The sequence below is a fragment of the Thamnophis sirtalis genome, unplaced genomic scaffold (genome assembly GCF_051295495.1).
Source record: "Thamnophis sirtalis isolate CommonGarterSnake01/CBP01778 unplaced genomic scaffold, rThaSir2_p1.2 scaffold_4, whole genome shotgun sequence".
In the NCBI taxonomy this organism is placed as follows: Eukaryota; Metazoa; Chordata; class Lepidosauria; order Squamata; family Natricidae; genus Thamnophis; species Thamnophis sirtalis.
Genome location: NW_028261384.1, coordinates 114,364,601 through 114,436,689, shown reverse-complemented (window position 1 = coordinate 114,436,689; position 72,089 = coordinate 114,364,601). Strand labels below are relative to the sequence as shown.

Sequence of the window (72,089 nt, the reverse complement as noted above, 5' to 3'; positions counted from 1 at the left end):
AGGAGTGGTTTCAAGTAACCTCCCTCTGGGAACTGACCCAGGTTACCCTGGTCAACGTGGGCGAGCACTCAGGACTACTATCTTGGTTTGGCAAGGCTTCAGAGATGTGTGCAGAGCAGCTGGGCTGGAGTGTTGGACTCAGAAGGAGCAATCCCAAATCTGGATTTTCTCAGTCGAGCTCCCAAGTGAAATTAATTGAAACAGCTACAGTTTTTTTTTTCTAGATCACCTACCTTACAGGATTGTTGTGAGGGCAAGTGAAGGTATGGGATATGAATGAAGATCGTTCTGTTGTCCCCAAAGCTGGGCTCTTGCTTGGTGTCAAAGCCGACAAGGTGTGATATAGAATCATACTTTTATTTTGGTACCAAGATATAAGGACCCGGGTTTGAAAAGCTAACCAAGGGCCAAGAGTAGAATCTTACAGCAGTTTTTATAGTCAAGCGATGGCCTTGCCCTTCCCCTAATAATGCATGCATAACAGATAATATTGATTGGTTATTTGGATTTCGCGTCACTCGTTTTTCACCCCAGGTCATGGTTATCTTGCAAAGGGTGCAACCTCTATGTGGGTTTGGTTTTTTTTTCTTATAAGCAAGCTATTCTTGTTCCTAACATCCTGGCTAGTGGTTTTAAGGTGCTAACTTCTGTCTCGCTGTTAATGTGCAGCCCCCCCTCCTTCCTATTGCAGAGCAGAATAAAATAACAGAGTTTTATTTTGAGGCCCACGACCCGCCTCCCTCTTCAGTGAGAGAGAGAGAGAAAAGGAGCAAAGTTCTTAATTGTCAAGGCAAAGAAATGAAGACAAAAGAAAATGTTTTATCAGAATTCATATTCCTCACTCTCATGTTCATTACATCCACACCAGGGTCTTATCACCACATATGACCCTTCCTCTGATCCCCAGGACCTCATCTGTGCATATATTCCATCATCTGATCCTTCATTTGATTAAAATTTCAAACATAGGCCAGCAAATTTACAGAAGTAAGAGTGAGATATAAATACAGGTAATCCTAAACTTACAACAATGTGTTTAGTGACCAAAGTTACAATGGCACTGAAAAAAGTGATGTATGACCATTGTAGCATTCCCATGGTCATGTGATCAAAATTCAAACGCTTTTCAATTAACTCGTATTTATAGCGGTTGCAGTGTCCTGGGCTCGTGTGATCACCTTTTGCGACCTCCTGATAAGCAAAGACAATGGGAAAGCCAGATTTACTTTACAACTGTGTAATACTAACTTAACAATTGCAGTGATTCACTTAACAACTGTGAAAAGGTCATAAAATGGGGCAAAACTCATTTAACTGTCTTGCTTAGCAACATAAATTTGGGGCTCAATTGTATTTGTAAATTAAGGACTGCTTGTACTGAAATTGCATTCAATTCAACCATGTTTTATATAACCCAGTATTAGAGGGTTTTACTGTAAAATATTGTATTAATTATTTGTTGTTGATTTATATTCTGCATTATTTCTGCCAGCGCCCTTTCAGCAGCCAGCTGCCCAGCAACTACCGGTTGGCCCCCCGGTGCAGCCGCGCCGCCAACAAGACCGCTGGCAGCAGTGGCGGGGAGACGATTGCTTCACGGAGACCTGTTCTCTTCCGGATGGCTCTGCGGAGTCGGTCAGCAAGGTGACGTCCGACTCCAAAAGACTTTCCGTGTCCCTGCTCCTTGAGGGAAAATCCTGCCTATTGGAGGTCGACTCCTGATCGTCCTGCTCTCTCCTGTCTTGGGCCACTTTTACGCAGCATTGCCCCGCCGTCAGCCATGACCAGCTGGCGCCGCCGGACACCACCCTAAAAGATTACCAGGGGACTCTAATTCCCACCCTGGGCTGCTATTCCATTTGGGTGGACTATGGGACATTTCATGGGGCCCTCCCTGTTCTGGTTGTTGCGAAGCCTCTACCTGCTTTATTGGGGTTGGATTGGTTTCCTGCACTGGGCTTGTCAGTCGAGGGGGTGCATCTGACTTCTCTCGCCTCCCCCAGCATTGAAGATGTCATCACAGAATTCACGGACGTCTTCGATGGTAAGCTGGCCAAATACAGGGGGACCCCCATTTCTCTAAATCTAGACCCCCAGGTTGCTCCTATTAGGCTTAAGGGTGCCTTTTGCCTTGAGGTCGAAGGTGGATGCCGAGCTGGACAAATTGTTGGCGCAGGGCGTCCTGGAACCCATCGACCACTCTAGATGGGAGACCCCCATAGTGGTCCCTGTCAAGGCTGATGGGTCCATCAGGATCTGCGCCGACTATAAGTCCACCATCAACCTTGGCCTCCAGGCAAACCCCTATCCAGTCCCTGTGGTGCAGCACCTGCTCCATTCGTTGGGGCGGGGCTGCATCTTTGCCAAACTGGATATGGTGCAGGCCTACCAGAAGCTCCCAGTGGATGACGATGCGGCGGTGGCCCAGACCATCGTCACCCACCGTGGGGCTTTTTCCTGTCGCCGCCTCCAATTTGGTGTTTCCGTTGCCCCGGGGATCTTCCAGAGCCTCATGGAGTGGCTACTCCATGGGCTCCCTGGCGTCATCCCCTACTTCGGTGATGTCCTGATTGCTGCAAACAGCTACTCAGGACTCATCGAAGTATTACGGAAGGTCCTCGACCGTTTCAGGGGTGCGGGTTTAAAATTAAAGCGCAGCAAATGCTCATTTGCTGTGCCCAGGGTGGAGTTCCTGGGGTTCTTGATTGACACCCAGTGAATCCACCCTACCCCCTCAAAAGTAGCTGCCATCAGGAACGCCCCTGTGCCCGCCTCTAAGGTGGAGCTAGAGGCGTTCCTGGGCCTTTTGAACTTTTACGTGCCATTTTTGCCGCACAAGGCATCACTAGTTCAGCCGCTGCATTGGTTGCTTGACTGATCCGCGGCCTGGCACTGGGGCAGCCGCGAAGCACATGCATTCATGGCTGTCAAAGCCATGCTTATGTCAGCGGCTGTCTTAGTCCAATACAGTGACAAGCTGCCACTGATGCTGGCATGTGACGCCTCCCCTGTCAGTCTGGGGGCGGTTCTGAGCCATGTCCTCCCAAATGGCTCAGAAGGCCCCGTGGCCTTTTATTCCTGGACACTCTCCCTCGGTTGAGAGGAACTACAGCCAGATTGACAAGGAGGCTCTGGCTGCTGTGTCCGGGATTAAAAAATTCCACGACTACCTCTAGGGTCTGCATTTCATTCTTTTCACGGACCACAAGCCTCTCCTTGGGCTTCTGGCCAGTGACAAGCCGATCCCTCCCATTCTTTCTCCTAGGATGACACGCTGGATGGCATTCCTGGCAGCGCATTCATATATGCTGCTGTACCATCCTGGCAAGCAGCTGGGGCATGCTGATGCCCTCAGCTTCTGTCCCCTCCCTGGCACTGACCCGCCTCCAGTGCCATCCCTGTCCGTGCTGTCCATCGCCTCCCTTGACCTTCCTCTCACAGAAACGGACGTGGCGGCTCACACCATGGCCGACCCTCTCCTGTCACAGGTTTTCTCCTGGATCCTCAGGGGCTGGCCATTGGGCAAGGTCCCCGAGGAGTTCCGGCCATATAAGACCCGCCAGATGGAGCTAGCTATACATGGAGGGTGCTTGATCTGGGGGGACAGAGTCATCATTCCCCCCTTTCTCCGCCACCAGGTGCTTACCCGACTCCATGGGGACCACCTGGGCATAGTGCGCATGAAGGCTCTGGCCCGCAGCTATGTCTGGTGGCCCCATATGGACGAGGAGATAGCAGCCTGCATGGCTCAGTGCCCCCCGTGCCAAATGTGCTGTCCAGGGAGTGTGAGGCTCCAAGGGGGCCTTGGTCTAGTATCCATGTTGACTTCGCAGGTCCCTTCCATGGCCAGGTGTTCCTGGTGGTAGTGGATGCGTACTCTCGCTGGGTGGAACTCGTCCTCATGACGTCCACCACGGCAGAGAGCACTATTAGGGCCTTCTGGTGCCTTTTTGCAACGCACGGGTTGCCAGACATCATGGTGTCCGACAACGGTCTGCAGTTCACGTCCACGACATTTCAGGAATTCCTGGCCAGGCAGGGAATTCGTCACGTGCCTACTGCCCCCTACCATCCTGCCTGCAATGGCCGGGCAGAATGGGCTGTCCACTCGGCCAAAGAGGCACTGGACAGGATGGAGCGTGGCGACTGGGCGGCAAGGATGGCCACTTATCTTCTTGGTCAGCAGTTTTCCCGCATCTACGGCAGATTGTGGCCTTGAACAGGCAAGCAGAATGAGCGTGTTTGCCCTCACAGCCCAGGCAGACAGAGGTGGCAGAGCTGGCCGGCTGAGGTGGCAGGCACCTGGGCTGGGCCCTCAACTGATCAACATGGTCCTCCTCCGGCTCATCCATGGGGATGAGTTCCTCGATGAGGCAGGCGCGGGTGGGTGGAGGAGGCAGTTGGAACCTCTGCATGTCAGCCGTGGACTGCTCTGACAGCTCCGCGGCTCTGGTGTCATCCATGGCCTGCTGCAAGGTGATCTCAGCCCGTGCCAACAACCGGTGCTTCAGGTGGGGGTCTTTGACACCACAGACAAATTGTTCCACGGGTGAGTTGTCGAGATCGATAAACTACACTGGATCGCCGCCATCCGGAGAGACTGGAGAAATTGGCTCACAGTCTCGGAGTCTTTTTGGACACATTGTCTGAATGCGTAGTGGTGGGCGATCCGAGAGGGTGTTGGAGCGTAGTGGTTTCCGAGCTTGGTCATCAGAGTCTCCCAACTAAGCTCGTACACTGGCAATGGAGAAGCCAGGGCTCTGGCTGAGGCGAACATCACCAGACCGCAACAGCTCAAAAAGAAGCTGCATTTTTGGTCCGACAGCAAATTATGATTTTTAATCAATAAGGAAACATTCGAACCATTCCATGAACCCGGCCCACGATTTGCCAGTGTTTCCGAATGGAGCGAAGGGAGGCAGAGAAGCCAGAGTGCTGTTTGTGAGGCGCGAGGAAGCGAGAAGAGAGAAATTTTTTTGTGTGTGATCCACTCAGGCTAGGCAAATCTCTCGCTTCTTGATCTAGATGGCTGTTCAACAGGACCGTTGAGATCCCACCTTCGTCGCCAGTTTAGGAGTCTGGACGAAGGACGAGGTGGAAGGCAGTCTGAGGTAACCGACAGCTCTTTTATTTAACAAACAGCACGACAACTATGTTCAGAAACAGTTCAGCACCTTCCCTGCTTGACAGCTATTTATCCCCGGAGCTGTCAAGCAGGGAGGCCAATAGGACGCCCCTAGTGGCCCGCGCGAAGCCAAGCCATGTCTTATCCAATCAGGACGCAGCTTGGCTGTTGCTAGCCGCTCGGACATAAGTCGAGGACTTAACAATTTCTATGCCTTCAAGGTAATGCACATAGTGTATCCTCCTCTGCTTGTTCCCTATAAAAACAACTCTGTGAGGTTACTTGGACTGAGAAATAGTGGCCCAAATACTAACTCAAATCAGTGCATTTATAAACTACTTTATCTCCCTACAGCACAGCTGTTATACAGTGTTAAATATTCATTAAATACATTACATTCAGAACTTTGCAAAAGGGCCAGCAACAGCTCTGCTGCGCCCTGATTGGCTAGGACGCAGCAGAGGCTGTTGCTAGCCACAATTCCTCCCTGATTGGCCGAGGAACTGTGTCAGCGGTTGCTGCTCAGTTCTTGGCCACCGATTGGTTAAGAAATAGTTACTTCTTATATAAATACCTTGGCGTGTGTTTGACTAGTTTGAATCGCTGTCAGTTCGTTCTTCTGTTGAATAAACCTGTTGCTGTTTGTTAACCTGCCTCTCGCGTCGTCCCTGCTTCGAACCACAAAACTGGCGACGAGGATGGGATCCAGCGATTCCCGCAGAGCCTAGGTTGAAGCAAGAGAAGAATCTTAGCCAGCCGCACAAGCCGCGATCTCCCGCCGGCACGCGAACGCTGGTGGAAAGGATTTTTTTTCTCTCTGCTACTCCGTGCTATTTTTCTGCACTCTACGTGCCATCATGGCATCAGCACTCCCTCCATTTGCTCCCTTCGGATCAGCCGGAGAAACTTGGGAAGGGTTCATGGAGCGCTTTGAGTGCTACCTCATTGCGTCCAAGAACCATGGCCAGCCAGAAGAGGAGAAGTGCAGTTTTTTTCTTTCCTGCTGTGGGCCCGCGATGTTCGCGTCGGCCAGAGCCCTGGCTGCCCCCAGGCCCGCGTACAAACTGGGGTGGGACAATCTAATGGCTAAACTTAAAAGCCACTACGCCCCTACACCGTCTAAAATTGCACACCGATTCGCCTTCCGCCGCCGCGTACAGAAATCCTACGAGTCCATCAGCCAGTTCCTGGAATCGCTTTGCACAACAGCAGCGCAGTGCGATTTCCAAAACCTGGAAGAGAACCTTGTAGAACAGTTCGTATGCGGCGTGCGGGATGTCAACTTGCGGAGCCGGATGTTTAGGCACCAGGACATCACTTTGCTGCAGGCCGTGGAGACTGCCAGAGCAGCCGAGCTCTCTGAACAGTCCACGGCCGATATTGAACGCCTACAGCTGGCTTCGCCAACGCCAACCCAGATGTCTGCCGGCCCACCTTCTCAGACGTGCCAGGTGGAGGAGCTGTCACCCCCGGAAGACCCTTCAAACGAGGTCGTGGGGCAGCTACGTGCGCAGCAGGGGTGGGTTTTTCACCCCGTTCCAACCGGTTCGGTTGGAACGGGGCCGGCGGCGTCCTCGTGCACGTGCACAGTGCACGCATGCGTACTAGCGTCTGTGCGACGCTCCAGCTGCTCCTGGACGATCGCGCAGGCGCTGTATGCGTCCTGTGCATGCGTGGAAGCGCAGAACTCGTCAAAACCGGGTAAGGACCGCGGGCGGGCGGGCGCGCCCTTCGCCGTTCCCGGAAGTTACTTACTTCCGGGTTTGGCGACCAACCGGTTCGCAGGGACCGCCGCGAACTGGTTGAAACCCACCCCTGGTGCGCAGCCTAGACGCAAACCTCCACCACCATCAGCGGCACCTCCTGCCACTGTGCCTGCGTGCCTGAGTTGCAGCGGCCGCCATGCCCGCACTTCCTGCCCTTTCCGTAATACGACTTGCCGCAGGTGCCATAAGGTGGGGCACATCGCTCAAGTGTGCCGGGCATCTCTGCCTGCCCCGTCATTCCTACAAGTCTCTGCTCAGCCCCAAACGCAGCCGCGCTGCCAACTGCTGCGGCCCGCTCGGCGGGCTGAAGACTGCCATACAATCTACCAGCCACCCGCCAATGAGGGCACCGCGAGCCAAGCCTCCGTCGCAACCCGGAAAGTCGCTGCCTCGGTCCAGCTCGAAGGTCAGCCTTGCAGGATGGAGGTGGACTCCGGTTCTTCCCGCTCCCTGCTGTCCTGGACTGTCTTCTCCCGCCTCTGCCCTAAGGTCTCCCAAGCCCAGCTCATGCCGGCTGATACGACCCTACGGGACTATCAGGGGAACCTCATTCCCACCCTGGGGTCCTTTCCCATTTCAGTGGTTTACGGCTTCTTCCAAGGGAAATTGCCTATCCTGGTTGTTAAAGAATCCCTACCAGCCCTCCTAGGTCTAGACTGGTTCCCTGCCCTGGGCCTGTCCATAGGGGGGGGGTGCACCAGGTGGTATCCCCCTCACTTGAGGACGTCTTGTCTGAGTTCGCAGACATATTTGATGGCCAATTAGGTTGCTACAGGGGCACCCCCATATCTCTCAGCCTAGATCCCCAGGTTGCTCCTATCCGGCTCAAGGCCCGCAGGGTGCCCTTTGCCTTAAGGGCTAAGGTTGACGCCGAGCTTGACAAGCTCTTGGCGCAGGGCGTCATCGAACCCGTGGATCACTCTCGCTGGGAGACCCCAATTGTCCTCCCAGTCAAGCCGGACAGACCACAAAATACAGCAATAATGAGAACAGTTGGAATTTTGAGAGCATGTTATGGGCATGTCCCAAAATGGCTGCTATAGACAAAATGGCTGCAGAAGATAACATGGTTGGTCACAAGACATCAACGTATGAAAAAGCAAACTAGTTAATTTAAATCAGAAACACAATTGCTATGTTTGTATAATAAGCTTTGTTCAATGAAATAGAATTATTATGGCTTAACAAGATGCTCACTCCCACACAACATGCAAGCACAATAGCTAGATTGTCACAGCATTTAAGCCACAAAAAATACACAATATTACTCCATAGTAGCTGCAAATGTTATATAAACCCAAATACTTTCAAACTAATTTGATGGACTTTAGGTGACATAGTATGCTGTTAATATGTAAATGGCTCATTTGTGATTAATTATACTATATAAATCCAATCACAGTCTGTGTTGCCATTTCTGTGAAGATGAAGTGCTATAATACATGCACACTTAAAGTCTCTACATGTGGAAAGTACTATATAATGACTGAAAAGACAAAAACGTATTGAGACTGCAGTAGTTTGAAAAATGGAGGAAATAATAGCCTTGTAAATATTTTTAAAGTAAGCAGTGGCTGAGGAGAAAACAAGCAGATTTGTTCAAAGAGACATTATATTTTCCAGCGTCTTCATTAGCTAGCTTAAGTTTGTAATTGTGTCAATTGCAAAGAAGAACATGCATAAAATATAAATAGGCAAAATTTTGTGGGCTTTTTAAAATTATTTTTTGAGGATTTTGTTCATTTTAATTGTGTGAAGCCTGTTTAGTTTACATGGCGTTTTTACACTTTTTACCAAAAAATGGCAGAAGTTGCACTGTTGATTTTCAGCAAGAGGGGGCTCCATGATCCATGAAAAGGGGCTTGTTACTGGAAAATGCCAACCCCAGTTAAACTATATAAAAAGTGATGTTTGCTTCACACTTTAGCTACGGATGAATCCTATATAACCAGCAGATCATAGGGCATGTCCTCTATTTTAATATATATATATATATGTGTGTGTGTGTGTGTGTGTGTGTGTGTGTGTGTGTGTGTGTGTGTGTGTATGTATATATATATATATATATATATATATATATATATATATATATATATATATATATATATATATATATATATATATATATATATACGCACACACATACATACATACATACATACATACATACATACATACATACATACATACATATAGGTTAAACTAGCAAGCCACCTAGTTTGCTAGATCACACCATGTTTAGCTGGATACTTCCTGAAGAATATCAAAACACCAATAATCTCCTGCTATTTCTGCTTGACCATCAATTGCTACTCAGCACTAGAGCACTTTTGGTGTCATCTCCAAAATCTGGATTTTTTTTCTTACATGCTCCAAAACACCTTTTGGAGATAAAATCCAATACACTACACAGCCTTGTACTCCCTATGCATTTGCAGAATGTATTTAACAGTTCTCAATAAGCTTAAGGTAAAGGCCTTATTTTTTTTTTAAACAAGAGAAAATAAGCATGTGAATAGTGTTGAGAAATGATTCATGTTTAAACCTTAGTAGAGAAAACACAGATATTTTTATCCCTTGTCTCCAGTCTAATGGAAAACTGCTACTTTATTGGAAAAAAAGCTATTCTATCTTCAGGAATGACAGTTTTTCTCCTACTATAAGTAGCAGGTGAGAAAGCCTTGATCCAGATTAACAGATTAATAGAGTTGGTCATCTAGTCCAACCCTCCACCCGCCACCCAAGCAGAAGACCCAAACCATTTCTGACAAATGGCAGGCCAGTCTCTTCTTAAAAGTCTCAAGTGATGAAGCCCCCACCACCACCACCCAGCTTCCGAAGGCAACTTCTGTTCCATTGGTTGATTGTTCTCACTGTCAGAAAATTCCTCCTTATTTCTGGGTTGAATCTCTCCTTGGTCAGTTTCCATCCATTATTACTTGTCTGGCTTCAGGTGCCTTGGAAAATAGCTTGACCCCCTCCTCTCTATGGCAGCCCCTCAAATTTTGGAACACTGCTATCATGTCTCCCCCGGTCCTATTGTTTTCTAGACTAGTCATGCCCAGGTCCTGTAACTGTACTTCACGTTTTAGTCTCCACCCCCTTAATCATACTGGTTGCTCTTCTCTGCACTTTTTCTGGAGTCTCAACATCTTTTTATACTGTGGTGACCAAAACTGGATGCAGTACTCTAGGTATGGCTTTTTTAGGGCTTTACAGAGTGGTATTAGTACCTCACTTGATCTTGATTGTATCCATCTGTTAATGCAATTTAGGATCATTATTTTGCTAGTGCTCTAAAACTTTGCAGTGGAAAGGCAGAATAGCTTGCTGCAGTGAATAATGACAGAGCAAGATATTTTCAGTAGTAATTTATGCTTAGAATACTTCTGTAACCTAGTGCTGCCCAGATGTAATGTTGGATAACTCCATGCTGTAATCTCCTGGGCAGTATGTCTGTTGCGGTGATAAAGGAATCTTGGGACTTAGCAAATTGCGAAGGCAATATTGCGATGGTCAGCTTTGGAAGGCAAGTCAAAATTAAAATCCCATCCTCTTTGTTATAAAGTACAGGAGAGACTTCAGATTATCACCTTCTCTAGTCTAAGCTATCTCACAAGGTGATAAGAAGTGATAATTGGAATAATTGAGGCAAGTACATTATCTCAAATTTAGTGTACGAAGAGAATACAGATAATAATAATAATGAGGGTGATGATAATTAAGGATTTTAAGTGTTAAAATGTTACAAAAATATTTATTGCTTTCGTGCTTGAAATATTGAACTCTTCAGTTGAGATTTCCTCCATTACTTTGATGGCTCTTGAATTTTCCAGTGCAAAAATCCAAATGCCGCTTTGAATAGTATTTTTTTTAATTTTTTTATTTATATACCGCCCTTTTCCCTGGGGGGGCTCAGGGCGGCTCACAATCAAAAGGGAACATACATAGTACATACAAGTACTATGGGTTAACTGTAGGGAGCCCTATTTCTTTTTCATTTGTTCCACAAGGAAAACAAAAAGGCCATCCTGGGGTTAGAAGGCAACTCCTTTTACAGCTATGCCTGGCAAACAATAATCTCCTATTTATCAACTGCGGTTGCCACCTTATCAACTCTTTTCAGAGTTATGTGTGCTCAGCATCTTATCAGTCTTGGGCAACATGCCTCATTTTGAACTGGAGATAGGAAACTCCCATTAGACTACCGGATTACTTTATTTGACTGTCTTAGGCTTGCCTTATAAGAGCCATATCCGGGGATGTGACAGTTTACATACCACACAGTCTGGTACATGCTTAACTCAGAAATAAGCCCTTTGTGTTCACGGAGATTTAGGATTAGGGCTGATCTGTGTGACCAGTTGACCCTGCAAGGACAGGAGTGCTTGGCGTCATCCTGTTTCTTCCCCCATCCTCACCCCCAAAACCCACTGGGGAGGAAAGGCTCTGTTATAGTGGGCGTGGCTTGGTGGGTGTGGCAGGGGAAGAATACTGCAAAATCCCCATTCCCACCCCACTCCAGGGGTAGGATTCTATAAAATACCCATTCCCTCCCCATTCCTGAGGGAAGGATACTGCAAAATCTCCATTCCCACCCCACTCTGGGGAAAGGCAGAGGTGGTATTTGCCAATTCTCCAAACTACTCAAAATTTCTGCTACCAGTTCTCCAGAACCTGTCAGAACCTGCTGAATTTCACCCCTGCTCTATCAACTTTTTTTTTTTTGCTACATATGAAAAGTTTTATCTGCTTGTTCCAAGACAGATGGCACTTCCCCGTGTTGCCTGCTGCATTTTGTTTCATTTTTCCCCTTTTTCCCAACTACTGTCTGCTGGCTGTGGCAAGCATAGCCCCTCCCTCTGGTCACTGGCTGTTGTTGTTTTCCCCAGCCATCCTGCCCTGGGTTACTAGAGTCTTCCCTCTTCTGAAGGTATTTTGATCAGTGAAATACAGGAAATTTTTTTTTTTAATGCTCACTATCATTTCTTTCCTTCCCTCTCTCCCTTGGCAGGTTCATTGATGAAATGGTGGATTTTTAACAAGGTGAAATGTACAGCAGTTCTGCCAGACCTCTGCAGGTTCTTCCAGCTAACTGCTAAAAATACTCAAATGCATTATTAATAAGCTACAATCCATATTAGACAATGACACCGCGCTTTTTCAGACACCAGTTGGCATTCAGACAATTGTCCAGTCCAAAGCAGATTCTCACAAAGAATGACAAACAACAGAATAGTGATGCTAACATGGAAATTGGAATTTGCCACAGGAAAATTCAAGAGCCATATTTATACCAGCGATGGGATTCACGTACCTTTCCTACCAGTTCACAAGTGTGAGTGTGCATCCATGCTTCCCTTGCATGTGCCGTGTCTCCACATGTGCACCGCCTTCTGTGCATGCGCAGTGCTCACGCATTACATCGGGTCGGGTGGGCAGAACCTCCCATAGCCGCCACTACTGGTTTGCCTGAACTGGAGAGAACTGGCTGAATACCACCTCTCTCTCTATATATATATATCACCAACACTTGCTCATTCTGATCTCCCAGATTATACATAAATCAAATGGGACACACTTTTTGCAAAAGAATGAATGGACACAAGTTTGACAACAGGAGTCAAAACAAGGACAAAATAATATCACAGCTTTTTAACCTCTATGACAGACCTTACAATGACCATCTGGGGGGGGGGGGGAGAGACCAACACCACCAGTCAGCAAAAGACTGCTGGCTCAAAGGTTTTAGACAATCTCAGAAGATTTCAACAAACACAAAAGGTTTTTAACACATTATAAGTGTTAGTTGATAAGATATGTATGCTCTGTCTCACAAATAACCTGCATCTACACAACTAACCTCTTGTCCCCTCGCTTCCACACACACCCCTCACCATACCTTATCCCAATTTAAACCTTACATCAGTCTAGCGCTCAGTGCATCTGATAAAATGAGTTGCAGCTCTTGAAAGTTAGAGTCTTTCAATAAAATTGGTCAGAAAAGATGCTACTAGGATCTTTATTTGAAACAATATCGCCAGTTTTTTGTAGCCCAAGGGACAGGAAGAATTGGGAAATGGTGGTTCCCATCTCCTTTTTTTAACCAATCGATTCACCAGATAGAAAAGTTTCATGTATGAGATGAAGTCAACAGAAGGAAATGTGGACTAAAGTCCACATGTCCTGAAAGACCTATCCACAAAAAAGGAAAGCAATTAACACTTGCTTTCCCAGCACAGGTAGAAAAGGTAACGCACCAGAGGAATCCCTTAGTAGGGGTACAATACCAGGCCAAAGAGGGGAAAGGGGTTGACATCTGGAAATGGACTTTTAAGCTCGTTTCTGTTCTAGTCAATTTAGGCGGGAGAATTCAATAGCTAATGGCTGTAGTGCTGAAAAACCTAGGAGTAACAGGAAAGTATATATAATTTATATCCATTTATCATATTGGTGTCCCCTTTTCTTCTCTCTGCATATTTCTGGGAGGCAGAAGCAGCAGAGATGGCATGGGTGGAGTAATCTCATTTTGAGACCACTCTAATGTCTTAGCTTTGCATCCTGAGGCAGGAAAAAGAGGTTAAAATTGATATTTCATCCATCTTCCCTCTCTCACAGATAGACATCAGGGGTGGGTTCCTAATGGTTCAGACTGGTTCGGCAGAACCAGTAGTTGTTTGGCAGCCTGGGTCATTGGAACAGGCAGCAACCCAAGCCTGCCACGCCCCTGCACTGGTTCTCCTATGGGCCGCCGTCTTGATTTTCGGTTCTGCGCATGTGCAGAACAATTGTAACTGCACAAATGTGGTTTTTTTGCTCATGAGCAGACCTATTTTTCTGCAAATGCAGATGCGCATGGAACACACACATCTGGTGTGCGTGTGAGCAAAGAGATTTTTGCGCACACTGAAATGGCAGTAATGCCGGGAGCAACCCACCCCTGACACACAAGCACATACACAAACACTTGAACTTCACAATTCTCAGAATTCTGGACTGGGGAATTCTGGGAAGTGAAGTCCATACATGCTAAAATGGGTAAAAATTGAGAATTACTGTGCATACCAAGGTTTAGATCAATTGCAATTCTGGTTTCACACTGAAGCTAAAGAACTCATCTAGAGTCACAACTTTTTAACTGGGTTTGGGTGCTAAAGTAACCCTAATCACAACATGGATAAGCACATCTGTAAGTCCCAAGGACTGGATTAATACATAACATTTATTATTTAACCAACATTGACTCGGTTCTCCCAACATATTGAACTAAAAGCGACTTGGTCAAACTCATACAGTTAACAACAGGACTGAATCCATTAAAATACAAATAATCAGAACAAATTCTGTCTTCTTTAGTTTGAATAGGTTGTGGGTGTTTTTAATCATATTATTATGCACATTAATATATAATACTAATATCAGATTATGCTGCTCCAACAAATATTTTGTGACCGACCACTGTTAACAATAGTAGTTCTGTCTATTCTTTCAGTGCAACTCAAGATAATATTTTATCTTACAAAACGAACTTCACAAAAGCTTCTGTGATGCATTTATTAAAGAGAGTTGCATTTGTGTAACAAAAATTACGGGATGTTTTTGTGTTGGTTGTGTGTACATGCATGCATGTGGACCTTTGTGAAAGCTTTCAGTTAATTTATATAGTAGATGTGACACGTCTATGTAACTCTGGCATTATGCCTGGTCGGCCTAATTAATATCTAAAAGTTTCTATTTTTTAAAAAAAACCTTTTCTAGAAGAATTTGACCACGATTACTCCCTCTATAGCTCCCTGTCTTTCCTCCTCCCTCCCTCCCTTTCCACCCTTGCTTGTTTTTCTCGGCCGCTTCCTCTCCCCCCTCTTTCTCCTCTGGAATGGGCAGCTTCCCAACTAGCCAGCAGAAAATAAAGAAATATTCAAACTCTCTCCATAACATCACCACCCAGGTCTTGGTTACCATGGATCCCCCAATGCCCTTCTCAGATTGGTCTGGTGCCCCTCCCAGCCACCTGTTGGGGGTTCATATAACCCGCCCCTCTCTGTCCCTAAGCTCAAGCTCCCTTGGGATCCTTCTAGACAACAGGTACCTGTGAAGCAGAACAATGCAATAACAAGCAGGTTGTTGGAGCCACAGAGAAAAGATAGCACTGGATTTATCCTTATTTCCCCTTTAGGGGTTCTTTACCTTTCAGACTTTGGTCTACCTTTCTCCAACCCAGCTCCTAAAGTGACACACCACAGGCAGTTATTTCTGGATGACCCTACATCAAAAACAGACTCTCGGAAGCTATAGATTTCCACCTTCGAGGCTGCTTTCCATATGCAGGTAACCCAAGAAGGCCTCTTTTGTAACAGTTCTGCTGGCTAATCTACTAGAGAGACTTAATTTTTGCCGAAAAGCTCCGTAGGTTTCTTTGTCTTGGATAGCCACCTCAGTGCAATATTCTTTTAGGATTTATTTATTAGGCGTTTGCTTTCAGGGCGAGAACATAGACGTCTGACATTGCATACCACCATTTAGAGGGTGTATTTTTGGAATTCTTGTCTTCATTGATTTCTGTTCAGAACAGTGTGGCGTCGCTGTCCATAAACCACCATCTTCGGTCCTCACGGAAGGCAGCAGAAGAAAGAAAGAAAGAAAGAAAAAAGAGGTGTGCATTTTGTAGCCAAGGTGAAGGATACCCATAATGGCATCTGCAGGGCTAGAGATCATGGCAATGGGCCTCTGTATCTTTGGCTGGTTGGGGACCATCCTTTCATGTGCCTTGCCCATGTGGAAGGTTTCAGCATTCATCGGAAGCAACATTGTTGTGGCGCAGACAATCTGGGAGGGACTGTGGATGAATTGTGTTGTACAGAGTACTGGCCAGATGCAGTGTAAGATCTATGATTCGTTGCTAGCCCTGCCTCAAGATATTCAAGCTGCCCGGGCCCTCATGGTTATCTCTGTGGTGCTTGCTATCCTGGCATTGTTGGTGAGTATTGTTGGAGCCAAGTGTACCAACTGCGTGGAAGAAGAAGGTGCCAAGGCACGTATTGTCATTACCTCGGGTGCCTTCTTTATCGTCTCAGGACTTCTCACACTTATTCCTGTCTGCTGGTCTGCCAACTCCATCATCCGTGACTTTTACAATCCAATTGTGGCTGAACCTCTCAAAAGGGAACTGGGGGCTGCTCTCTATGTTGGTTGGGCAGCTTCGGCCTTACTACTCCTTGGAGGATCACTCCTGTGCTGCTCCTGCCCACCACGGGACAACCGCTACCCAGGCCGTATTGCATACTCTGTTCCAGCCAGATCTACTGCTCCACCAGGCAGTACGATTGACAAGCGGGATTATGTATGAGCAGTTGTAGCGGTGGGATGGTGATGAAATTTGCCAGATATTGCATGACCCAAACTAGGACAGGCATTATTGACTTCTGGAACAGGAAGATAGGACAACCTTATCAGTTTGGGTTCAGCTATGATATCTGGCAATTCTGGAATGTTGGTGCATGTGGTATATGTGCGTGTATGTGTGGGTATAGAAGTATAATGAGTAATGTGAGTGGCTGAGGAAATGTGAACAAATAAAGGGATATGTGAAAGAATGAACAAATCTTTTCAAATGAGATGAACACGTCAGCAAACACAAGTGGAATGCAGGAACAAGTGGGGCAGCTGAACAAACAAGGGCAGGTTTAGGACAAATGTATGGATAAGTTAACAGTGCATAACATGTGGAGGTAAAAAATAAAGAGGTAGATGAAGAAGAATAGAAATACCATGGTAATGGCTTTGCCATCTGGAGAATGAGATACTGTAATTAGGCCAAAGTAGTGGTCTTCTCCTTTTTCCTGTTGTCCTTTCAAAGAGTTCAGGCTGTTCCTTCTCTTGGAAGACTGCACTGTGAGACACAAGGTGTGCCTTGGGCTTCTAAACCACTTGGATGTCCTCATAAGCGGGCCTGTCAGAGATGATGAAGCATGAGTTAAGTTTCCAACCAATCGACTTTTGAATAGAATGTTACCATAATGAAAAGAGGCTAGGCATCTGCAGCAGAAGATCTTGCAGGAAAGAGATTATTTGGATCCATTTAAGTCGGGTTTCGTGCTGTATAGCAGAGGTGTCAAACTCGATTTCATTGAGGGCTGCATCAGGGTTGTGTTTGACTTTGGGGGGTTGCAGTGGGCATGGCCAGCTCAACGTCATTTGTGTCAGGGGCACCTGTGGTCAGCAAGTGCTAAGGCAGGACTTCCCTCAGATCCTCCCTCCCCCTCATATAACCCTTCCTTCCTTCCTTCCTTCCTTCCTTCCTTCCTTCCTTCCTTTTCTTGTATTTCCTTCCTTCCTTCCTTTCTTTTTTTCTTCTCCCTTCCCCTCTTTCCTGATTTTTTACTTCCTTGCTCTCTTCACATCTTTCCTTCTTTTTCTTTTTCTTTCCCTTTCCCCTTTCCTGTCCCTTGGATGCTCAAATGCAAAAGGGGAAACATTTATCCTTTTGTTTTATTTTGCTTTTAGTTTGTTTTGTTAGCCTTCTGCCAGTGAAAACAGAGCCGGGGGTATGTGCTGTCCCCTCAGACCCCGTTTTCACTGGCAGAGGCACCGTGGCCCAGTCCTTCACTGTTTCCAAGGAGACCCTGCAGACCAGATCTAAGTACCCCATGAGCTGAATTCGGTCTGCGGGCCTTGAGTTTGACCTGTATAGTATAGTACAATAGAGTATAGTATAGAACAATACAGAGACAGCATTGGTTGTGCTTGCTGATGACAGTTGGGGGAGTGGGGATGGGAATAATGCTCTTGACCTCTCCGTGGCTTCAATACCAATGATTGCATTATCCTTCTGGACCAGCTGCAGAGTTTGGGGAAGGAACGGCATCCTTTTATAGTGGTTCTCCTCTTTCCCAGGGGTCAGCTCTAGTCAGTGTTTGGGAAGGGGATGTTGCAGCTCTTTGTTTCTAAGGTATGTCAGAGCTTGATGCTTCTTCCCTCTTATTTAGCAACTATACGGAGCTGCCAGATGATGTCATCTAGCAGCATCACCAGAGGATACCCATCTTGATCTCAGACCATCCAGATGATGCTGTCAATGTCCTGTCCCAGTGTCTAGAGGTTGTTCAGGTCTCGAGGGGAGGAACAAATTGATTCAATCCTGACAAGACAAAATGGACTATTTACATATATTCCCCCCCTCCTTGATCTGGGGAGTTTCCATCTTTAGTTTTACATGAGATAATACTTCCCCCTTTTAGACTGTAGGTAACTTGAGGCTCATCCTGGATCCATAGCTCTTATTCAAAGAGCAGGTAGCAAGCTGTGGCCAAGGGGTTGAGGGGGGATTTATACAGATTCATCTGTTGCACAAGTTGGAGCTGTACCTGGATTGGGGGGGGGGGGCGTTTAGATGCTCACTTAGGCCTTGGAGAGTTCATGAATGGACTACTGCAATATACGATGCATGCGAGTCTGCCTTGGAAGACCAATTGGAAGTTAAAACTTCCAGAATGCAGCAGTGCAGGCAGTGATGTTCAGCATTTATCATTGCTGCTGCATGAGCTGCACTGGTTCCCAGTCTGTTTCTAAGTATAATTCAAGGTGCTGATTATTACCTATAAAGGCTTTCATTGGCCTGATTATTTGATGAATTGCCTGTTCTGAGATATCCCAAAAGTGCTTTTTCAAGAGGCACCTGGACTTCCTAGTTTTTTTTTTTTTGAAGACATTTCACTTCTCACCCAAAAAGCTTAGTCAGCTATGACAGGATAGTGGGGAAGCTGAAGAAGCTTCTTGGATAGGAAGTGAAATGTCTTCAAGAGCAGGGGTGAAATTCAGCAGGTTCTGACTTCTAGAGAACTGGTAGCGGAAATTTTGAGTAGTTTGGAGAACTGGCAAATAGCATCTCTGGCTGGTTCCAGAGTGGGGCGGGAATGGAGATTTTGCAGTATCCTTCCCTTGCCAAACCCACCAAGCCATGCCCACAGAACCAGTAGTAAAAAAAAAATTGAATTTCACCATTGTTCAAAAGTAAAAACAAGAAAGCCCAATTGCCTCCTGAAAAAGTTCCTTCGGAACAACCATTGCCTGGATGACTGAGAACGTCTACAGGCCTGTTCTGACCATTTCTATTCACCCAATGAGATTAGGCAGAGATGATACATTCCAAATCCCTTTAATTAAGCAGTGTGGAAACCTAGGAAGTATGTCTTCTCTATTGCAATACGTATCCTCTGGAACAGCATCCCATCAAGAAATCTCTAAGGCTCTCATTCTGACGACATTCCAAAATATTTTTAAAGGTAAGGTAGGTGTAGACCCTCTGACAGTTGTTTCTTTGATATATTATTTTTCTGAATGTACATTTTCCCTCCCTTGTTATATGGTTTTCTTATTTTTTTTTAAATGTAAGCTGCTCAGAGTGACCTGGAGTTGAATGTCCCTTCCAAATAAATAAATACGTATCCTTTGTCTCAATCAGCATATTGCTTTGGGTCTGCTTAGGCAGATGTATAAAGAGTACGAGGCTACAAGAACAGATCAAGAAGCAGACAAATTAAATAACAGAAAATGGCACTGAGAACTGGCTGTTGTATGAACTCTTTTGGCTACTCTGATACAAAAGCCATTTTTTCCTTGGGTCAAAATAAAAAGAGACAAGAGTTGAAGAAAAATGGTGAATTTAATATTGAAATGAACACAAGAGGAATGAATGCATATCTGACTGAAAGAATTGGGGACTTGATGAGTGCAAGAAGACTCAGGAAGAAAAAAGGTAACAAACCCAAACCTGCGTAAATAACAAAGATTCATGAAAGATGTAAATATTGGACAAAGGCTGAAATTCCCTGCAAAGATAATGCAGGAGAAAGAAGACTGAAGTTGGGAGCAAAGACGTTAGTTTAAATTTAGTTTAAAAAAACTTGTTCTGAGCAGACGGGGGGAGTGGGGGTTGGGAAAGAACCCTGACCCTACAATTGCATGGGACTGGCGCTATTTACTCTCTTGTTAATAATTAGTGGAGGATTTTGCTATTTTCAAAGGCCTGCGTAAACAAAGGGGTCTGTTTTCTCCCTGACCATTGATCTTTACCTATTATAACCACCTGCTTCATACCTACATAGAAAGAAATTCAGCAGAAAGAAATAGGACTTTGGACAAATGCATTAAGCCCCATTCCTTTTGCAAAGATATTCTGGCTTGCAAATCTGTTTGATTTTTCCCTGGAAAAAGATTATTTCTCTCTTGTTTTGCTCTATGTGTTTGGTTTTTCAAAGATGTTCTGAAATAAGGTAATTGACTTAAGCTGCAAGATATCATGGGGATCCTTTTCATGAACAATGTATAGTATTAACTGACAACCATATTATTACATTATTCAGATAAATAAATTAAAAAAATGTAACCTAATTGTGCCTGACTTGTTTTTGAAGTAGGGAAGGGGAGTAAAGGATTTCTGAAAGAAACGTGGTATGCAGAGGTGGGTTTCTGCCGGTTCAGCTAGATTGGGCGAACCAGTAGTGGTGGTGGCAGGAGGCGCTGCCTACCCACATGCATGCAAGCACGAGCAAACCGGTAGTAAAAAAAAAGAAAGAAAAGGGAAATCTACCACTGGTGGTATCAATGAAAAAGTCTAATTGTCAAAGGGGGGGGGGGCAAGCTTTGCAGAATACACTTAATTTTGCTAACTTGTGTTAGCTAAGAGTGATACAGGACACTGATTCAAATGGACAAGTCTGGACAAGGACAGCCACACCAACACAAAATAAAACATGATTAAGTTTAGACAAGTATGATATGTTGGGCAAATGCATGCTCTTAATACTATATTCAGCCTAAGAATGTCATGAGCATACAGGCAGGGGTAGGCTTCAAAAATTGCAGGGTTCGCTGCCCCGTTGCTGGGTGGGCATGGCCATGGTGGGGGGGTCACCTAGTCAGCCTCCTGCACCAGGGCAGGGGGTGTATTTTTCACCCTCCCCAGGCTCCAATGGCTTTTTTTGAGCCTCCGGGAGGTTGAAAACTGCTTCCCCTGACCTCCAGAGGCCAGAAACAGGTTTGTTTTTGTGCTTCCGGAACCTCCAGTATAGAGGTGGGTTGCTCCCTGTTCAGTCTGTTATGGCCAAACTAGTAGTGGTATGCTGGCCTGGATCGCAGAACCACCAGCAGCCCAGGCTGGCCATGCCCCTGATCGCTTTCCTGGTCGCAGCCCCTGCCACCATCTTTATTTGGAGTTCTGCGCATGCTCAGAACAATTTCCATTGAACTGTGCATGTGTGCATAGCGCGCATCCAGTGCATTCGTGCAAAGCATACACATGAGCAAACCGGCAGTAACACCAGCTAGAACCCACTTCTGCTCTGTTAGGCCCATTTTCCGTGAGTCTCCGGGTGTCCCTACACTTATCTGGCATGATGAACAAGCCATGTGGAGACTCCTGGGAGGGGAGGGGTGGGCGGGGTCGGGTGGGCATGGCCAGCCATTGGTGGCATTTGGGGGTTTGCTGAACTGAGCAGAATCCAAGCTAGAGGATTGCCTGAATCCCCAGTAGCCCATCCCTGTATACAGGGTGCCATCCAATGTTCAGTATTTCCTCCAGTGTTTCATTTTGCTGAATATTAATGAATATGCTGAATATTAAGAATACAATGATGTTTCATGGCAAATCTTGTTTGACTCAATAGTTCCTGATCCTGAGTATCTACAGTGGATCTACAGTTAAGCTCTCCTACAGTTTCAATCTCAAATGTGTCAAATCAAAACAGTACAGTACAGTACAATGTACAGTAATGCTAATGCAATTGCACAATTGTAATCAGAAGTAAAAAAAATCATAATAAACAAAGATACAGGAGTTTGTGGCTGGTTTTGAAACTGGTTCTACACTTAATCCTGAATCTGTTGAAACTGTTTAGTAGAATTGGATGCTGTCTGGGCATAATCAGAAGCATTCTTCTTTTCAGCCAAGTTGAATGTATTAAAAAAAAGGGAGAAACAAGCTCCTTGATCACGAGGGAGAGAGAGAATGCAACAAGCCTCAAATTAAGTACCGTAATGAGAGGATATCAAATTGCCAAGGCCATTGATTGTACTCTGTGGTGTAGAAAAATATGCCAGCAATTTATCAAGCAAATGCAGTGATAGTATACTTTTCGGTTGGTCTACAGGAGGAAAAGTACCGAGCAGGCAGGCACCTGAAGAAACTTGGCACCTGAAAACTAACACATTTCTTCCCAGCATGTGCTTTGGGGGACTAAGGCCCCAGGTGCAAAGGGTGACAGACATATTACACTCCACAAAGAGAAGACGAGGCTGGTAGTTTGGGGAAAATGCAGGTATACATTTCAAGCATACTTAGGCACACTTCATTCCTTTTGATTCTTTGCATATTTCAGGCCAAGGCTCTGCTAGCAAAGGAAATGGGTGATAGAGATAATGAAATGTCAAGTTTTTGAGGTTGAGCTCCCGCTTGAATTGTGTGTAAAAAGTGTAAAATACAGGGAAAAGATACAGTATATACTGTGAAGTGTGTGGTGTTCCTGCTCTTCTTTGTAAGAGCAACTCAATAAGTCAAAGATGGCATCAGAATAGCTCAAATAGACTCAGATCCAGTAAGCCCCCATTAACACTTGCACAACATCTGCCAAATAACTTTAATATCGATTTCCAATGGAAAGCAAATGAGTCGCTGAACATCCAGACATAGGATGCTCGATGGGCGTGGCCATGCTGAGCATGGCCAACTCGGCCTCATGCACCATGGTAGAGGGGTTGTTTTCATCCTCCACAGGCTCCGGAGGCTTTCCTTGAGCCTCTGTGAGGGCCAAAATGGTGTACCCTGGGCTCCGGCAGGTCTCTGGAGCATGGAAACAGGTCCATTTCCGGACCTCCGGAACTTCCCGGAGGCTAGTTTTTCACCCTCACAAAGCCTCTGCGTGGGCCCTACACTTACCTAGCATCCAAAATGGGCTGTGTGGAGACTCCTGGGAGGGGAGGGGCAGGGTAGATGGGGCCAGTCAGTCTTTGCAACTACCAGTTCGGCGAACCGGATGTAAAATTAACATCCCGTTTGACTGAACCCGTCCGAACTGGCTGAATCCCACCCCTGACAGGACTCCTCAAAAAAGGTGTCAGGCTTTGAACTGCCATGCCAGCAATAGACAATCCTGAATAGGATTTGCACCTCACATGGTGTCTGCTGGGACTTACTATATAAAGGGGGCAGTGTGACTGCAGAGTCCTATGTCAAACTGTAGACCATAGTGTGACCAGCAGTAAGTTGAAGGCATATACAGGTCCAGTATCTGATTGCAAGGCCTTACTAAGGCCACATCTGGAATACTGTATCCATCTTTGGTCACCACATTACAAAAAAGACTTTGGAAAAAGTGCGAAGAAGAACAACTAAGATGATTAAAGGTCTAGAGAATAAAACATGAAGAAAGCTTGCAAGATTTGGGTTTGGCTAAACTAGAGAGAAGGAGGACTAAGTGGGACAAGATAGCAGAATTCCAGTATTTGAGAGGCTGCCACAAAGAAAAGGTGCTTTTCCAAAGCACCAGAGAGCAGGCAAGAAACAATGGATGGAAACTAATCAAAGAGAGAAGCAACCTGGAATTAAGGAGAAACTTCCTGACAGTGAGGACAGTTAACCAGTGGAACAGATTTCTTTCAGAAGTTGTGGGTGCTTCATCACTGGAGGTTTTTAAGAGACTGGACAGTCATTTGTCTGAAATTGTATCAGGCCTTCTGCTTGAGCAGGGAGTTGGACAAGAAGATCTCCAAGGTCCCTTCCAGTTCTATTCTGTTTGATTTTTTAAAATATAAATAATGCTTGCTTCAAAGGTTAGATGGTCTAGACCCACAGGTGGCACGCAGAGCCATATCTGCCGGCACATGAGCCCTCAGCTCCAGCGTGCATGCTTGCGCCAGCCAGCTGATTTTCAGCCTTCCGGAAAGGGGAGGCCATTTTCTCCCTCTCAGGCTTCAGGAAAGCCTCCAGAGCCCGGCGAAGGCAAAAAACAGGCCTGTTAGATTGGCAGTATGAAGAAACGGGGGCTTCTGAGGTAACAGTAACCATTTATTGCAACAAGAACTGGACTAAGACTGCCTCTGACGTCAGCAGGGATTTGAAAGCCGCGAACGCATGCGCTTCGCGACTGCCCCATTGCCAGGCCGCGGATCGGTCGAGCAACCGATGTAGCGGCTCGGCTAGTGATGCCTTGTGGGGAATAAATGGCGCGTAGAAATTCAAAAGTCCCAGGAACGCTTGCAGTTGCGCCTTTGAGGTTGGAGTGGGAGCGTTCCTGATGGCGGCTAGTTTTGAGGGGGAGGGGTGAATTCCCTGGGCATCTATTAAGAAGCCCAGGAATTCCACCGGTGGCACAGCAAAGAAACATTTGCTGCGCTTCAATTTTAACCCCGCGCCCCTGAAACGGTTGAGGACCTTCCGCAGAACTTTGATGAGGTCTGAGTGGCTGTTTGCAGCGATCAGGACGTCATCAAAGTATGGAACCACACCAGGGAGCCCATGGAGCAAGCGCTCCATGAGGCTCTGGAAGATCCCCGGGGCAACAGATACGCCGAATTGGAGGCGGCGACAATGGAAAGCCCCCCGGTGGGTGACGATGCTTTGGGCAGCCGCCACATCGTCATCCACAGGAAGCTGCTGGTAGGCCTGCGCCATATCCAGTTTGGCGAAAATGCAGCCCTGCCCCAGGGAGTGGAGCAGGTGCTGCACTACAGGGACTGGATAGGGGTTTGTCTGGAGGCCAAGGTTGATCGTCGACTTGTAGTCGGCGCAGATCTGAATGGAGCCGTTGGCCTTCACTGGAATCACTATGGGGGTTTCCCAACGTGAATGGTCCACGGGGTCCAGTACGCCCTGCGCCACAAGCTTATCAAGCTCGGCGTCCACCTTTGGCCTCAAGGCAAAAGGCACCCTGCGGCCCTTCAGCCTGATTGGTGCAACCTGGGGATCCAAGTTAAGGGAAATGGGGGTGCCCTTATACTGGCCTAGCTGTCCATCGAAGATGTCAGCGTAGTCCGATAGGACTGCTGCTACATCAGAAGGGGGTGTGTCCGCTATGGAATGAATTCCGTTAAGCGATAGCCCTAGGGGAGAGAACCAATCCAACCCTAAAATGGATGGTAAAGGCTTTAGAACTATTAGTGCTGGCAAGACAGCAGAGTGAGTCCCATAGGAAACCCGTAGTGCGTAGGAACCCAGGGTGGGGATTTGAGACCCTTGATAGTCTCTTAAAATGGCGTCCGGTGGTGACAGTTGGGACCGTTTGACGTTAGGGCAGAGCTTAGAAAATTTGTCCCAAGAAAGGAGGGATTTGGAGGAGCCGGAATCAACCTCCATTTGGCATGGTCTTCCCTCAATAGATAAGGTTATGTTGATCTTCGTCGTACCCTCTGAAGCCAGGTTGACAGCTATTTCAGGAAGAGAAGTGATGGCCTCAGATAGATTGTAGCAGTCGTCCTGGCGTTGCACTGGTCTGCGGGCTTGTGGGTTCTTAGGAGGAGGAGGAGGTCCAAAGATGGTAGCAGGTTCGTTAGGAGACGGAGCAGGCAGGGAGGCTCGACAGACATGGGCTAGGTGTCCTTTCTTTCCGCAACGGCGGCATACCGCTGCTTTGAAAGGGCAGGTAGACTGGGGATGCGCGCCACCACAGCCTAGGCAGACGGATGAATTGGTAGGAGAACGGACAAGTGCTTGGGTTTGTTGATGCTGTTGACGACGAGGGGAAACCCTCAGCCTGTCTACCTGAGCGTGTCTGAGGTGGTCAGGCAGCGGATCTAACTCGTCAATTAAGTTAGTGATATAAGAGGATTGTTGAGGCGGCGGTGGCTCAGGAGCTGGTAGAGAAGGCAAGGCATGAGCGTTCTGAGCGACGGGTAAACCGACAGTAACGGACATTTGAGCTAGGTAGCAATCTATTTCTGAGGAAGATAAATCAGCCAGCTCGGCGGCTCGAGCTTCATCAATAGCGTAAACTAGGGTAACTTTTGGTTTGCCCAGTAGCCTGCGCCTTAGAAAAATGTCTTTTAGACCACACACAAATTGTTCTGCTAGGTTATCTTCAAGGTCTGGAAAGTCACACTGAGCTGCGGCGACTTGCAGAGCCTGTAGGAATTGGTTGACAGTTTCTGTAGGCTTCTGCACCCACCTGCGGTATGCGAACCGACGAGCAATTTGTGAAGGTGTTGGAGTGTAATAAGCTTGTAGCCCGTCCATTAATTCTTGCCAGGTTAAATCGTAAACGGCCCTTGGGGCAGCAAATGACCTGGCAGTGGCAAACATTTCAGAGCCACATGCGGTGAGGAAAAACCCGCACTTCCTGGCTTGCAAGTAGCCTTGTCTATTATTTGTGATTAAAAAACACTCAAACCTTTCTAAAAAGGCTTCCCAAGATTCTCCGCCAACTCCGAAAGGAGCAAAAGCTGGCATGCCGGCCATCAGGATTGTCTGAGGCAATTCTGGATGCAGCTGTTGAAATTGAGGCGCGGTGACAATCTGTCTAATGCCTTTAAGATGTTGCTTGTTGTCGGTTACAGGTTGTGGTCAGAGCCAGTTCCCTAGTCCTCGTCGCCAGTGTTAGATCGGCAGTATGAAGAAACGGAGGCTTCTGAGGTAACAGTAAACATTTATTGCAACAAGAACGAACAGCAACAGTAACTGTGAGTAAACCGGGGAGTCTGCAATGCTTAACAGCCTTTTATACCTGGCTGTCAAGCTACCCAACCAATAGCCTCGCGTATGACAGCCCGGCAACCGGCAGGCGCATCTGATTGGCTAAGACGCGCCTGGCTGCTGCCGAGCTGTCATTCGTAAGTGTGAGGACTTACGAGGCTGCAACAAGGCCTACCAGAAGTTCAGAAATGATCTGTTTCTGGCTTTTGGAAGGCCTCCAGGGGGCTGGGGGAAGCCATTTCTGCCATCCCCTGGCTCCAGAGGCTTGCCTGGGGAGAATGAAAACGGGCCTCCCCCAGTCCCCCAGAGGCCCTCCAGAAGCCACAAATGGATCATTTCTGAACTTCCAGTAGGCTTGTTGTGCCCATTTTCCCCCTCCCCCAGGCTCCAGAGGCTTTCCTGGAGCCTGGGGAGGGTGAGTCCCTGGCCCCCTGGAGGCCCTCCACAAGCCAGAAACAAATCATTTCCGAACTTCTGTTCCATTTTTCGCACATGCACTCGCATTTTTGGCACCCAACAACAAAAAGTTTAGCTATCACTGGCCTAGACATTATTATTTGAATATAAATCTTTTACAAATTTATAATTTGTTATGTTTTACTAATCTAGGTGAAATGTTAATTTATACTGCTAGTCCATGTATGATATACCATAAATAATATCTGGAATTGCTGTCAATGATTCCTCAAATAAGATTGGCTATTAATATTTACCTAGGAAGTTTCATTTCCTTTTTTATCTGTTTCAGTTCCCCACAATTCTGAAAAGGGAATCCATTTATATTATAATTATAGAAAATTGTAATGGAGTTTATATGTGTGTGTATATTAAGGTGACCAGATTTTCAGATTGGTATACTTTGAAATGTATTGTGCATAGAATTTTTAAAAATAGTTTTACTTCAATTTATTCTGTGTGGAATAGTTTGAAATGTTTTACTTCAATTTATTCTGTGTGGATTCTTTTTTTAAATTGTCTTAGACTATTTAAAAAAAGATTCTATCCAAAACAGATTGAAATAAACCATTTTTAAAAATTCTATGCACAATACTTTGACACACTTCCCTCCTTGCTAGGTTTTTTTTTAAATGGTTCCCATTACTCTTCATTGTAAGGCAAGAAGAATGTTATTATCTAATATGATTTAGAGACTTGATTTCTGCTTTTATCTAGTTATTTTACTGTTAACATTAAGTAGCTTTTAGGATTCTTTCCATCAACTTTTCTCTCCATCTAAAGCAGTGTTTCTCAACCTTGGTCCACCTGAAGATGCGTGGACTTCAACTCCCAGAATCCGCCAAGCCAGCTGGCTGGGGAATTCTGGGAGTTGAAGTCCACGCATCTTCAGGTGGACCAAGGTTGAGAAGCACTGCCCTAAAGGAATCAGATTCTATCCCTGGCTGCTCATCCAAGGAGACATGATGTTAATCCACAGGTGTAGGAACCAAAAACCTTTTGCTCCCCAAGACCCCCCCCCCCATTTGAAGCAGTGAGAATGACCATGCTGTCTCCAGAGAAAGGATGGTTAATGTACAGGTAGTCCTTGACTTACGACCACAGCTGAGCCCAAAATTTTTGTTCCTAAGTGAGACATTTGCTAGGTGAATTTTGCCCCATTATGACACCTTTCTTGCCACAGTTCTTGAGTGAATAACTGCAGCTGATAAGTTAATAATATAAGTGAATTTGGTTTCCCCATTTGACTTTGTCAAAAGGTCACACAAGGCGATTACATGACCCCAGGACACTGAAACCATCATAAATACGAATCTATTGCCAAACATCAAATTTTTGATCACGTGACCATGAGGATGCTGCAATGGTCGCTAAGTGTGAAAATGGTCACTAAGTGTGAAAAATGGTCATCAGTCACTTTTTTCAATGCCATTGTAATTTTGGTCACTAAATGAACTGTTTGAAAGCTAAGGCTAGCTTGCATTATAATGCCTTATGCTAGCTTACATTTTCAAGAGAGAGAAGCTGAACTCCTTATTAGAATTGAAATAGAAATGAATAGAGTAGAGTAGAGTAGAGTAGAGTAGAGTAGAGTAGAGTAGAGTAGAGTAGAGTAGAGTAGAGTAGAGTAGTTTATTAGCCAAGTGTGATTGGACACACAAGGAATTTGTCTTTGGTGAATATGCTCTCAGTGTACATAAAGAAAAATAAAATAGAATACATTCATCAAGAATCATAAGAAGCACTGCAAGTCAATCCAGAATGCTGTAGATATTAATACAAAGAACTGAGCAAATTAAAATGGTGAAATTAGTCCCAGGGAAATATTTTTCAAAAAAACCTTGAGCTCCTCGCGTGCCACCATTTTTCCCACATGAGCCTCCATGCCCCTCCCATCTGGGAAATCCAGGAAGCAACAGTCGCTACTTCTCTAGCCAAAGTATTTCCTGGAGCTCTATGGTACTGGGTCATCTTTTCTTATAAAAGGAAGTAAAAGGGGCGGGGGGGGTTCTGTTTTCTTGCTTTAACGTTTTAATATCTTCAATGAAAGTACTGAGACATAGAGAGGGGTTAGACAGAGTGTCTTTTGTCTTGCCCTGGTTAGGATTTCTTAAGCAAATCCACTGCCCTTTCAACATGAAGCCAAAATCGGGACTTTTTTAAAACGCCGCGGGACGTGGGACAAATTGTTAGAAATTGTGATTGTCCCGCCAAAAGCGGGACGTCTGGTCACCTTAGTGTATATGCACAGGAAGAGCAACCAAGATGATAAGGGAAGTGGAGACTAAAACATACGATGAATGGTTGCAGGAACTGGGCATGGCTAGTCTAGTGAAGAGAAGGACCAGAGGAGACATGATAGCAGTGTTCCAATATTTTAGGGGCTGCCACAGAGAAGAAGGGATCAAGCTATTTTCTAAAGCACCTGAAGTCCATACAAGCAATAATGGGTGAAAACTGAACAAGGAAAGATTCTGGACATAAGGAGAAATGTTCTGACAGTGAGAGTAATCAACCAATTGAACAGCTTGTCTTCAGATGTTGTTGCAGCTTCCTTACTGGAAGCTTTCAAGAAGAGACTGGACTGCCATATGTCAGAAATGGTGTATAATCTCTTGCTCAGATGGAGGGATTGGACTTGATAACCTACAAGGCCCCTTCCAAGCCTGTTAATCCATTATATGTTAAACTGTAGATCACTGCTGCTTGCCACATTGCTAGCAGAGGTTAACAGAGGAAAGAAAGAGCTCACCAAGAGGCATTTTGCTCAAATTTGAGGATCAAAGCATTTATCTTGCTATTTACTATTCTCATAAAAATAGATCACAGGTTACAGCTGTAGTGGAGCCAGGGATTTCCATTGTAATTTATGGCAGTCATAAGTCAAGCCACCCACATGGCCAGATGCCATTTGATGCCATTTTTTGTGACAATCATTAAGGGAATCAATGTATTCCTATGAACGCTTTTGTGCTGAAAACTGGCTGAAAAGGCCAAAAAAATGTTGTAAATCATGGACATGTGACTGTGAAAAGGTGAACTGCTTGCCAAGCACTCACTGTGTGTTTATGAGACTGTGGGAGAATGTAGTCATTAGAACTCCAGGACTGAGTGATAAGTAGCTTTTGGTGAGGTCTGTTGTAATTTTGAATGGTTGTTAAGCAACCAGTCAATAAGCAAGGTCTAGCTGTAGATGATTACTGACTTCTTCCCCCTTCCACAGATTCTTAAAGAGCAGATCTTGGGAATGGCTTGGTCTCTACATGGCTTTCTCATAAATCCAACAAAAAGGGTATAACATCAATGACACCTATTCTTTAGCATCACACTCCTGGGGGAATTCCAGGGATTTTCCTGATATGTGGCACAGGGAAGAGAATCCACCTATAGCTTTCCCCATTGAAAGAAGATTCAATTCCTGCATTCTTCATAGAAGAATGGTTTAAATCTAGAATCTGAAATGAGCATGAAAGAACACAGTATTTCCTTTATAGTGAGTGGATAGGTTTTCCATCACCTTTCGCCATGGTTTGTTTAATCGTGGATGGATGACTAACATGGAACTAGTTCATATGCCCTAAAACCAAACCAAACAAGTTGGATTATAGACTTCAACTTCCAGAATTCCCCAACCAGCTGGGGAATTCTGGGAGTTGAAGTTCACCAAGCTTCAAGTTGCCAAGGTTGGAGACCCCCACACACTACATGTGAACCTAAATATAATATGAGCTAAATCTTACCAGCGTCAAATGCTGGACGGAGGGTATGGTAAATTATAGAAACATTTGCATTTCCCACAGATCAGGACTGATTTTTTTTCCTTCGGTTTTCATTGTTAGGACTGAGAGATGAGACATATCCCTTAAAACAGTGTTTCTCAGCTTCAGCTGCTTTGAGATGCATGGACTTCAATTCCCAGAATTCCCCAGCCTCCCACTTCACCCTTTCCTTTTTCTTTGTAAGAGACGACATAGCATGAAACAAACAGCAAGTCAGGTTATGGTTCCTGAAGTAAATAAGTACGAGTCGTCCTCGCCTTATAACCATTCATTTAGTGACCGAAGTCACAACTGCCATTGAAAAAAGTGGCTTATTACTGTTTTTTAACATATGATCATTACAGTATTCTCATGGTCACCTGATCAAAATTCAGGCACTTGGCCACTGGAATGTATTTCTGACAGTTGCACTGTCCTGGGGTCATGTCATCATCATTCGTAACATTCCAAAATGGCTTCTAATAAGCAAAGTCAATGAGGGAGGCCAGATTCGCTTGACAACTGCCTGATTCACTTAGCGACCATAGTGATTCATTTAACACTTGTGGCAAAAAAAAAAGTAGTAAAATGAGGCAAAACTCACTTAACCGTTGCCTTGCTTGGCAACAGGCATTTTAGGTTAAATTGTGTCCACAAGGGTTTGATCTGTTTCCTGCTACACTGCATTGTCAAAGTGAAAAAAGCGCATCTACAAAAATTAATAGAAATATACAAGGAGGAACCTGATCCAATCATGCCATGATTCATATGATTGCTTCTTTTCTACTAAACATCCTTCTGCTCAAAACATTCTGTTCCCCAGGATGGGGAGTTGCATTGGAAGTATTTCTCTCAAATGCTAGGAATCTGGGCCATGAGGAGAAAACCTGGCTACCTGGCTTCCTTTTTCTTTAAGCATAATGCAGAAGTGCAAGACCTATAGTTTTGCTCCCCACCCCACCCCCTCGCTCTCCCCCGGGCAGAATACTTCAGGTTTCTTGGATGTGGGCCCAGAAGTCGACCCTTGTAAGACGAGATCCCTGCCTGGCTTCTTGGAGAGGTACCAGTACATTCCAGTGCCAGGCTAAGCCTTGCACAGTCAGGCGCATAGGGACAGGCCAGCCCCCCTGGCATGAAGTACAGCTTCCTCCATCTATGTTGGTTTGCGAGGCACAAGGTACTGCCAAGGGAGGAACTCTAGCAGGAAACAATTGAGTGTGTGTGGGGGGGGGGTGGCGATGGGGAGAGAGGGAATGCAAGTCCCATGTCATCTTAATTGTTTACATCCAAGACACCAGTGGTTGGCTTACTGCCTCTAATTCCATCTTCTGCTTCTGCTATGCTGAGTACTGCACGTAGTAGCAGGTTGAAAACTTTCTACGCTTGCCAAATTCTAAGACTAGTACAGGTAGTCCTTGACATACAGCAGTTCATTTAGTGGCCATTCAAAGTTACAATGTGATTGAAAAAAGTGAGTTGTTACCATTTTTCACACTTACAAGCATCCCCATGGTCATGCGATCAGAATCTGGATGCTTGGCGAGGGACTCATATGTATGATGGTTGCAGTGTCCCAGGGTCATGTGGTCACCTTTTGTGAATTTCTCACAAGGTAAAGTCAATGGGGAAGCCAGATTCGCTTAACAACCATATTACTAATTTAACAAGTGCAGCGATTCACTTAACAACCACAGCAAGAAAGGTCATAAAATGAGGCAAAAATCATTTAAGAAATGTTTTCCTTAGCAATAAAAATTTGGGTTGAATTTTGATCTTAAGTGGAGGACTATCTGTACTTGTCTATCCTTAGCTGCTGGTTATTCTGGGTATTGAAGTCCACTTTCTGGAGTGCTGAGGTTGGGGGTGTTGGGCTAAGACCAAAGGTGGTATTCAGCCGGTTTGGACTGGCTCATCCTGGCTATATTTGGGCACATTTTCAAGCCATGTGCATGTGTGCAAGCGGCGTGTGTGATCAAAGTGCATGCTCGGAAGGCTGAGTGCATGTGTGAACAGATTGTGCGTGAGTGAATTGAGCATGTGCACGCATTTGCGAAACTGGTAGGGAAAGTAAGTGGATATCACCTCTGGCTTAGACATTTGTCACATTTACGGTTCTACCAGAAAACCGCGGACGACAAAATCGCGGTCGACAAAAGCGCGTATGTGACGTCATCACAGTGCGACGAAAAAGATCGAAAAAGATCGAAAAATGTAAAAATAAAGCTAAAACCTTCCCCTAACCCCCCCAAACCTAACCCTAAACCTAACCCTAAACCTCACCCTAAACCTAACCCTAAACCTAACCCTTAACGTAACGAAAAACCTAACGCTAACCCTTAACCTAACGCTAAACGTAACCCTAACGCTCTAAACCTAACCCTAACCCTTAACCTAACCCTAACCCTAACCCTAACCCTAAACCTAACTCTTACCTTTATGTGAATCGGCTTGCTGTAATTTAATTTTTATTTCAATTTTTCGATCTTTTTCGTCGCGTTGTGATGACGTCACATACGCGATTTCGTCGACCGCGCTTTTGTGGAACGCGCTTTTGACGGGTCACGACATTTACATTCTAAATTTACCTTCTAAAACCCAAAGTTTCTCACGATTGGGACAATGTCAACAATGCCCAATGTTAGCATGAGAACTGATTTGGTGCAGTGGTTAAAGTACCAGGCTGAAAACTGTGAGATTGTGAGATCTAGTCCCACTTTAGGTGAGAAACCAATGGGGTGACTTTGAGCCGGTGGGCTCTCTCTCAGCCCAAGGAAGGAGGCAATGGCAAATCTTGCCAAGAAAACTGTCCAGGCAGTCGCCGGGAGTCAGACTGACTCAAAAGCACAACAACAATGAAATATTTGAAAATTCCCAAGCCTGAATCTCCATCCAACTTACTGGGCACCCTGGCAAGATCTCTCTTTCAGCCTCATCTACTTTATAACATTTCCTTGAGTATGAAATGAGAGGCACGTTTTTTTGGCAAAAGAGAAGGGTAACATCAAAACTAAAAGCCATTATCTTCTCCAATTCCAAAGCATGAGGTTAGACCAAGCCACTTCATTGCTTGAAGCAGACTAGAAAATTCAATCTCTGCTAATTCAAGTGTGTAACGCTTGTGGCATTGTGGAATTTGAGGCAAGAAATCTTTAAGTGCTTCACTTCCCTGGCAGTAAAAACACAACCGCTAGTTAAACAATTAACCGTGTGCTGCCCTTTCTTGGCATCTAAAATCACTTGCTTAAAACTGCTGCTTTGGTGGTAGATTTAGCATGACTTAAAATCCCTCCCCACCACCCACCCCAACTCTTCAGCTCTGTACTATATTTTCATTTTCTGGGTATTTAGTCTTTCTCTCATCTTTTCCCAGCAATCACCCAGTTCTTTGATATCTGTTTGCAGAACTCCAGTCTTCAACACTTATGTTAAGTTCCTGCTTCAACCCCAACTTCTTTCATCACCAACTTCTTTCCTTCAAGTTGCTTTTGGTGTATCTCTTTCTGTCTATACTCAACTTTAGCCAATTCCTAGTTCTCCAGCTTGACTTTGCTCCTTGAATTTGCTCATCAGTTTCCCAGAGAATCAAACTATTTTGTGCATACTAGCTCTATTGTTATTTGTCCTTTATGCTGGTATCTCTGCTTGGTCAGTAGTATGACTTTAGTGAAGATATGTTGGGAAAAACCTAAATTCTTCCAAGAACTAGCCTTGCCTCAAGGCTATGGATTCCTGTGGTTTTGCTACATACTGTACTCTTGTATCTCCATCAGGAATGTACATATTTCCTTGGGGCAATATGATTGCTTATCTTCTTTTGCTCCTGCTTCCTCCATACTACAGTTTTGAACCCTTAATTGGTAGAATTATCTGTCTCAGAAAGGCTTGTTGGATGAAATATCTGGCTAAAATTGTGTGTAGAGCTTCATCCGAACTCAAGCCTACACTACCAATCTTTTTGGAACTTCTGAATATGTGTAAGAGGGCTTTACTATCTCCATTGCAATGCTGAAAATTTAAAGAATTTAGAATAATTTCTCCTTGAGATATTGATGCTTTGGGGTTGTTTTTGCTGATAATTTAAAGAATAAGGTCTTCTACAGAAGAAAGGGTATCTCCTTGGGGAATCTAGTATTAATGCTATGGGCAAGATAAAGGAAATACCTGTAACTTGTTGATTGTGGATCTGAAAGAAAATATTTAGAAGTTATGGGATGGAAAATAAAATATTGGGCCAAAGCATGTCAGGTTGACTGCATATGCGAATAAAACTGTTATATATCCTTTCCAAATTTGTCCTTCTCTTATTCTCTTGCGTGAAGACCTTGTTTAATGTTTTAGAAATGGTACTTCGTATTCTTAGCCTGGGGCATAGGCGGGGGTGGGGGAGCAGAATCATTACCCTAAACTTGAATGTTTCAAGCCTGATAAAGATCTTCTTTTCATGTAAACTACTGGTCCATGACTCCTTGGTGCCAAAAGCTTGTACACTATGATTTGGTTAACTTTTTTTTATGTTAATTTGTGCCTTCAAGGCAGTGTTGATTCCTGCTAACTGCCTGGACTAGTCCCTGCTGCTTTCATGTCAAGATTTTTCAGCAATAGCACTTACACTTATATATGGCTTTACAGTGCTTTACAGCCCTCTCTTAGTGGTTTACAGAGTCAGCCTATTGCCCCCAACAATCTGGATCCTCATTTTAACCCACCTCGGAAGTATGGAATATTGAGTTAACCTTGAGCCTGGTGAGATTTGAACTGCCAAATTGCAGGCAGCCGGCAGTCAGCAGAAGTAGCCTGTAATATTGCACTCTTAACCACTGCGCCACCATAGCTCAATTTAGTAATTTGCAAGCTTATTCCATTAAAACTAGGGGGGGGGGGGAATACTTAATTCAACCTCCGGTAACATGATGATCTTCACATATCCTAAGCTATACAGCAGATATGTCCAACCCATGGCCATGGGTCACATACAGCCCTGGGCAGCTTGTAACACAGCTCCACAAGACTTTAACACTTCCATGTGGTGTTTACAGTTATTTTCATACATTATGCTCTTCACTTCATGCAGCAAAAGGTTGGGCACCCTTGCTGTACATCTTTAGTACAGATGTTTGCTCAAACTATTTCTCTTGAGAGACACGAGACTTGAGACATGGAATTGAGAGAGAGCTTTGCCTCGTTTTGAATCTCCATCAGCTGCCTTCAACCTGAATATCTCTAGATGCTTTTGATAGATAATACTTAGCTATTCTGGAAGGAGTTCTGCAGAAAGCTCTGGAAACTCAATATTATTTTGATGGGGACAGTACAAAAAATGGGCGATGTAAGGAAAAAGGGGGATGTGATGGCTCCACAATTAAGATGCTGGACTTGTCGGTTGGAAAGTTAGTTGCCCAAGTTCGAGACCTGTGTGCTGCTTGAGGGGGTGAGCTCCCATTACTGGTCCCAGCTCCTGTATATCTAACAGTTCAAAAGCAAATATGAGTAGATAAATAGGTACCACTTTGGTGGGAAGGAAACAGCATTCCATGCACCTGAGCATATAGTCATGCTGGCCACATAACCATGGAAGTGTCTTCAGACAATGCTGGCTTCCCCAGTTAAGAAACAGAGATGACTACTGCTCACTAGAATCTGAAATGACTGGACAGGGGAAACTTTTACAAAAAACTACATCTTTCAGTGAGAGTTCATGATGTAACCTACAAATGTCTTTCCCCAACATAGCGGTCTTCATGAAATACCTTCCATCACCTCCAGACTTGTGATTGTGCTGGAGGAGTAGAGCTCCTACTCCATAGGCAAACTGGTAGAAGATACAATGACGCCATGACATCACAGTGCCACTCCACAAATTATATAATTTAAATTGTTTGGGTGATTTCATGATGAATGTGATGTCACTTTGTAGACATCCACTGTCACGAATGGTTCCAAGGGAATAAAGAAGGGTACACATGCCATAAGTGATATCTAATGCAAATATGTAAGCAGAAGCATTTTCACAATATCATTACATATCTTTTTTTTGCATCATGGTGGTTTATTATGAATGTTGCTGCATGGTGTATTTGCTTTTGTGACAATGTGTTGCGCAAACTCAGCCACTGAGCACAGCAGATACAAACCTAGGCAATTGTAGTTTATTGAATAAACAAACCATGAATTAACACATGAATATATTCAAAGTAGGCTCATATGTAGTACTAACAACTTGCTTACTAATGATATTCTGCAGCTATCTCCCATCTGATCAACCTCTAAATTATGGGTTTAAAATTCCCATAATTCTCAACAATGGCCATATTGCCTAAGAAATTCTGGGCATTCAAGTCACCATTTCTAGATAACCCCAGATTGAGGAAGACTAGGCATATGCAAATTCTGTAAAGTCTATATTAGTCTGAGCTTGGGGTGCATTCATAGACAACCAGTTCTTTTCTTGACCATAATACAGAAAGTCATTCCAATCTAGTGAAGGTTCTACTGATCAGAATCAATCTCAGTTAGTTCTTTGAGCTAAGTCAAGGTTGGTTGGGTGCTGCATCCAACTCTGCTGAAATGGCTAGTGAATACGATTCAGCTATCTAAGTTCATATAGCACTCTAAGTCAGTGTTTCTCAACCTTGGCATCTTTAAGATATGTAGAATTTCCTAGTCGGTCATGGCAACCTGAGTTTTGAAGGTTGACAACTATTGCTCTAAAATGAAACCCTGTAAATCCCATTATGACTTATCTGTGAACCCAGCAATAACAACCACACAACAAAGTGTATTTGTGGGGGTGTTCCCATTCAACTATTTATCATCATATGGTTTCCTGTCTTCTGTTGGGCAAAGAAATATAGTTGGTATGAGTGTAGTCCTCCTACATAAGTCATTCTTTCTGTTCTGCCCTTCTGCCAGGCAAGCCTTTCTACTTTGGGAATGCCCTATTGTGAGAAACCATCCACCCACACCTTCAGATTCAGGAAAGAGTCACATGATAAATGCTTTGAGCCCATGATTCCGAAAAAAAGAAGGAAGGCTTTTTCCCAAGTAGTATTGTTGGGGGCAATATGCTGACTCTGTAAAACCACTTAGAGAGGGCTGTAAAAGCGGTATATACAGTAAGTCTAAGTGCTATTGCTATTGCTAGTAGATTCTCAGGTTAGCATCAGAATTACAGACACACACACAAAAAAAGACAAAGGCAAACTGCTATATACAAAAGCATTAATTTTATTCAGGTTATATATTTTTTTTTAAAAAAGAGGAAAAAACTGGGTTTTGGTATGAAATGCATGCAAGAGCAATTGCAAAAAATTAAAAACAACAGGTTTAAAAGGCCACATCCCATTTCTTCATAAAATACTGTACAACATGTCACAGCTTCAAAAACAGATATATAGAGTAACAAATTTCCGCCCCCACCCGACCCCACATCAGCCTATTGAACAGGATGTGATATCTGAGCAATTACAGGCTATTTGGGATTGTGTAATTGGGGGAGGGGAGGGCAAGAGCACCCAAAGGCATTTATCACAAACTACTTGAAAATAGGACATTGATTCAATACCTATCTACCTATACTGAATTCTTCTATCACAAATCAAGGATTCTCTTCAAAAGAAGAGCTGAAACACATGGGGATACATCTATTTAGTGGTAACAGTGTGGGAGAGAGAAAAATACTGATGGGCCAGAAATGTTGGGAAATTGTGGAGCAGGATGCTCTGTTTTCCATAGGGATGTTCATTATGCAGTTCTGATGCTCTGAGGGAATCCACCAGTAATGAGCTTTCAGGGTAGCAACAACATAATCACAACAATGTGACTCTCTTAAACATAGTTCTTGCTGGGGTAATCGCTGCGGGGTTGAGAGACAGCAGCTGTGTACCGAGCACTGTAGTTGTTGCTCTCTTTCTTGGGGCAGTTGCAGCACAGCAATCCTCCTCCGAGGATCATCAAAGCAGCAGCTGCCCAACCAAGATAGAGGGACGAGCCCAGCTCCCTCTTCTGAGCCTCCACAATTAATGGACTGTAGAACTCTCGGATTATAGTATTGGCTGTCCAACAGACTGGGATGAGGCACAGCAATCCTGATAGCACAAAGACGGCCCCGGCGACAATGATGATTCGTGCCTTGGCGTCTTCGTCCTCCACACAGTTGGTGCATTTGGCACCCACGATGCCAACCATCAGGCCGAAGAGGGCCAGAAGCACGCTGATGACCATGAGAGCCCGGGCGGCTTGTATATCCTGAGGCAGGGCCAGCATGGAGTCATAGACCTTGCATTGCATCTGGCCAGTGCTCTGCACCACGCAGTTCATCCACAGCCCCTCCCAAGTGACCTGGGCTGTCACAATATTGGTACCAATGAAAGCCGTCACTTTCCACATAGGCAAGGCACACGTGATGATGGCCCCAATCCAGCCCACTACAGACAGGGCCATGCCCATGATTTGAAAAGCAGCTGACACCATGATTCAAAGTAGGCAGTCCTGGAGAGAAATAACAATGTACCATAAGAATTTTGTGAAATGTTACCCTAGTATAACAGTGCACCAGATCATTACATTTAATATTTGCCAAGGATGCAGCCAGAACTATCCATTGATTTCCCACCACTTTGAAACACGAAACACATAAAGCTCTTAACAGGAGTCCAAAATGATCTTATGCAAACAAAGAAGAAGAAAAAACCAACAACAGGAAAATTCATTCAAATTATTTTCAGGATGCAACCTACCTTCTCTGCATCTAGTGCAAGGGTTGGGGTCCTTGGTGCTTTCTGAGCTTACATGTTTTCTTGCAGATGTTTCATTATCCTAACTAGATAACATCGTCAGTGCCAGGGTTGTGAGTTTCAGTTGCCCAGTCAAATCTGTCATTTTGATGTCACTTACTCTCCCACCCCACAAATGTTGCTATTTGCAATCACTGTCTCTTGCAGTTTGTTAACTGTGGTTTAGTTCTGCTGTAGGGACCAAGCCATGCTTCCTTTGGCACCTACAGCCTTCTCTATACAGCATCTGATCTAGTAAAAAATCCTAGATTTGCTGATGGGTGCTAATTTAGCTAGTGATTTAGAGGGGGATTATGCCAAATGATCCTGTAACATTACTGAGCCATAACTCACATTACTATATTTCCCAAGTCAAACATTGGAATAATGCAAGTTGGCATGCACTCCTTTGAGGATCCAGGACAAGACAAGTCCATAACTACTATGAACCAGAAGAGGTAAAACCAAAACTTTGGGTTCAGGAGGACAGTTCCCCTTTCCTGTTGCTAGAGAGAAAAAGGGGATTTGTAAAGCTTTCCTATCTTTGGCTTCTAGACATATTCGGCACAGTTCTGGAGGGCATCAGATTGGGGAAGCAACCAATGAAACAGTTTGCCTTCGGAAGTTGTGGGAGCTTCATCACTGGGAGGCTTTCAAGAAGAGATTGGACTGCCATTTGTCAGAAATAGTGTAGGGTCTCCTGCTTGGGTGGCGGGGGCGGGGGGAGTTGGACTAGATCACCTATAAGGTGCCTTCCAATTCTGTTAATCGGTATCTAATTTGTAAATCCAGGTTTTAAAAAAACCTTGCTCTAATCCAATAACGTTTCTCTGTGGCAAATCTTTCAGAAGCTAGAGCAGTGTTTCTCAACCATAACAGCTTTAAGGTAGGTGAACCATCTCCCAGGATACCCAAGGAAGCAGCATACTGGGAGGGAAGGAGGAGGAGTAATTCTTGGAGTTGAAGAAGACCACCTAACTTAAAATAGCTAAGCTTGAAAAACATTGCTCTAGACAAATATTGTAAAACTGAAGACAGTTAATCTAAATTTCAGACAAAAAAAGGTAACGATGAGGTCATAAGAGCCAACCATCATGGAAGTTACAGAGCCCATTGTGCTTATTACGGATTCCCTCTTGCAGAGCCGGTTTTCCCTGGCCAACCTCCCCCCCTCCCCCCAGTAAGGATTAGCTGTGTGTTTGTTTCCCAAGCACACTAAGAACCTTTTACTCATCCCATTGCTTGCCCATTATAGAGTTTAAATATTAGGGGGAAGGGGAGGGACTCTTTTTAAAAATAGCATTTATTCTCCAAATTCCAGACTGCTTTTTCCTCTCATGGAATAGGATATCTAAAATAAATAAGAAGCTAGAGAGTTCTTTCCTTGCTCTTTGGAGATTAACTCTAGATTCAGTCAGTTCTGGTTAAAAGCTGGCTTAGCTGGTAGGCATTTTGCAAGCCTGGAAAATATAGTTGATAAAACTTTTCTGTGGCAACTGAACCATTAAAGGAATATTTCATCAGCATTGGTATAAATAGTCCCATGCTGACAATATGCCCTTGAGAGAAGAACCATTGCTTGTTCACAGGGAGGACATTTTATGTGCAAAAGTTCTCATGGTGCAGTTTTGGCCATCTTTGACTTAAGAAAAGATGTTAAGTTAGAGGAGACAAAGTTGGAATATCCAGAAGCTGCGTTCAACCCCCAGATTCTTAGGCGTGGATGTGTTTTTTAATTGTTTCTGGGTGTTTATTTCTGTTTATTGTGTTATTGGGACTTGGAGGCAGTTAAGCCATGTACAGCATGCCACCTGGAGCCACTTGGAATGCAAATTAAATAAATAGTCTTAGCCAGGAAAGGCCACAATAGTATTTGCAAACTGTGGACTGGAAATTCCCAGTTTCAAGTCCTCCCAGATCAGTATGGGAATTCACTAGGTCACTCAATCACTCAGCCCAACTTACCAGACTTGGTGGTGGTTATGGGAAAAAATGGAGGAGGCTACACTATGAATAATGTTGCTTGAGCTCCCAAAGGAAAGGAGGGATATGAGCAGTGATGTGCAAAGAAATGTATAACAATTGGCTCAGTGGACTCCCTTGCCACCATTAGGCTGCAAATCAGCAAATAGCCGACTGGCACTCTAGGCATTGTGGCTCAGAATTCCTGCTCTCAAAATTCCCGAAAATTTGAGTCACCTCCTGTGGCCCAGTGCAAGGTGGCTCCAGTGCATAAGTCGATTCAAAAGTAAATCTAACAATGATGGAGATTAATGGCTGAGTCAAGTGGTATTTGAACTTAGTTTTCTCAGTTAAGGGGCAACATTTCAACCATTACCAATTAAAGCTTAGAAATTTCACTGTAAGACTGTAACCTGTAAAACCTGGGGGTTTGATCACATGCCATACAAAGTCATTGTTCTACCATTCTTAGAGCAGATCCTGTGCTCCAATTCAACCATTTGCCTCCTCTTTAATTTGCAAATGAATTTGTAATTGCATCCTAGTCACAAATGCTGCTTTTTAAATTTTCCCACCACCCAGCCAAGCCAAAAATTTAAATCAGGTTTATAATTCTTCCTTTAGAGATGCAGAATAAATCAGAATCTGTTACTTTGAATGCAATTGCAAATTAAAATATTTTTAAAAGTCAGATCATGAAAGAAATTAGGGTATATGTGAATACAAGGGTTTCCATCACAATATCATTCTCATTTCTCTGAATTTGCATTATGCTCTACAACTGATTATTTTAAAAGCTAATTTTGTCATGTTGCCAAGTTTCTGTTAAATTCTTCAAAGTTATGCTCACACTTTCCCCATGAATCATACTGTCTCAGAATCATGTCCAAATTACCAAATAGCTATAAAATATACTTTCAACAGTTTATAATCTCTGTGGTTATGTGACCCATACACTGATTTTCAAAACATCCTGCTTGATTAATTCTTTTGGAAAAGTAAAATATATTTTGCATAAGTCTTATTCATTTTCTTTTGCTAATTTTGATTAAGCTTAGTAGTTATTTTTGCTGTTTTTTGCTAGTCTTTCAATTTTACACACCATCTGATGACTTTTTCTTGGCCAAGAAATGATTTCTAGTGATCTTCCTACAGTAAAGCTCAAAAAGAGTGACTGGTCCAAAGTCACCCAATTAGTTTCATTCCTATGGGAGAATTAGAACTCATGTTTTCCTGCTCCTGCATCTTTATTAATTGTAATTATTTAACTATAAGAATTGCAAAATTCTAGACCTTGGTGAATTCTAATTCAGAAAGGATTTTCCCCCTCAATACAGTATTAGGATCTCAAATTATGTAGGTCGTGGGTTTGCTACAAATGGAGATTTGAGATGATATTTGGATATTTTACTATCATCACTGACCAAGTGGGAAATAGTAATTAACACTTGCTGCAATTGTTAACAAAAGAAAATGGAGAGATCACTAAGTTGATACACAAATCTTGACTTCTTTGAAGTTTATGATATAAATCACCATGGCAGAGATCATACGCAATAGCACTTAAGACTTATATACTGCTTCATGGTGCTTTACAGCCCTCTCTAAGTGGTTTTACAGAGTCAGCATATTGCCCCCAACAATCTGGTTCCTTATTTTATCAACCTCAGAAGGATGGAAGGCTGAATCAACCTTGAACCTGGTGAGAACCGAATTGCCGAACTGCTGACAACCAGCAGAAAGCAGAAGTAGCCTGCAATCCTGCATTCTAACCACTGCACCACCACAAATCATAGGAATAGGAAGCAAAAGCTAAACAAACTTGGAGTCATCTATTTAAATGGGCAGGGAAGATAGTCAAGCGGCTGAATCTTTCTTGTTCCTGAAGGAGGAAAAGTTGTTTTTTTAAAAAATGATGTTGACATTTGACTCGGGGAAAAATCAGCCTAAGCCTGACTCAGCCTAAAGGTGGAGGCGTAAAAAAGTGGTTTGGCTTCAAATACAAGATTTACCTCAAGTCATCACTGGAACAATTGTTCCAAGGACAGCTCAGGCACTTGGTTTTATTTTTCCCCCCTTTCTTTATCTCATCTTGAGAAGGAGGTTTTCAACTCTTCCTCCAATTAGTCATGTACCTAGATTATAAATGGCTCTTGTGCAATTAGTTTCTTTCCCCGCTTTGATTGCAACAGGTCAAAGATAGTTGCCTTGTTAGCTGTCTCAGTAGCTGCATCATCCCTTACCCTCAGGGCTGTATGGGAGTCATCTGGAGTTGGCTTGCAACATTAAGCAGAGGAAATAACAGGTATCTGTTAACTGTTGACCTGGCTATTAGACATACTCAGCCAGGGGCTTTTCCCTTTTCTTTTCTTAACAATAGCCAATCCTGCTTAAGTTTGGCCCTTGACTTCCAAACTGGTCCCTCAACCCTAAAACCTCTTTCAACCCAGTGTCCTCATATACATAATTGGCCTGGTTTGGGCTCAAAGTACTGTGTGAACTCAACCATTGGCTAAACCTGTTCTGTGAATCCAAACTGGAGTTTATTCAAAAAGCAACGTTAAACAAAGCTTAGTCTAATGTATGAACCCAGTCTCATCAATCCCAGGCAAATTGTGCTACTGAAACCAAAACCAAAGAGCAGGGGAAGAGAAAGAATTATCTCACATTTTAATTTGTCATGTAGAATATGCATTTTCAGGGAATAATTCTTCCAGCCAAGCATCTTTCAAGTCATGTTTGCTGTAATTCTTAAGATCAGCTGGCTGATAATATTTGTTGCTGAACATTTCAAGATGACACTAAGTGAAGGAAAACCTAATTCAGGCTGAGCTGTTCTCAAAACCCTTTTGTTCTGCCTTTCCATGTTGGCTGTTACTGAGTTTTGTTTTGCTTTTGACACCAGTATCAAGTTGTCACAGCTGAGGGATGTGGAGAAAAAGAAGAGATCCTGCGAGCCAAAGGCCCTTCCCTATGTTACTGTGCAAGAAAGACTCGCCCAAAATTTTATAAAAACAATACACCAAGACAAATAATATTGGATGAAAGCCATGCTTTGGATGAACTTTCTAGGATTAAGGGTGGATTAACAAGAAAATTCTTCCTAGTAATCTATGCAAATGACACTCCTAGAAAAGTACAGTCCAGGTATCTAAAATGAATGGTACCAGGAAGGGTCCATTGGAGTCTTTTATTTGACTTTAAAGCTGCCATTTTGTATCTGGTTCAGTACATTCTTCATATGCTTAAAATAATAAAATTGCAGGGGCTAATGTCCAGAAGTTCCATATCCCCATCCAAGCAAATAAGATAAAGCTAAAAGTTCCCCTTGCACATATGTGCTAGTCATTCCTGACTCTAGGGGGCAGTGCTCATTTCCTTTCAAAGCCGAAGAGCCGGTGCTTTCCAAAGACATCTCATGTGGCTGGCATGTCTAAATGCCGAAGGCACACAGAACACTGTTACCTTCCCACCAAAGATGGTCCCTATTTTTCTACTTGCATTTTTACATGCTTTCGAATTGCTAGGTTGGCAGAAGCTGAGACAAGTAGTGGGACCTCACTCCGTTACGCAGCGGTAGGGATTCGAACCGCCAAACCGTCCATCTTTCTGATTGACAAGCTGTGTCCCTGACCACTGAGCCACCATGTCCCTAAGCAAGTAAACCCTGGGCTTAAAACATTTTCCAAATATAAAATATAAGAACAACTACAAAATATAGTTCTCATATTTCATTTGGCAATAAAAATTAATTTCAGGTGAAATGGAGAGAATGGGGGGGGGGGATTTAGGCTGTAAAACAAAAATAACTCCACTTTTAAAATGTTCACCTTGGATTTTTTTTTTACAAAACTGCCCACTCAAAAAAATCCCCCATCTCCTGTAGGATGAGGACAAATGTACATATTTAAACAAGCTTTTGGATAAGTTATCCTTGAACCCTGAAATGTTAAAACTAACAAATGTCTACAAATATTCTCCCTTATTAGCAACAAATGTCTACAATGTCAATTTCATCCCCTTATATATGGCAGGCTATTTGCAATGTCTAATTGAAACAAAAACACTTTTGTTTTGTTTTGTTTGAGTGATTGTCCTAATTGTTTTCTTTGTTCCAAGACTTTCAACTCACAGGCAGGACAAACAGCATCCCAAGATCAGGTTGCCCCAAATCAATGGGCGGAATAACTTTTTTTTAAAAAAGAATGACCCTCAGTTTTAATTACTGAGACACTGAGATTGGAAATGGATGCTGAGGGACTCTGTGAAGTGAATCATTTCCACTACTGTCTTTCATCATTTTTGGAGCCTTTGACAAAGATTTGCAATTAGGCTACTTTATCAATGAAAATCGCTGGTGCACATAAAAACAGGGTGGGTTGTTTTTTTCCGGGGGGGGGGTGGATGAAGTATAGGAAAAGAACACAAATGAATTGTCTTATTGAAGGCTCCCACTGAAACCTTTGGTCCTTGGGTAAAAGGACCAACCACTTCGCTGTTTTGTTTCAGTGATACTGCTATCTACTAGACCAGCATTTCTCAATCTTGGAGGCTTAAAGATATATGGACTTCAACTCCAAAATTCATGGGTGGCTGGGAATTTCTGAAAGTTGAAGTCCACACAACATCAAGCCACCAAGTTGAGAAACACTGTACTAGACAGTATCTTGCGCCTCATCAGAGGTGGTGGTGGTGACGTTTTCCTCCAATTTCTGCATACTCTGGTCTGATTGCAACATTATCTAAAGTGTTTATAGACCTCCATGTACATAAACCGTCCTTAAAATCTGTAAAATAATCTAAGCCGGAGAAGAGTTTCTTACCCAGTTTTCTTCCAGGAATTTTTTCTGTTTACTCAACAGCCCCATCTGAGTCCTAAGCAGAGCTAATACTGCTGCTTAACATCCAAGAACAGCTGAAGTTCACTATGAGCTTTATCTGTTCAGGCTGTTTATATACTGAAGTGGTTCTTCCTAGTGATTATATATTTATGTATTTATGCGCAGGTTGTCCTCGAACTTACAACTATTAAAAGTTATGTCAATACTGAGAACTTGCTTACAACTTGTCCTCATGCTTATGACCATCCCTTGTACCCATAATCATGCCATTGCTATTTGTGACTTACCTGGGGGCTTCTGATACATAATTGGGGAATGCCAGATTTGCTTAATGACTGCAAAAAAAGGTAGCAAAATGGGCTGTAACTTGCTTAACAAATGCATCACTAACAATGGAAGTTCTGGTTCCAACTGTGGTTGTAAGTAGAGGACTACATCTATTTGTGGGATCTTGGTTGTCTCTATATAAGTGATCTTTTTGATTGTTTTATACGCTGTGTGTTTATGTGTGTTTCTTGTTTCTGAATTGTTTGGCTGACTATAAAGCACTCTTATGTACAGTGCTCACTCAAAAGCATTTTGCGTACACATAATTTATCTCCCACAGGTATAACAATGCAATTATATTGTTACATTCTCCATCCCTCCATACCCAGGTCACTTATAGTTGTTCTCAAGAAATAACTTCAATAAAGTTGCTTCTTGGTAAACCAAACTCCTTAATTCTAATCCCCGCTGTCCAAATAGATGTATTTGGACAGAAAAGATAGATATGTATTTACAGTCTTCCCGCTTTCCCCACTCCCTAGGCTGAAATACACCAGTCTTCCTCCAGGTAGGTTGCAATTTCTTCCAATCGTTGTGGGAGGAGAGCCATGTTAGACCATGGTACCACAAAGTCAGGAATCTGGAAGCACTTTTTTTTTTTTTACTAACACACTTGGTTAAAAAGCACAAGCTTTCATGAAGCCCATGATGTTTCTTCCAGAGATTTTTTTCCATGAGGGAAAATGAGAGAAGCATAAAGAGCTTCTCTCATTTTACAGAGCTCAAAATAGTTCCCTGTTTTTAATCTGAAAAGAGATTGAATGCTGTCTACCCAGAAGATGACAGCTTCCCCACTGGATATGTTCCCACAATATGCTTATACCCACAGTTAACTGAATGGCTATTTATGCAATTAATCTCATTTCTGGATTCATGAACTATACCATGAACTAATCACATGGGTTTCAATTTGGACAACATAATATTTTACAAACTGGTTGGCTAACTTGTACCTCAATGTGTCGTGTCAACATGACCACTGCTTTTGCCACAATATTCTATTTATACCTGACTTTGTCTTTGGGAGCTCAGTGAGGTATACACAGGTATTTTTCTCTCTTAACAATAACTCTGTGTGGTAAATTGGTAAGCCAGAGTTAGCTATACTGGTTATTCAGTGCTTAATATTTAAATGGAGATTTGAACCATGCCTCTTAATCACTGTTTCATATTGTCTCTCAAGTTCAGGAGAGTTCAATTTAATAGTCAATGCAAAATTCAGTTAAGACTACAAGATTGTATCGTTTTACATCATGGGGGCAGGATCAGTTCCACGTCATCTCTTTTTGTTTGTACGTAAAATGGCACCCCATTCTACTTATCCAATCTATGAACAAGGTCAATTGTTAAAAAAATTCAAAAGACAAAATTCAGAAGTAGAATAGGATGCCATTCCTTGGTTAAAGCTCATTCAACAGATTAAACCATCTCACTTAGTCTTAACTAGAACAGCCAGTAATATCTTTGTAACCGTTGCTTGTAACAAAGAGGGATGGTCACCATCCTTTGTTCACGAAGGAAGCCCGGTTCAGTTAAGAGGGGCTCTATTATTTCTGATGGGAAGAACATCACTGCTATACAGGGGCACTGGGCCAACTCTTCCATTTAGCTTAGGGTTCAGAGGCAGGATGGCTATTCAGACAGGCGTGTCATTGCTTAAAGCTACAAGTTTATAAGAATTCACCTGTTGCAATACTTCTGTATAACACTTAATATAAGAGTTTATGCCTAGCTCTTTTTTTTAATCCCAGCTAACACCATTTCTAGGAAGCAGAGAAACTGCAAAACAGAAAAAGAGTTTTATTAATCTATATGAAACCTTAATATATTGTACTAGTCCATGTATGATATGATATACACTAAATAAATAACTGCAAAACAGAACTTGGGATTTCTTCTTTAGGGCTCTGAAATATTTCAGAGGAATCAAAGTATTTGTTCCCTGGAGGTTTCTTCCCCAACTTGTCTCAGAAAGATATTCACTTTCCGAAACCATCTCTACAGTCCACTTCAAACAGGCACAGGGAGCTCAATTTCAAGATGCACATCGCCAGAATTCAGCTTACTCAATTAAATCCATTTTTAAAAAAAAATAACCTGACATAGTTTTTCTCAATAGGTTGTGCAAATACATGCGAAGTTCCCTGAAAAATGGGCTCCAGCATGAGTCTGGAAGATCAGAAGATTAAATCTCTGGTCCCCATGAACCACCCAAATTGGATCTTGCATCGTTATTCTGGGGATTGGCCCTGGCCTTTGTTTTTCCTGACTTATTCAGAATAAGTTATTTATTTGCGAGTGGCTGGCTGTGTCTGTGTGGTGGAGGCAACTAAAGAAATACTCAAGATTTCATCCTTAGCTTTAGGCATCCTTTTCTTAGGGCGGGAAGAAAATAATTATTTACAGGGAGTTAAGGGAACCTTCGCCAACCGTCACCTCAATCTCACTAGTTCACCTGCCCAACTTCCAAGGAAAAAGCGAGACACGGTCACCGAGTGGCTACGCTCCAGAGAACAAAGGTTCCCCCCCCCCCAGTGGTTTCGGGCGGGGCTCAGGTGGGGGGGACGACAAGAGGGCGGGGACGCCCTGCGGTCTTTTTCTTGCCCTTCAACCGAAACTCGCCCCCCCTCCTCCCATCTCGAGGGCGAAAGGTTTTTTTTTTCCTTCTGCAAAACTAGCGCGCGCCATCAAAACTTCAGGGCGCCACCCAACCCTCTCCCCGATCAAGAAAGAGAAGGGCGGCTGTCTCGTCCATGGGGGAAAGAGAAGACCGCAGTGAGCCAGGTTTTTATGCAATTGCCCACTGCACGATTCCCCCCCCCCCGTACACCTGTCGTTTTGTACTCCTAAGGAAAGGAAAGGAAATTCTCCTACTTCTACCTTGCGTTAGTCCCGCTTTATGGCAGGATCTTAAAAGACGAGAGAAAGGAAAGGGAAAATAAACTCGACGGGGGGATGGATATTCAGGATCTTTTGTCCGAAACCCACCAGTTGGGATTAAAATAGTTTTTTGTCCTATAGAAGGAAGATCACTTGAGTTTCAATTCCCGAATCTTGGCGGCTGCATGTTTTTTTTCGGGATACTTTTTTTAATTATCTTGAATATTACTAGCCGCCCAGACTCATGAATTAGAGATGGGAGGAGATATAAATCCAGTAAATATAGGAAGCAAATAAATAAATGAAGATGAACGGTGACCGTATTCAATACAGCTGGTTAGAATTTGGGATTAACTCCCCCTCCCGCAAAGTACATTTGGGATAAGTAGAAACCAACCCAGATCCATTAGGCACCAGCGCGCCTTGGCGCTCCCTGGCTCTCAAAACAGCAGGTTGTCCTAAACGCCCCGCTAGTAACACGAGGCTCTTCTGAGCTGGAATAGAGAACAGGTGTCGGGTTCGAGTCTCCCTCCTCTCTTTTAAAGCCTCTTAAGATTGGAGGCATAACAAAGGTGTTTTGGCGCCACTTCTACACACAGCAAACACTGCCACCTGATCCAAAAGTTTTCAAGACTGATGAAACTCAGTTTTCATATCGCTAGATGATCGCCACCGCTGCAATATACAAATGCGAGCATTTAAATATATATACAGTGCGTATATATATCTATATACTCGCTCTCTCTGTGTGTATATGTATATATGTGTGTGTGGTATTCCGTTCATACCAGGAAAGCCAAATATTCCTTCTCCCTCATCAAGACCCGACTCTTACCTGTTCAGTTAGAGATAAAGTTTCAAGTTCGTTTCCACAGCCGGATACGACGCTGCAAAGGATAAATGCACGCACCTTTCTATATGGGGCCAGCTATATACCCCTCTCGTCCCCCTCATCCCTCCCCAAACCACACCCCTCCCATCCCGTGATGACGTCACCGACAGGTGAAACTGGCGACTTGGGACAGGAAGCGAGACGAGAAACAAGACCCCAAAGAGAACGAGGGAGGCGGGGGTGGGGTGGGGTGGGGATTTCGGCTGTTTGAACGCAACATGCTTGGACTAGTATTGCGGTTCCTCACGTTGATTGGGATCGAAGAACGAATCCCGGGCTTTAGCGGGGCTGGCCAAAACCTTGCAAGGCGAGATTGAAAGGGAGAAGTGACTAGTCAGAAAGGACGTTTCTAGGAACTAGTTTCGCGTTGAATCAGAACGTCCTCTGTTTTCTTTCAGGAATACAACGAGTATCTTTATTTATAAGCCGAGGTTAAGCAAACCACGGCTGCACGCACTAGGTTAATATGGCCACTTTGAAACCAAGGAGTTCTGATGATCTTCATTTACAAATGGTTTGGGGTGATCCTTTTCCTTTGAGATGACTTCTGCTCTTTGTGCCTGCCTGTCTGTCCACTCACCCACCCACCTTTCCATCCATCCATCCATCCATCCATCCATCCATCCATCCATCCATCCATCCATCCATCCATCTATCTTTCATTCGTCCATAAAATCAGAAGTCTGGCCACACCTTTTCCAACCAGCAAATGTTAATAAAAGGTATAGGTTTTCATGAATGGCATCTCACAATACCTTATATCTCTTAATGAACTTTATTAGCTGGAAAAGGTGCCATAGGAACTTACTGGTTTTTTATTTTATTTTTTGTGTCACTATAGACTAATGTGGCTCTCCTACTCATTCCATAAATGGTACTCGGGACTTTGTCCTGTTATTTCACTGATTTATTTGCAAAGCTTTCTGTCTTTTCCAGCTACAAAGAGACCTTCTGTCAGAGGACCTTGGATTGAGTTTTGGTAAACTGCCTTCTGTACCTGATGGGAGAAGGACCTCTGCCCCCTCATCCAAGGCTTCAGATTAGGGCTCCTGGACGCACAGACAAGCAAGTCACTGTTCCAGCCACAGTTACTCCAGTCTGTGGTATGAATGTACTAGTATTGTTCTGTTTTACATGATAGTGGTGGATGAAAAGAAGTCGTTTGATCATGCAGGTAGAACATTTAGAAAGAAGCACTGTAGGAAATAGGGGCTCAGTGGCTAAGACATTGAAGGTTGGCAGTTCAGCGGTTTGAATCCCTAGCGCCACTAGGGATTCAATGCAGTGAGATCCCGTGACTTGTCTCAGCTTCTGCCAACCTAGCAGTTCGAAAGCATGTAAAAATGGAAGTAGAAAAACTGGAACTACCTTTGGTGGGAAGATAACAGTGTTCTCTGTGCCTTTGGCACTGAGTCATTCAGGCCACATGACCTCAGAGACATCTTCTGACAGCGCTGGCTCTTCAGCTTTGAAACAAAGACGAGCACCACCCCTAGAACTGGAAATGACTAGCACAAGTGTGAGGGGAACCTTTACCTTATGGTAGAAAGGAGAGATTCAGTTCAATTCTGCCTTAAGTACAAAGTCAGTGGGGTGACCTTTGGTCTGTCAATCTCTCTCAGATTTAGGAAGGAGCCAGCATTTTTTAAAAGCCTTGGGGGGAAAAAACTGCAGCAACTTGTCCAGGCAGTTGCCCGGACTCAAAAACAAACTTGAAACCTCCACCACCTCCCTCCCAAAAATGTCCCTATATTACTGCTATTGCCAGATTTCAGGTTAACTGATGGCACAGAAAGATTTGGAATCCAACCGTCCTGCTTTCTGTCCTCTTCATGTGCTCAGATGTTTTTCAGACATGGTAAGATAAATTCTATGGATTTGTGTTTCAAATTAACTCTCTAAAGTAACAATGTTTGAGGGTGAAAGTTTGCTCTCTGAGCTTGTTTGTTGGTTTCCAAACATTTCTTTACCAGGCCAGGTAACATCTTCAACAGAGTTTAGGGCAGGGGTCGGCAACCTTAAACACTCAAAGAGCCCAAAGGTCCTAACCGGAACCCCCACTCCCGGTTCAATTCTGGAGCTGGCTGGAAGTCTGGTTCCCCTACCATAGAGTCTCCTCCTAGCAGGGCACCCTTTTTCCTCTACCTATCTCAACCAAAAGCCCTATCAATTGTGAAGCCGACTGGCATCAGGGAGCCACAGCAGAGGGGTGAAAGAGCTACATGCAGCTCTAGAGCTGTGGGTTGCTGATCCCTGGTGTAGGGGATTTCAGTGTTCTTCTGTTTATAAGGGCTTCAGGTGTGGGTATGTCAAGTGAGGGTCTTGTGATGGATCAGGTTATGTTCGTCAGCATTGCAATAACAATGTTCTTATGAGACTCATCAGTTCCAGCCTTAGTGTTAGACAAAACAGGGCAGTTTTTTTTTCTACTGTCAGATACAAGTAGTCCTTAACTTACGACCACAACTGAGTCCAACGTTCCCATTGTTAAGGGAGACATTTGTTAAGTGAGCTTTGCCCCATTTTACGACTTTTCTTGCCACAGTTGTTAAGTGAATCATTGCAGTTGGTAATTTAGTTAGTAACCCGGTTGTTAAATGAACCTGGGTTCTCCATTGACTTTGCTTGTGAGAAGGCCGCAAAAGGTGATCCCATGAGCCAAGGTGGCGCAGTGGTTAAATGCAGCACTGCAGGCTACTGCTAGATCAGCAGGTCAGCGGTTCAAATCTCACCGGCTCAGGGTTGACTCAGCCTTCCATCCTTCTGAGGTGGGTAAAATGAGGACCCAGATTGTTGGGGGCAATATGCTGACTCTCTGTAAACCGCTTAGAGAGACCTGAAAGGCCTATGAAGCGGTATATAAGTCTACTGCTATTGCTATTGCTATGGGACTCAGCAATGATGGTAAGTATGAACCAGTTGCCGAGCACCTGAATTTTTCAGTGCCGCTGTGACTCTGAACAGTCACTAAACCAGTGTTTCTCAACCTTGGCGACTTTAAGTCCTGTGGACTTCAACTCCCAGAATTCCCCAGCCAGCTGTGCTGGCTGGGGGATTCTGAGAGTTGAAGTCCACAGGACTTAAAGTCGCCAAGGTTGAGAAACACTGCACTAAACGAATTGTTGTAAGTCGAAGTCTACCTGTAACAGGGTCCAGGGATCAGGAATAAGAAATTGGGGAACAAAGCAAGGTAGAATGTCATGTGCCTATTAAATTGCCCCCTAAGGTAGCCGCCTGATTTCCCATGGGCATCCTGCTTGTTATGTCCAAGTGAAATTTGACTGTTGGTATCAACCTTTATGCCTGAGCTGGATGGGTGGGTGGTTGCTTTGTTTGTGCTTCAGGCAGCAAAATGTCTTGTGCAGGTCTTGAGTGTGTGTGTGTGTGTGTGTGTGTGTGTGTTGAAGTATGAAGGTGTAAGTGAATGTGAGTGTCAGTAACTCCTCCCTCCCATTGGTATGCCATTATCCGTGGGTTTGCACAAAGGAATGCAACCTCTGGAATAAAAGAAGTCTCCTTCCCACTCCTCTTTTATAAAAATAACCTCTGCAAAACCAGACAAAAAACCCATCTGACGCAACATCCAAGGCCGTCCGGAAGGCTCAGCGGTTACTAGAAAACTAGCGCTTAGAGGTTCGCTACCTCCAAACATGGGATTTTTTTCCTTTATGTTGCTGGAAGCAACCCCCCCACTCCCCCTTTAAAAAGCATCAAAGCAGGTAAAACCTTCATTTGAGGCTGCAGAGCCTGAAAATAAGAGAGCAGTCCTAAAGATGTGTCCCCACCAGTTTGCTCTTTTGAACTGCAAAGGGACTTCATTCTTCAAGTGTGCTTAGGAACACAAAGAAGAGTTAATTTGGAGACCACTGGAGATCTACATTCCTGAGTTTCTGGGACAACAAGGAAGTGAATAAGGCGGTTGGGGGCTGGGAGCCCAAATCCGTTTCTGTGAGGAACAAATAAGGGATCTAAGAGCTATATTGCAGGTTAAAACACTTGGTGACCCAAATGCTTTTGAGCATACGTGACACTCCTTTTTCTTTACCTGGCATTAGGTATCCCTCCTTTGAGATGAGGCGAAGGACTTTAGGGGTACCAATTGGGATTGTGTTTCCTCATTCGGCTGAACCACAATGTGGTTGATTCGGCTTTAGCATGGAAATGAATGTGCAAATCCTGCCTTAGTGTTATGATGATTCAACACTGGATCCTTCATTTATTAATTTGGTATTCGTGATAAGCTTAGGTTAGATAAAGGTAGAACTGTGGCTTTGATCAGCATGCAAGCTAGTGTGCCAGTTTCTTGGGGTTAGATATCTGAAGAACAAGAAAGCGTGCATATATGTGCGCACATACATACACAAGAGCATGCATGCACACACAGGAGTTGAATAAACCCCCTGGTGGGTGTGAAACTATCCCCTTTTGGGGCATGACAATGAATGTTGCAAATGTATATAGCTAAGAGATCCGGCCCTTTCATTTCTGGGAGGAGGAGGAGGAGGAGGAGGAGGAGGAGGAGGAGGAGGAGGAGGAGGAGGAGGAGGAGGAGGAGGAGGAGGAGGAGGAACAGAAAAGTGGAAGCTGTTCAGAGAATGAGCTGTGGGATGTCTGGTGGTTTTAACAACAGCATCCTAAAGAAAATCAACAAAGGGGGATTTCCTAACACCCACAGTATGTTTGGCCAATTTTTCCATAGTTCACCATCAAGAGTAATGAAAGATGGCACGAGGTTATGCTCTTTTGCAACATTTTGTTAGTCCTAAATCGTTCATTGCCTTAACTCTACACTTCGTTTTTCTCACAAATAGGAGTTTGCTACAAAGTCTTGCTACAAAACAGAAAATAAAACTTGGTCTCGGGGGGGGGGGGGGGGAGAGATAAAAGCTAGCCTTAGCTTGTTATAAGAATATCAAATTTTGTTTGTGAAGAAAAGATCATGGAATGTGGCCATATTAATTGTCATAACAAAAATAATACCCCTAAGTTTGCATCACAAACAAAGCCATAATGATCCTTCCGGAGGCAATCCGGGAAGGCTGACCAGAGCTGTTGATCATGAAATGCTGACCAAGATCCTTTCTTCACAATGATTTTCTACCCCAGGGTTTTTCAAACTGGTTTTCAGCAGAACTGAAAACAAACTGGATGTGAGAGAAGAAGGGCAAAACAAATCCACCCCCACCCAGAAAAAGTTCATTCAAAGGCAAACAATTTTTTATCCCTAGAGAAGTGGCATTTTTTTTAACCTTGACAACTTGAAGATGGGTGAACTTCAGCTCTCAGAATCCCAACCAGCATGAAGGTGAAAGTGACCCCACCTTCAAGTGGCCAAAGGTGAGAAAAACTGCCCTAGAGTTTTGCCTCTTGATCAGGGGATCTGCGGTTAAAAAAAAACCCACTATAGGTAGTCCTCCACTTACAATCAGTTGTTTAGCAATCGTTAGAAATTACAACAGACCTGAAAAGCTACCTAAAACCCAGTTCTGAAATTCTAATGACACTCTTCCGGACTTCTCCAAAGTCATATGACTGCATTTTGGGTGTTTGGCAACTGGCCAGCATTTATGGCAATTTGCAGTGCCCCATGTCATGTGATCACAATTTATGACATATTTGCTGGAAACTGGCATTTACATTGTAGCAAAAATTGTCCCATAGCAAACTATGGGTTCACTTAGCGACTGTTGCAAATGATGTAAAATTGGGTTGTATGGTGACCTGCTTTAGGACCTTCATGACTTATGACTGCAATTGACAGGTTCCATTATGGACATAAGTCAAAGACTATCTGTAACAGGTTCAGCAGCCTAAAACCCTGTTCTATGCTCTTATATTTTAACCAGATTTACCTGGTTTATTTACCTTTACCCAGGATTTGCGTATCTGTCATTCTTCTGTGTGTGTGGTTTTTTCATCTGGATGAAGTTTAGCTTGCTTGCAAATATCTCAAAATAGTGAATTTTTTTTAGGTGCAGATATCCTGAATGCTGTTCTCAGTTTTTACAGTATACAGCCCAAAACATATGGGGCAGATGAGCCTAGTACTACTCAGTACATTCTGTGATGAGTGCCATATTATAATGTCATCATTTTGCTTTTAATTGGAATACTAATTAAAAATATTGGCATCATACACTTAAAGACTACTATAATACCGGTATACTAAGTTCTCATTATCATTTAAGTAATGTATTTCCATCCTAATTAAGCACTTACAAGCAAAGAAAATGTAAAGTAATTGGTAAAACTGGTAATCAGAGTTAAATCAATAAACTAATATAAGCGTTATCTAAATTATACAACACACAACAAATACAGTGGTACCTTGGTACTCAACTACTTTGAAACTCTTTGGTTTTACTATTCAATGCATTTTGATAAGACAATTTTGTCTCAGCACTCATGGTTTGTTTGCTATGCTAAAACCTGATTTGTGACCCAATACATTATTCCTTAAGGGAAATTTTTTTTTTGCATGCATCATTATTGGTACTCTTTCTGCCATCAGGAATCAATTTATGATCAGCACCGAAGTTCCACTGTGCAATACACTGGAGTTTTTTTGGGGTGGGGGTGGGGGGGATAAACAATGTTATGCAAAGAGCCAAAGTAGTATGCCTAAGAAATTAGATGAGCTGCCCGGTGTACATGTGAACTGAGGTGGTGCAGTGGTTAGGGTGCAGTACTGCAGGCCACTTCAGCTGACTGTTATCTGCAGTTCAGCGGTTCTAATCTCACCGGCTCAAGGTTGACTCAGCCTTCCATCCTTCCGAGGTGGGTGAAATGAGGACCCAGACTGTGGGGGCGATATGCTGACTCTGTAAACCGCTTAGAGAGGGCTGGAAGCCCTATGAAGCGGTATATAAGTCTAACTGCTATTGCTATTGCTTCCAGTTTCTGGTGCAGCAAGTTGGTCATATATATCAGCCAGCCGGTCTTCAACATGTATGCATTCCAGAAACCAGAAGACCAGATAGCTTGTTCACATGCGTGTGCCAGAAATCAGAAGAGCACACATGCGCACTGGGCAGCTAATATTCCAATTTCCAGTGCTTCCGCACATGTGAAGACCAGCTGTCCAGCGGGCTGGAACCCGAAAGAGCAACGGGTGACGATTCACGTGCCCAGAGAGATGGCTCTGTGTGCCACTTCTGGCATGTGTGCCATAGGTTTGCCGTCATGAGACTATATTATTCCTTGTGGGGAAAAATATTTGGTACTCATCATTTTTGGTACTCATCACAACTCCTGGAACCAATTAACTAATTAACAATGGGTATTGAGGTACCATTGGATTACACTTTTCAAGTTTCTTCAATTTCCTCTCACATCTTTTCAAACAGTATTCTGTCAAACACCTTTTCAGCCACGCTTAACAACCTTATTCCTTTGTGGATTTTACATTCGTTTTTATTATCTTTCCCTCTGCTTAATCCTTAAGGTAACAAACAAAACAAAATAGGAACAAAAACAATTCTTTCAATTTTCAGATAACAATGTTTGCATAAGTATTAAGCAAGAGTCACATTTTGAGATAGGCAGTTACTGTATATAAACAAACAAACAAACAAACAACATGCAGCCATTCCATAAGCCAGGGGTGATGCCTAAAAATTAAGTACATTTGTATGATGGGTGCACATATCACAAAGTAATCAAGCCATTTCATGGACTGAAAGGATTTGTCTCCTTTCTGACAAACTGCAATCTATCTGGAATGGTTTGACAGAATTTCCAGAAAGCTTGTTATGTTTATTTCAGGTCCAAAAAAAAATACATTCTCTCTTTTTTGTTGTTTCTTTTGAGTGCTTCTTGTATCTTGGAGTCAGATAAATCCCTGCAGTTTTCTTCACAAGATTTCAGAAGTGCTTTGCCATTGTCTCCTTCCCAGGGCTGAGAGAGAGTGACTGGCCCAAAATCACCCACCTGGCTTTGTGCCTAAAACAGAACTGGAACTGACAGCCTTCTGGTTTCTGGTCTGATGCCTTAAGCACTACACCAATCAACCTTTCACTTTTTGCATAAAGGTTTCTCTCGCACATAAGGACTAGTTATTCCTGGCTCCAGGGGGCGGTGCCCCTCTCCATTTCTAAGCCAGAGTCAGCGCTGTCCAAAGATGTTTCTGAGGTTATGTGGCCGGCATGACTAAATGCCGAAGGCACATGGAATGCTGTTACCTTCCCAACAAAAGTGGTCCTTATTTCTCTACTTGCATTTTTACGTGCTTTCAAACTGCTAGGTTGGCAGAAGCTGGGACAAGTAACGGGAATTCACTCCATTATGCAGCACTAGGGATTCGAACCAGCAAACTGCTGACCTTTCTGATCGACAAGCTCAGCCTCTTAGTCACTGAGCCACTGCATATCCCCACTATATTTCCATATTCATTTTTTCTGTAGATCTGCACTGAATACCATAAAAAAACCCATGGTTTTCAGCCTGAACCTCTCATTGCAGGAAAATTAATTATGCTTTTTGATTAATTTTTCACATATGCTCGTGAATCAGCTTGTGCTTAAATCGGGTATTTGTAACAGATCTTTTCCTGAACAGATGCCCTCCAAACAATTATCATTCTTGATCATTTCCTGGATGGCTCAGCTGCATTTTCTCTTTTCTTTCACCTCTTTCCTACTGATCCATTCGTATCGGGTGACCGAAGTGTTTCTGCCCAGCAATCACCTCATACATTTTTGCCCTCAAGCTCATCCCGCGTTCTTCTGTTATCACCCTTTCCCTAGAGCAGTGATGGTGAACCTTTTCAACACCAAGTGCCCAAACTGGAACTGCATGCATGTGTGTGTGCCTCACTGCCAGAAACCTGAAGGCCAGCTAGCCACCAGATGCATGGCTGGTTTGGGGGGGGGGGGGTTGGACCATTTCCAGGCCATTTTTTGGGCTGTTTTTGATGCCCAAACAATGCACTGGAAACGCCCTGTTTTGGGCTGGTTTTGAGGTCTTTTCCCCACCTTTTTCTGGCGCTGCAGCACCCGTGAAGACCAGCTGTGCATGTGCACACCAGAAGCCAGAAGAGCAGCTGGCGATGGCGTGCATGCCCACAGAGAGGGATCTGCGTGCCACCTCTGGCAATACTAGAGCAGTGACCCCCAACCTTAGTGGCTTAGCAGCCTGGGGAGGGAGAGGGGAACTGGGACATGTAAGCAGCAGATGTGTGCGCGCACACACAGATCCACTTGCATGACTGGCGAGTTTACGCTGGCTTGCCTCTTCTGTAGTCTGGATCCAAAGAGGCCACGGTCCAGTAGTGGGGCCTGGCCTGGGGACCCCTGCCTAGACCACAATGAAACCACCAGCCACCAATTCCTATTCTCATTAATGTTGAAAACAATCTACACAATTATTTTAGCTCTTTCATTCACAATGAAACACACAGCTTCACTTTCAAGCCTGCATCCATCGATATATATTTTTTTGTCATAGAAGCAGACCATCTTCATAGACACCAATTACATCCTTCCTCCTCCTCCTCCTCCTCTTCATTGCACAGACACATAGCATAGCTTACATTTTCCTCTCTTTCATTTCACAATGTAATTGGTGTCCTTTAGTATAGATAGTCCCTGAACAGTGGTGACTTAGACAGGTACGCCTGGTATGGGCATACTGGTCCCTGCTGGAAGCACCAGGTACCGTTCAGGTGCTGCACTCCAGAGGGCCCAGCTACCCACCTGCGCTCCTTACCAGTATTTGAGGTTTTCGGGGCTTCTGTGCACGGAGCGTACAGTGCCTGCGCAATGCTTCGCCGAGCAACTGGAGCATCACAGAGACGTTGCAGGTGGTAAGTAGCATGCCTGCACTGCGTGCATTCATGTGGTGGTGGACGCCCAGCCCCGTTGCACCGTACTGGTTGCAATGGGATCTGGAACCCACCACTGTCCCCGATTTACAAGTTTTCAATTAGTGACACTATTAGGACAGTGACTATTTTTCACAGTTATGACCGTTGCAGCATCCCCATGGTCACATGATCAAAATTCAGATGCTTGGCAACTGACTCCTATTTATGACAGTTGCAGCATCCCAGGGTCACGTGATCCCCTTTTGCTATCTTTTGGCAAACAAAGTCAATGGGGAAACCAGGTTCACTTAACAACTGTGCTACTAACTTATCAACTGCAGTGATTCACTAAACAACCGTGGCAAGAAATGGGGTAAAACTCACTTAACAAATGTCTCACTTAGCAACAGAAATGTTGGACTCAATTGTGGCCATAAGTCAAGGACTACCTGTAACAGAGTCCTATAAACAAGACCACTTGGGAAGAGGAGCAGAGATGAGAAATTTGCTCCTGCTCCAGAGTAAATCTAGCCTTTCAAGAAAGACAAATTTTCAACCAAGAATTGGATAGATCATGCTAGTTGGGTAATTTTGGAAGTTGAGGACTTGTATTTCTTCATCTTGGATATTCCAAGTTAAAGTTTCTCTTATACCTACTCCAGATGGACTTCTAGATATTGTCTCTAGTTCACCTTCATGGATTTGGTTCCTGAAGGGTTGATATCATGGTAAACACTCTGGCTGGTTAAGGTGAATACATTCATTCATTATAAATCGTTATTATGACCTGGTAACACACCTACAATTAAATCAATTGCAACTCACTATGGTGGCTATTACATAATATGCTAAATCAGACTTAAGCAATCGTATAAAATATAGGGTAGTTTCACAAAACATCTTAAGCAATGTTGTCCTTTGTGTACTTAAATATGTGGGATGAAGCCAGTCACCCTAAACCATGTTTAAGAATTAATGAGTTTTATTATAGCGTATGATGTGAACTTGATAAAGAGAAGCAAACATATGCACACAATCCATGTAATTATATACAAATCTTCCACAAGGCTATGGCAGTGGTCTCATAATTGGATGCCCAATTTTTCTATGCAGGCTATTGCCTCTGGTGTTGCTTCATGTGATCTTCTACGGCAGGGGTCTCCAACATTAGCAAATTTAAGACTTGTGGACTTCAAAGCTGGCTGAGGAATTCTGGGAATTGAAGTCCACAAGTCTTAAACTTGCCAAGGTTGGAGACTCCTGTTCTAAGAAACCCAGGTTGTGGACAGTCTTGTACAATATATTTCATAGTCAATTGTAAGAACCCTATCCAATTTCATCTTATTCAATACATTAACCCAGCTGTGGTTTTTCTGAATTGAATAAAATTACTGGAAGCAACATGAATGGCCATCTATGAATCGGAGCAAGATGCATAATACAATAACATGGCACATTAATTCTTTTACTAATCTGTTCGGCACAAGATATTTTTACTTCAAATTCCCAGCATCACCCATTAATATGTGTCCTGGGACAAATGGCTGGAGTTGAAATCCAACACAACGGAAGGGCAGTAGGTTGTAGGAAATTGTGCTAAAGGAATTTTGAAACGCTGATCTACCTCCTCTATTCCTGAGTATTTCTGATTGGATTCTCAATATTCAAACTTTGGAGCATAGTCTGCCCCTTCTCTCTGCCCTTCTGGCATTTGTGGATAATCAACCTGCTTATCTTTTGAACGCATATGCTAAAATAAGCCCCCAAGAAAAAGTCAAGTCACTCCTTTTCTGGTTATCGTGGCCACCCTAAAAAAATTAGAAATAAAGTTTTTATCTCTCTTTCACACTCCCTCTCTCCCTCTCTCCCTCCCTCCCTATCTATCTATCTATCTATCTATCTATCTATCTATCTATCTATCTATCTATCTATCTATCTATCTATCTATCTCAATGTTGGTATCAATATTGATAGAGATAGATAGATAGATAGATAGATAGATAGATAGATAGATAGATAGATAGATAGATAGATAGATAGATAGATACTCTGTTTCCCCGAAAATCAGACCTCCCCAGATAATAAGCCCAATCGGGCTTTTGAACGCATGTGCTAAAATAAGCCTTCCCCAAAAATATTACAACACAAGTAAAGTAGCAGCCATGAGGTGACCATGCTCACTGCCTCCTGCACCTCAAAAGTAATAAGACCTCCCCAAAAATAAGGCCAAGCACTTATTTTGGGGGTCAAAAGAAAATAAGACCCAGATAGATAGATAGATAGATAGATAGATAGATAGATAGATAGATAGATGATAGATAGATAGATAGATAGATAGATAGATGATAGATAGATGATAGATAGATAGATAGATAGATAGATAGATAGATAGATATGGAAATAGGGAGAGAGAGATGATAGAGAGCATGTGTATATGTATGCACACACATGAGAAAGAGTAAAAAAACAAACTTCTATACAAGGATCTTTACTCTGCTTTGTTGTTAAGCATAAAATCAAGTATTTCGCACCCATTTGCTTCTTTAGCGTTAGAATTACTTCCTTCTCTGTCATGTTTGGATTGGATCCTGCAAATCACATATCTAATTTTGACAGATGAGAGGAGGGCAATTTGCCATACTTTAATTTTAATAGAAGAGCATAGAGGTAGCCCATGTTTCAACTTTGGAGGCTCCCTGAGCTTGGTTGTTTGCTTGCAGACATTTCATTGCCCAATTAGGTAACATCAACACAGTGGATATTTGGTTTGCTCCTTGTTTATGTAAAATAGCTTGCCCACCAATATTAGTATGGATGTCCTTTTCTCCATGGAAGTTCCTTGACTGAGGTATAGTTCTCTGCTTGATTGTTCCTCTGGTATTAATCATTGCTTATCTGGATAGGATGTCTTCTGGTCTGCTTGTTTCTTTCTTAAGCTTTTTATTTTCTCTTTTGAATAGAACATAAATGTTATTTATCTCTGTGCATCTATTGATTTATCTGAACACCAAGCATATTCCTGGAAAGTGCAAGAAAGAGAATTTAGAGAAAATTATTACAGAAAATTTTATCACTGTTTTCACAGAGAATCAGAGAGTTTTAAGAACTGGTGGGTGTTTCTTTTCTGGAGGTATTGGGGTAGAGGTTGAAGGACTATCTGTCAGGCATACTGTAGTTTCATTTGTTAGCTTATATATATTCTAAGATTCCTTTCTATAACTTAAATTTGGCAACCTGAACAGCTGAAAAGGTGAGCATGACATTTCCCACTTTCTCTTATCTTTTTGGCCATAGGAAAAAAAAAATCTTATTTTCTGTTCTGATAGGGTTCTTTGTTTTACTGTAAATGCTATGTACATTTTTAATTGGATCTAGGTTTCTTTTCACTAATACATTTTTTGTGTTTCTTGTTTAAAATTTATTTTTATTCTTTTTTATTTAGGAACAGATTTTATATTTACTCAGATTCTAATGAGCCCATTTGCCTCCTGTTTCTGACAAAAAGGAGACATCTACACAATAAATTGGCAAACCCATGTAATTGCTCCCAGGATGTTTTTTTTAAAACTTGAAAGGAGAGAAAAATACAACTCACCTAAATATTTGCCATCTGAGAGGAGTGTGTGAGTCAGTATTTAGAGCTGAGTCAAACCTAAGGATCGAGGAAGAAAATTTGTATGAGGACATGATTGTTCTCAGAGTCATCGGAAGCTTGAGAAAATATGGAAAAAGCTGAGTAACATTTAACATGTAATTGAGGTCTTTATTTATTTATCAGCACAAATATAACAAATGTAACAAAAAGGCAACAGTAAAAAATATTGGGTTTCTGTCTGGATGGTCTCTTGTGACGAGCCGAAGGACAGAGAATGGAAGTGTGACCTTCCTCCCATATTTGGGCATACCGGGGGTTCTAAAATCTAATCTATATATATTGTATTTGTATTTGTAACAAAAAGGCAACAGTAAAAATATTGGGTTTCTGCCTGGATGGTCTCTTGTGACGAGCCGAAGGACAGAGAATGGAAGTGTGACCTTCCTTCCATATTTGGGCATACCGTGGGTTGTAAAATCTAATCTATATATATTGTATTTGTATTTGTAACAAAAAGGCAACAGTAAAAATATTGGGTTTCTGCCTGGATGGTCTCTTGTGACGAGCCGAAGGACAGAGAATGTAAGTAGTGATCTTCCTCCCATATTTGGGCATACTGGGGGTTCTTAAAATCTAATAAATTACTTGGGCATACCAAATACTTGGGCATACCAGGGGTTGTGACTTTAAGTATATACCTCCCACCCTGGCTGGCTGATAAAGGAGTTGTTCTCTGTAGCTCAAATGGTTAACTCCCTGCCTGGGAGGCAATGGAGCACAGGTTCGATTCCCAAACTTGGGTATGGCTAGCTGATGAGAGCTAAATAGCTTGAAATAGATCTATACTAGTCTCCCTTTATTTATTTATCAGCATAAATATAGCATATATATATATATATATACTTAAAGTCACAACCCCTGGTATGCCCAAGTGTGGGAGGAAGGTCACACTTCCACTCTCTGTCATTAGGCTCGTCACAAGAGTCCATCCAGACAGAAACCCAATATTTTTACTGTTGCCTTTGTTATATTTGTGTTTTTATTTATGTCGTTCTCTGTAGCTCAAATGGTTAACTCAAATGGTTAACTCCCTGCCTGGGAGGCAATAGAGCACAGGTTCGAATCCCAGTAAGGATATGGCTAGCTGATGAGAGCTAAATAGCTTGAAATAGATCTATACTAGTCTTCCTTTATTTATTTATCAGCACAAATAAAAACACACACACACACACACACACACACACACACACACACACACACACACACACACACACACACACACACACACACACACACACACATATATATATATATATATATATATATATATATATATATATATATATATATATATATATATATATAATATACTGTGTTTTTCGGAGTACAAGATGCACCGTATAAGACGCACCAAGGTTTTGAAGAGGCTATTTTTTTTAAAGTAGGTAGGTAGATAGAGGGATAGAGAGAAAAAGAGAGAAATACAGTAGGTAGGGAGAGTGAGTAATTAGGTAGTTAGATAGATAAAGGGAGAGAGAGAGAGAGATGGAGGGAGGAGGAGAGAAATACAGTAAGTAGGTAGGGGGAGTGAGTAGTTAGGTAGATGAGAGAGAGAGAGAGAGAGAGAGAGAGAGAGAGAGAGAGAGAGAGAGAAGGTAGGTAGGTAGGTAGGTAGGTAGGTAGGTAGGTAGGTGGAGAGAGAGACTAAGGTAGGTAGGTGTTTCCAGGTATATTTATCCATGTGCTGGAAAAGGAAATAGCTGACAATCTGCAGCACCTAATAGCAGTTAGACTTATATACCGCTTCATAGGGCTTTCAGCCCTCTAAGCGGTTTACAGAGTCACATATTGCCCCCAACAACAATCCGGGTCCTAAGATTTTGTCTCTGCTGGCACAGCATTTGATCAATGTAATTCTCATCAACTACTCTAACTAAAGAGCTTGAAAGGAAAAAAAAGTTTTTGCACTCTGCAAACCTCCCCAAAATGGCCCCCTTTTTAAAAAGGCATGAATAGCCTTTAGGGGGCTCGCAGAGCAACCTGGAAGGATGGAGGGGGGCAAAAATGAGCAAAAAATGGCCCATTTTTCATGAAAACGGGTCCATTAACTGTCAGAAAAATTTCATGCATAGCTTTTAGGAAGCTTATAGAGTGGTGCTGGGGACTGGGGGGGGGGAACGGGCCGTTTTTCTGCCCTCCCCAGCTCCCAGGAGCTCTCTAAAAGCATCCATAAGGCCATGCACGACCATTTTGGTGAAGGGGCAGGGCTTCGGGAGGCAAAAAATGCTGTATTCAGTGTATAAGATGCACTCAGATTTTCAGCCTCTTTTCTGAGGCAAAAAGGTGCACCTTATACTCCGAAAAATACGGTATATAAGATGGGTCACAAATACCATTGACTGGTGCTGTTGGTTGATACAGGTTGTTGCCAGCATCCTAGGTATCAACCAAATATCTTCTTAAAATATATGATGTTCTTAGTAACACAGTTTTTTGCAGTTCCGCTGGTGTTATTGCAGAAAGCTGCAATTTCTTTATGTATTTTGTAAAATTCTTGGACATGGTACCAAGTGCCCTGATGACAATGAGTATCGCTGTTACATGTTTCATCCATAGCTGTGTAGTTTCAATGGCCAGGTCGCAATATTTCATGATTTATTTCTAATTTTTTTTTCTTCGACTCTGGCTTCTCCTGGTACAGCGATATCAATAAACTCTACACTTCAGCCTCTACAACCATGATATCTGGCGTGTTGTGTTCCAAATGATGATCCGTCTGTATTTGAAAGTCCCACAAGATCTTTGCCTTCTCATTTTCGGTAACTTTTTCCACTTTGTGTTCCATTGACTTTTTGGATTCAAGTAAGTCGTATTTTTTACATAATGACCAGTGTATTAATTTAGCAACTTGGTTGTGTCTAGCTTTATACTCAGTTTGTACAATTTTGCTGTGTTCACATATTAAATGTGAAACAGTTTTGACTTTGTTGTTGCAAAGTTGGCAGTTTGGATTGTCAGTGGATTATTGTATCTTTGCTTTCATGGCATTAGTTTGTAGTGCTTGTTCTTGAGCAGCCAGTATTAAACCTTCCATTTCTTTCTTGATGGTTCCCATCTTAAACCATGTCCATGTCAAGTTGTCAACACATTTTCCTTCAATGTTTTTCAAGTGCTGTTCATGCAAAGCTTTGGTTTTCCATCTATTTAATCTGTCATCCAGCTATTTTTCCTTATATTCTGCTTTTGTTTCTATTGTTTTTATACTGTTGTCTACTTTCACAGCCTGCAGCAATTTTTCTGTACTTTGGTTCACATAATCATTCAAACTTCATTTTTCTTCTTCTACAATTTGATGGATTTGCAATAGCCCCCTGCTCCCTATTTTTCTTGGCAGGTGCAACCTGTCGATGTCACTTCATGTATGTAAAGTGTGGTACATATTCAAAAGTTTGCACGTTTTCCGGTTCAAGTTTTCCAGTTCAGCCAAAGTCCAGTTGATGATTCCAGCTGAGTAGCGTATCAGTGGAACTACCCATGTATTAATGGATTTAATTATGTTTTCAGCATTCAGCTTTGATTTTAATATTTTGCAGACCCTCCTGATGTATTCCTTTTCTGTTGACTCTTTGACTTTTCTATTCAAGATGTTATCTGCTTTCAATATGCCTAGGTATTTGTAACCGTCATCCTTTGCTAATGCTTTCACTATGCTTCCTTTCTCAATTTTATTCCTATTTTTTTCTATCTTTCCTCACTGCCTGGATAATATAGCACATTTTTAAAGTCCAAAGTTCATTTTAATGTCACTGCTGAACAGTTGAACTGTATTGAGTATTGATTTAAGTACAGTGGGGCTTTTTGCATACATTTTAAAGTCATCCATGTACAGTAGATGGTTTATTTTGCCCTGTAGGCTTGAGATTTGGTATCCCAGTTTTGTGTTTCATAGGATTATTGTCAGTGGAATTAATGCAATGTTGAACAGTAGTGGTAAAAGTGCGTCCCCCTGAAAAATTCCTCGTCTGATCTTGACTTCACCAATGTTCTCCCCATTTGCTTTTAGAATTGTTTTCCATTTTTGTATATTTGCTTTAAAAATGTACAGAGATTTTTGCTGATTCCAAAGTTTTTCAGACAGGTGTTAATCCAACTCTGGGGTAATGAGTCAAATGCCATATTTAAATTTGTTTTTTCTTCATTTTGCATTTTTAGTACCATTTTTCAATGAGCAGCTGATTTTTTGTTCCTCTTGATTTTTTATAATTTCCTTTTTGTTCTATTGGATACAAACTATTGTTGTTGTTGTTGTTCACTAACTAGAGGAAAGAGGAAACTTGAGAGTTCAGAAGACCGATTCTATATGGAACAAAACTATGACTGAATCTCGATGTTCTGCTTCGGATACCAGGAAGCCACCTCTCCGAAGGAAAACAGGCCGTGAAGAGGATGTGTAGCATCCCAGACAATACTGTGGACCCTGCTCAAGCATCGCTTATATACTATGTAAATTGTGCAAAATTACAACTTGGTGTAATTGAGGCGTATGATGGGAAGATGGCAAGGCACTGTGGCATTGTTGGCTACGGGAAAAAGGAAAAACCAAGACCAAATGGGAGCTCTAACATGGATGACTGCTCATCTTATAACTGTAGAAGAAATGCTGTAAAACTGTCTTTGTGTGTGGTCCTTTGGGAGAAGGAATTCAGGCCATTGTCACAGTTAACTGAGCTGTATTGAAGGAATGCAGAGGGGTGCCAGTGATCTGCAATAATCAGGGTTTCCCTTCATGTAAAGAGCCTGGTTTGGGCTTCCTAAGTTGTAAAGCCTCTCAATGATACTTTACAACTTAGCTATAAATGTGTTGTGCAAACCCAGCCAATTGCAAAAACATGTGTAAAAGGAGAAGCTACCCAAACATCAGTTGGCCTTCAGCATTTTCTGTAGTTTATTTTGCAATGTCTAACGACTGACCCTGGACTCTTGTGGTTAAGTTATAGGATTGAGACAAGGTGGCTGACCGGTAATAATTAATGTTTGTTCAGAGTCATTCCTGTTGTGGGGGGATATGGAGGCTACTTTGTTAGAACTAGTAATCCCAATAGTAGTTGAGTCCCCCTATAAGAATAAGGTTCAGGCGGCCTCTGGTTCTCCTTCTGCGCCAGGGAGAACCCCAGTCTATCTGCTATGGGCAAAAACAGAACAAACCAAAAGCACATAAGATCTGAACTTTATTTCTATTATAGATCAGGTCTGCATGTTGGTAGTTGCTAGAATATTTCTTAACACCTTTTTAGTTCTTGCAATAGGCATGACTACCAGATAGCTGTGTCTTCGAAGCCCAGCATATAGCTCTGGCATCAGTATTAACTGAGTGAAGTTTAATGAGATGCGCTCTGGATAGTAAGGATTCCAATAATGAGGCATCAAGGCAAACTCCTGGACCAAAGCATGAATCAGTGTGCCCTAGCAATTCCATAGGCTGGATACTGATGCAAGAGGTTCCGGGTTTTTTGCATGAAAAGGATAGGTTGTGTTTGCAAAATTCATTTAAAAAGTCCTATAGTGGGACTCAAAAGACGTACATAGCCCAATCTTATTCAATGGGGTTCAAGCCATGCAAAGATAGTCCTCCCTACAATTGGGATCTTCGATTCCGTTGCTAGGCAAACCTTCAATATCACTTCTGCTGCAGTCATTAAGCAATCATCCATGGTTGTTAAATGAGATATTATATGACTGAATTTTACTGTACGGCTCTCCATTGACCCAGCTTGCTGGGAAATGTGTGATTGGTGATTACATGACCATACAATTTTGCAATGGTGCTAAACACCTGTTAGTTGTGAAGTGCCCAAATCTCAGTTATATGGCTGTGGAATGCTGTAATGGTCACAAACACCTGCCACTTGTGAAGCACCTGAATCTTGGCCATGTGACCATGGAGGCACCTTGATGGCCTTGAGTGTGAGAACTAGTCATAAAGTTACTTTTCCGGCTGTTGTAACCTTGATGGTTCCTAAACAGGACAGTTGTTAAGCGATGACTACCTGCATTGGGAAATAAATTCATGGACTGTTCTGACCGAGGCTTCCCAAGAACATGAAGCAAACTCCTTGTTCCAACAAAACCCCTTTTTATTAATTTACTGTGAATTCTGCTCATTCACATCCAGCAAGGTCTTTCAAGGGACGATTTATAGTCACAGACCTTATCTGGCTTGGAGAGCTGACATGCCGATATCTGCAAAACTTGGCAAGAAGTCTCAGAGAGTCACAAGCCAATTAAGTGAACTAATTATCTCCTACAAACTCCTCTCCCCTTTCGCTCCTCTTTTATTTCCTCTGGGAGGTCCCATTGTCCACCTGTGGCCTTACTCCCAAGCCGACCCCTGTTCTTTAACTGTTCCCTTTGTCTGGCAACTCGGTGCATGCACACACTGGGAACAGGCTCCAGCTGTTCATCTGCCTCACTGATGTCTGACTCAGAAGGCAGCTGATACCGCTCTGGCCCACCTCTGCCACCGATACAGAGCCTTCATCAGAGCCTTCCCCAGACTCCAGGACTGGCCCATGTTCCTCCCCAACCTCCTCACTGTCCGAATCTGCAGGCCACAACATGGACCATGGTATGTTAGATATATACAGGCAGGAAGGAATCTACTGTATTGCATTTAGAAGAATCATATGTACAGTCCATCCTTGCTTTAGACTGTCAGAGAAAGTGATATACAGGTAGTCCTCAAATTACAATCCTAACTGGGCCTGGCAATTACAGTTGTAAGTGATGACAGTTGTAAAGTGGGTCTCTACATGACCAGACCTTATTTTATAACTTTTTTCTGATGATTGTCAAAAAAATCCCGTTGCTCATTTTGGATTGTTTTTGTTTTTTTGCCACAATTTGGATGCACATACTAGTTTTTGCTAAAAACTGGACGTACATGCTGGTTTCTGGCAAAACCATCATACACTATATTGCCAAAAGTATTCGCTCACAACTAATTCTGATTATGGTGGATGGGTGAGTGAATACTTTTGGCAATATAGTGTATATTATGGTAATATGACCACCAATAGCAGCTGTAAATGTGAGCCAGCCGCTGAACACCCAATTTGCAGTTATGTGGCAGAGAAAGATTGGGCAAGTCAAGGGAAGGAGTCAAGTGGGGAATTGTTCTAGAATCTCCATGTAGGCACAAGAGGGCAAGGTCTGACCCTGCCTTTGAATTATATTGAACCTTATATAGTCTGGCCCAGGTGCAAGCCACCAGTCCGAGAACATTCCTGTATTATAGGCATGAGCAGTAACATAGCTAATTGAACTCTTCACTTGTGGATATGAGTGTTTATGCCTGAACAACATGTAATGGCTCGGGATGGGGGCAGGGGTGGGGGGCAGGGGTGGGATTCAGCCGGTTTGGATTAGTTTGGGTGAACTAGTAGCTCTGACAATCAGCTGAGAGTGAACTGGTTCACTCTGATGATCAGGTGGGCCCTCCGGCCCTCTCTTGTGCTTTACTTACCTATATCCTCTCAACTGATTGAGAGTTACTCCCCAAGAAGTAACTGTGTGTGTGCATGAAAAATGTGATAACTGTACCAGTTGTTAAACCGGCAGCATCCTACCACTGGAAGGGGGGGGATGATGTTGGAACTGGGTCATAAGTATCTTTCAAGGTTCCATCTTAAGTTTGAACATGTTGCTAAGTGTAAATGTACCTGTATAAGATATATGTTACAGATATGTAAAATCTTCATACTTCAAGACATTATGCAATATGATCTCTCCCTCCCTCCCTCCCTCTCTCCCTCTGTGTGTGTGTGTGTGTGTGTGTGTGTATTATAACATGGACTGTGTGAATTTAGCTATTGTGACTTGTGTACCAGAGCTTAACATGCTATAGTACCATATCATATGTTAAGCAAAGCAGCCAACTGCCCTTTAGTAAACAATGGCTAGTACAATATGGAAATTCAGTAGTAGTTTGCCTTCTTTACGCCCCAATAAGTTCCTTGAGTCATTCAGCTGAGATTTACTCTTCCGGAGAGACTGTTGTATGTGTTCACGAATGTTTGATCTAGACTTATTTTTCCACTGAAGCACGTTATCTCGGAATGGAATCTGCATCCAGGCACTGTTTGTTCCTTGGCTGGAATCCTTTCAGAGAACCTCAGTGCAGCTTTGTGTCTGGTCAGCAATGCTGACAGGCGAGCGGCCTCCTCACCCCAATGGCTTC

The 72,089-nt window shown here is 43.3% G+C and overlaps 2 protein-coding genes and 1 long non-coding RNA gene across 3 annotated transcripts; 2 read left to right on the top strand and 1 right to left on the bottom strand.

The window, feature by feature from the left end:
- The first annotated feature begins 14,971 nt into the window (after positions 1 to 14,971).
- LOC106555213 (claudin-9) lies at positions 14,972 to 16,491 on the top strand. The gene has a single exon (XM_014073998.2). It carries the CDS (start codon positions 15,581 to 15,583, stop codon positions 16,235 to 16,237), a length of 657 nt encoding a protein of 218 aa, XP_013929473.1. The 5' UTR covers positions 14,972 to 15,580; the 3' UTR covers positions 16,238 to 16,491.
- Positions 16,492 to 37,991: 21,500 nt separating this feature from the next.
- On the bottom strand, positions 37,992 to 50,520 carry LOC106540346 (claudin-4). Its single transcript, XM_014055422.2, has 2 exons — positions 50,400 to 50,520; positions 37,992 to 39,270 (listed from the first exon to the last, which is right to left on the bottom strand). Exon 2 carries the CDS (start codon positions 39,250 to 39,252, stop codon positions 38,608 to 38,610), a length of 645 nt encoding a protein of 214 aa, XP_013910897.1. The 5' UTR covers positions 39,253 to 39,270; positions 50,400 to 50,520; the 3' UTR covers positions 37,992 to 38,607.
- LOC106540347 (uncharacterized) lies at positions 49,338 to 71,217 on the top strand. Its single transcript, XR_001312870.2, has 4 exons — positions 49,338 to 49,459; positions 51,393 to 51,559; positions 66,555 to 66,715; positions 68,174 to 71,217. It is a non-coding gene; the product is annotated as an uncharacterized LOC106540347 (long non-coding RNA).
- Positions 71,218 to 72,089: the final 872 nt, after the last annotated feature.

Excerpts from the sequence above, each read along its gene's own strand:
- LOC106555213 (XM_014073998.2), top strand. The coding sequence starts at position 15,581 with ATGGCATCTGCAGGGCTAGAGATCATGGCAATGGGCCTCTGTATCTTT.
- LOC106540346 (XM_014055422.2), bottom strand. The coding sequence starts at position 39,252 with ATGGTGTCAGCTGCTTTTCAAATCATGGGCATGGCCCTGTCTGTAGTG.